Source organism: Rhinoderma darwinii, unplaced genomic scaffold, assembly GCF_050947455.1.
Source record: "Rhinoderma darwinii isolate aRhiDar2 unplaced genomic scaffold, aRhiDar2.hap1 Scaffold_847, whole genome shotgun sequence".
Taxonomy (NCBI): domain Eukaryota; kingdom Metazoa; phylum Chordata; class Amphibia; order Anura; family Rhinodermatidae; genus Rhinoderma; species Rhinoderma darwinii.
This window is the reverse complement of record NW_027464416.1, coordinates 4,344-70,376: the sequence shown is the minus strand read 5'-3', so window position 1 is coordinate 70,376 and position 66,033 is coordinate 4,344. Positions and strand designations below refer to the sequence as shown.

General features: G+C 49.7%; 3 non-coding genes and 3 pseudogenes across 3 annotated transcripts; all 6 read right to left on the bottom strand.

Annotated features, from left to right (window-relative positions):
* Positions 1 to 23,462: 23,462 nt before the first annotated feature.
* LOC142731631 (U2 spliceosomal RNA) lies at positions 23,463 to 23,641 on the bottom strand (annotated as a pseudogene).
* Positions 23,642 to 30,797: 7,156 nt separating this feature from the next.
* On the bottom strand, positions 30,798 to 30,985 carry LOC142731629 (U2 spliceosomal RNA). The gene has a single exon (XR_012879059.1). It is a non-coding gene; the product is annotated as a U2 spliceosomal RNA (small nuclear RNA).
* Positions 30,986 to 43,053: 12,068 nt separating this feature from the next.
* On the bottom strand, positions 43,054 to 43,123 carry LOC142731628 (U2 spliceosomal RNA; annotated as a pseudogene).
* A 1,276-nt stretch (positions 43,124 to 44,399) lies between these two features.
* On the bottom strand, positions 44,400 to 44,602 carry LOC142731630 (U2 spliceosomal RNA; annotated as a pseudogene).
* A 6,177-nt stretch (positions 44,603 to 50,779) lies between these two features.
* Positions 50,780 to 50,974, bottom strand: LOC142731633 (U2 spliceosomal RNA). Its single transcript, XR_012879060.1, has one exon. It is a non-coding gene; the product is annotated as a U2 spliceosomal RNA (small nuclear RNA).
* Positions 50,975 to 57,596: 6,622 nt separating this feature from the next.
* Positions 57,597 to 57,784, bottom strand: LOC142731627 (U2 spliceosomal RNA). The gene has a single exon (XR_012879058.1). It is a non-coding gene; the product is annotated as a U2 spliceosomal RNA (small nuclear RNA).
* Between the last annotated feature and the right edge of the window lie 8,249 nt (positions 57,785 to 66,033).

Genomic DNA, 66,033 nt, shown 5'->3' with positions numbered 1-66,033 from the left:
GAGTATCAGTCCTCTTCCTCATCGACGTCCGGGCTGTCCCAGGTGGAATAGTCTCTGAGCAGGCTGTGGATCAGCCTGCGGCAGTCCTGGACGGACACACTCTCTCTCCGCAAAATCAGACGATTCCTGGCGAACCATATAGCGTCCTTAAAACAGTTCATAAGGCGCCAGGCTTCCTGGATTGCTCCATCCGTGGTATTCCCAGGAAATAGTCCATAAAGTACCGAGCGGTACGACAGTCTGTTCCTGGGAACTGAGTCCTTGAGTTCGTGTTCCAAGGCTTTCAACAGACCCTGTGCAAAGGGGCACTGCCAGAAAATGTGCAAAGATGTTTCCTCCGTGAAGGGGCACCTGGGGCAGTACCGGGTCTTGCACAGGTTGCGGGCATGCATGAATGACCTAAGAGGCAGTCCTCCCTGGATGGCCATCCATGAAATGTCCTTGTGCCCGTTGGTCAACCTGCCAGATGACACGTTAGTCCAAACAGTCTCCAACGTGTCGGCATGAAGCCCTGGAACAAACTCCAGTGGGTCCTTTGCTCTGATGTGCTTGTGGATCGTCTTAGGTTTCCACAAGTCGGGCTTAAGACCCTCCAGTTGATGCTCCCTCACAAACCGGACGACATCTCCGTAGAACCAGGGAGCGTGCCAGTTGTAAGGGAAGGAGCTGTCCCACTTATCCCAGCCAAAACCTCGCCAGAGGGGAAGGAGGAAGTAGCGGGACATGGCCTTGCCCGCAGAGCCGTTTGCTGTCCTCAGAGTCCTACGAACACAGTCACATACAAAAGCGATCCGCAGCAGAGTGGGAATGTCGGGTATACCCTTCCCACCTTTGCGGGGCTCCTTGTACATAACAGTCCGCTTTACTCTGTCCATTTTCGAGCCCCAGATGAAGCGAAACACAGTCCTGGTAATGGCCCTCGAGACCGTTGCAAGAGGGGGCCATGCCTGTGCAGTGTATTGTAGCACAGGCAAGACTTCGTTACGCAGGACCATTGCTTTGCCCTCAATAGTGAGTTGTCTGAGGCTCCACAGTCCGATCCTTTGGTTGACTTTGGCCAAGCGTTCTTCCCACGACTTTAGGGCTGCACCTTCCTTACCGAACCAGACTCCCAGAATTTTGATGAAGTCCGGCTTGATAGTAAACGGGAAGGAGGCAGGAGAAGGCAGGTACCACTTTCCGAAGAGCATGGCTTCCGACTTCCCGCAGTTGACTTTTGCCCCTGAAGCGCGTCCGAACTCCTCACAGGTCTGGACGAGTGCAGTCACCGAACTCTGGTCGGCGCAGAAGACGGTCACGTCGTCCATGTACAGCGAGCATTTGACCTCGAAGTGTCCTGGACCTGGTGCGGTGATCCCTCTGATCTCTCCATTCTGCCGGATAGCCTCTGCGAAGAGCTCTATAACACAAACAAAAAGGAGAGGTGAAAGAGGACAGCCTTGTCTAACCCCCGACGATACAGGAAAGGGGTCAGTCTTCCAGCCGTTCACCAGCACCGAGCTGTAAATGTCGCAATACATCAGGTTAACATACAAACAGAACAACCTGCCAAGCCGCAGCCTACGCAGAGCCTTACCCATGAATTCGTGAGAGACCCGGTCAAAAGCCTTCTCCTGATCCAGACTGACCAGGGCCGCGTGTGTACGGCGGCTTTGCATGTAATGCACCGTGTCCCTCACCAGGGCAAGACTGTCGGCCACCCTACGGCCAGGAATGCCGCAGGTTTGGTCCGATCCGATGATCTGTCCGATGACAACCTTCAGTCTGTTGGTCAATACTTTGGCGAGGATCTTGTAGTCCACGTTCAGGAGAGAGATGGGACGCCAGTTTTTCAGGTCACATCTCTCCCCCTTCCGCTTATACAAGATCGTGATCATGCCTTCTCTCAAGGACGGTGGCATTCTACCCTCCACCACCATCTCCTCATAGAGCTCCAGCAGGTCCGGACAGATCAAGTCCCCCAGCGCTACATAGAGCTCTGCTGGGAGACCATCACTGCCCGGGGTCCTGCCGGGTCTGAAGGATTTAGCGGCAGAGAGCAGTTCCTCCACCGTCAGGGGTACGTCCATAGCCTCCGTACCTGCAGGATCAAGATGATTAGTGATACCTGACAGGAATTTATCGGCGGCTTCGGGGTCAGTGGTTTTCCGGGAGTAGAGGCTTCGGTAGTAGTCTGTGACGACTCCCATCACCTCCTTCTTCCCAGAATGCATGTTTCCGGTCTCATCTCGGAGTTCCTTCAGGGGCGTGTGGCCGGCATGGAGTTTCCTGAAAAAGAACGAGTTACATTTCTCACCCTTCTCCAGGTTCTCCACCTTGGAACGAAAGACAATTCGCTTGGATTCCTCCTCAAAGTGCCTTTTCAGGCCCTTTTTGGCTTCCTCCAGCTCCTTCCTGACGTCCCAGCCGCATTGAAGGAGGTCTTGCAGGGATCGCAGCTGACGCTGCATCTCTCTGAAGTCTCTCTTCCTCTCACACGCCTGTTGACGACTTTTTGCCTGAAAGAAACAACGAAATTCAACTTTAACATATTCCCACCAGTCACAGGTTTTGTCAAAGAAAACTTTATCATTCCTCCAAACAATATAGGCGTCTCTAAGTTCCGCCAGTACCTCTTCTCTTTCCAGCAGGGCACAATTCAGCTTCCAGGAGCCAGGGCCGGGAGGAAAACCGTGGCCGATGGCACCCTGGAAGAGAATGGCCCTGTGGTCAGAGAAGAAGCAGGGGACCATGGAGTGCCCATGCTGCTTGACTGCCCGGGAGGTGAACACAAAGTCAATCCGAGAACGAAGTGAGCCATCGGGTCGGCTCCATGAATAGTTCACAGAGCCGATCCCCATGGAGCCCACAACGTCCTGCAAGGATGCTTCGGTTACCATCTCGATAAGCAGTTTGGAACTGACATCCAGCTTGATTGAAGTGCCGGAACTTCGTCCATCCTCTTCGATGGGGCAGTTGAAGTCCCCGGCCATCACCACTGCCCTAGTGGTGGCGAGCTGGGTCCGCAGGGTCTGGAATAGTTCCAGGCGCTCAGCCTTCATAGGGGGAGCGTACACGTTGATGAGCCTAATCGGCTCTCCCGCCCAGGAACCGTCTACGACCAACAAGCGGCCGCAGACGAGCTCCTGGACAGAGTCAACAGTAAATACGCTTCCCCTAATCAGGATGGCAACCCCTGCAGACTTACAGTCGCCCCCACCAGACCAGTAGGACGGGCCATGGGTCCACTGCCTGGCCAGATGATGGTATGACCTGGAAGAGGGGAGAGTACATTCCTGCAGCATAAATACATCACTCGACTGCTTGGAAAGAAAAGTTAGCACCATCTGACATCTAGTCCTATCTCTAACACTCCTCACATTGAGGCTAAAGATGTTAAGTTTAGCAGCCATGGGGGAGAATAAAGAAGGTTAGTGCAAACGATACACCTTAGTTACCAGTCCGGTCGGGCGGATCCTCCTCTCTGGAGCCTGGCGGGTCCGGAAGATCCAGCAGGCCCTCTGACAAAAATTGTTCCAGGATTGTAGCCACCTGGATGTCTGTTGTGAAGTCGATGACCTCAGGTTCAGACACGAGTTCCTCCACCATCTGCTCCATTTCCTCCTGCTGCGCAAGGGAATCTTCGCAGATTTCCACGACTTGTCTCTTTGAGGACTCAGCAGCTGGGCTGTCCCTCACCTTTCTCTTCCTCTGGATGGCACCTGAGGAGACAAGAGGGGGAAAATCCTCCAGGGAGAGGACTCCAGCAGCTGGAGGGGAAGATGTTAGTGCTGCTGGAGCTGGGGAGAAGGGAGGCTGGGTTGGGAGAGGTGCAGGTGACAGGACCACTGAGATGGGTGGGTAGGAGAAGGTGAGAGCCTCAGTGGGGGTGACAGGGGTTGGGGACGGGGGGGTGGGGAGGGCCGGGCGAGGGAGGGTGGGAAGGGTAGGGCGAGGGAGGGCCGGGAGAGGGGGGGGAGGGACTGTCGTCTTCTTACCATCCTTCTTTTTCCCGGTCTTCTGTGCCGCTGGAGCTCTGGCTGGGGCGGGGTTCCCTCTGGCTGGAGCTTTCGCTGCTACAGTTGCCCAGGATCGATCCCTCTTCGGGCAGTCCTTGTAAGAGTGGGCTGCTTGTCCGCAGAGGTTGCACATTGTCCGTTTCGGGCAGTCTTTGGTCTCGTGTCCTGTTACCCGGCAGTTCTTGCAGGCGTCCTCCTTGCAGTCCTTCACCGAATGACCCTTCTTGCTGCATCTCCTGCAGATCTGCGGCATGTCCGGGTAGTAGATGAGGCCGTAGGAGTTGCCCAGCGAGAATGACTGGGGCAGGTGCTGGAGGCCGTCTTCCGCGCTCGAATCCTTGTTCAGTCGGACGATTACCGACCACTTGCCAGTCCAGAAGCCGAGTCCGTTCAGGATGTGGGTGGGTTCCCTCACCACTGTGCAGAACCGCTTCAGGAGCGTGGTGATGTCTTTGCCGGGGGTGTGTGGGTTCCGCATTGAGACCGTCACCCGCCTTTCCTCTCTTTGGACAGGGCAGTTGCCCACAAAGCGAGAGAAAGGGGATTCAGGCCTCGCCGCTTTCACCATCTCCCAGTACCTTCTGCAGATGTTGATCGAAGCGAAGGTCACGAAGAACATCCCGGTCATGAAGGCCTGGATACTGATGGTCTCCGGCTTAGCGAAGCCCTGATCCAGGAGCATCTTCTGGCAGAACACTTCTTCCGTCATGTCCGGCACTCTCCCGTCCACCTCCTTGAGCTTCAGGGCCACCGTCTGCTTCATCCAGGGCTCCAGGGTTGGAGCAGCCTGGTTCGGCTTCCTGGTGGCCTGTTCGCTTGAGGAGGCTTCAGGAGGAGATGTCCTGGCCTGGGCCGGCTCACCTGGTCCATCAGCCTTCTTCTTCTGGGTGGCAGGGTTGCTGGTTGAGGCCATGGCTTCTTCCAGCTGTTCCTGTCGCTTGGGGAGGATCTTCGATAGCTCTTTCCCGAAGGGGGCGGAGCTATGCAAATCTTCTCCTTGCTGGCCGAGGTTCTTCCACGAAATTTCTTCCGCAGCGGTTCCTCGTCGAGCTTCTTCTTCTGCGGCCGAGCTTCTTCGAAGATCCCCTTCAGCAGCGGCTCTTCTCCGAAGTTCTCCTTCTTCTTCCCGGCAGCGATCTCCCGGAGCTTCTTCCTCGATGGCGGCTTCTCCCTTCTGGATCGTCGTCTTCGCTGGTTCTTCTCCGCAGTTCGTCGCCGGCTTCGTCTGGAACGCTCTTGGATCGCTAAGCTAGTGTTTATAGCCCCCAGTGGTTCTCCGAGCTATCTATCCTTACAAGGACTGATAAGAACAGATTTTTTGATTGAAAAATGCTTTATTGACAATCAATCGTCATCATACAAACATTACTGCGACGCAGCGCGAGCCATGAAGCAGCAAATAATAAATAATAACAGTCGTCAAACATAACATGACAGTATAATACACAGTACAGGCTAGCCTATGCTATACATTACACCACATGCTACACTAACATTCTTGCATTCACTAAAGCCAAACAACAAAGCATTACAGACAAGTGATGGGATAGGGGAGTGGGTAGGAGGGGATAGGGAAGCGGGAAATCACAGGCCCGAAGCTTTATTGAAAGACAACACACAAGAAGGGAGAGTGGGGGGAAGGGGAGTATCAGTCCTCTTCCTCATCGACGTCCGGGCTGTCCCAGGTGGAATAGTCTCTGAGCAGGCTGTGGATCAGCCTGCGGCAGTCCTGGACGGACACACTCTCTCTCCGCAAAATCAGACGATTCCTGGCGAACCATATAGCGTCCTTAAAACAGTTCATAAGGCGCCAGGCTTCCTGGATTGCTCCATCCGTGGTATTCCCAGGAAATAGTCCATAAAGTACCGAGCGGTACGACAGTCTGTTCCTGGGAACTGAGTCCTTGAGTTCGTGTTCCAAGGCTTTCAACAGACCCTGTGCAAAGGGGCACTGCCAGAAAATGTGCAAAGATGTTTCCTCCGTGAAGGGGCACCTGGGGCAGTACCGGGTCTTGCACAGGTTGCGGGCATGCATGAATGACCTAAGAGGCAGTCCTCCCTGGATGGCCATCCATGAAATGTCCTTGTGCCCGTTGGTCAACCTGCCAGATGACACGTTAGTCCAAACAGTCTCCAACGTGTCGGCATGAAGCCCTGGAACAAACTCCAGTGGGTCCTTTGCTCTGATGTGCTTGTGGATCGTCTTAGGTTTCCACAAGTCGGGCTTAAGACCCTCCAGTTGATGCTCCCTCACAAACCGGACGACATCTCCGTAGAACCAGGGAGCGTGCCAGTTGTAAGGGAAGGAGCTGTCCCACTTATCCCAGCCAAAACCTCGCCAGAGGGGAAGGAGGAAGTAGCGGGACATGGCCTTGCCCGCAGAGCCGTTTGCTGTCCTCAGAGTCCTACGAACACAGTCACATACAAAAGCGATCCGCAGCAGAGTGGGAATGTCGGGTATACCCTTCCCACCTTTGCGGGGCTCCTTGTACATAACAGTCCGCTTTACTCTGTCCATTTTCGAGCCCCAGATGAAGCGAAACACAGTCCTGGTAATGGCCCTCGAGACCGTTGCAAGAGGGGGCCATGCCTGTGCAGTGTATTGTAGCACAGGCAAGACTTCGTTACGCAGGACCATTGCTTTGCCCTCAATAGTGAGTTGTCTGAGGCTCCACAGTCCGATCCTTTGGTTGACTTTGGCCAAGCGTTCTTCCCACGACTTTAGGGCTGCACCTTCCTTACCGAACCAGACTCCCAGAATTTTGATGAAGTCCGGCTTGATAGTAAACGGGAAGGAGGCAGGAGAAGGCAGGTACCACTTTCCGAAGAGCATGGCTTCCGACTTCCCGCAGTTGACTTTTGCCCCTGAAGCGCGTCCGAACTCCTCACAGGTCTGGACGAGTGCAGTCACCGAACTCTGGTCGGCGCAGAAGACGGTCACGTCGTCCATGTACAGCGAGCATTTGACCTCGAAGTGTCCTGGACCTGGTGCGGTGATCCCTCTGATCTCTCCATTCTGCCGGATAGCCTCTGCGAAGAGCTCTATAACACAAACAAAAAGGAGAGGTGAAAGAGGACAGCCTTGTCTAACCCCCGACGATACAGGAAAGGGGTCAGTCTTCCAGCCGTTCACCAGCACCGAGCTGTAAATGTCGCAATACATCAGGTTAACATACAAACAGAACAACCTGCCAAGCCGCAGCCTACGCAGAGCCTTACCCATGAATTCGTGAGAGACCCGGTCAAAAGCCTTCTCCTGATCCAGACTGACCAGGGCCGCGTGTGTACGGCGGCTTTGCATGTAATGCACCGTGTCCCTCACCAGGGCAAGACTGTCGGCCACCCTACGGCCAGGAATGCCGCAGGTTTGGTCCGATCCGATGATCTGTCCGATGACAACCTTCAGTCTGTTGGTCAATACTTTGGCGAGGATCTTGTAGTCCACGTTCAGGAGAGAGATGGGACGCCAGTTTTTCAGGTCACATCTCTCCCCCTTCCGCTTATACAAGATCGTGATCATGCCTTCTCTCAAGGACGGTGGCATTCTACCCTCCACCACCATCTCCTCATAGAGCTCCAGCAGGTCCGGACAGATCAAGTCCCCCAGCGCTACATAGAGCTCTGCTGGGAGACCATCACTGCCCGGGGTCCTGCCGGGTCTGAAGGATTTAGCGGCAGAGAGCAGTTCCTCCACCGTCAGGGGTACGTCCATAGCCTCCGTACCTGCAGGATCAAGATGATTAGTGATACCTGACAGGAATTTATCGGCGGCTTCGGGGTCAGTGGTTTTCCGGGAGTAGAGGCTTCGGTAGTAGTCTGTGACGACTCCCATCACCTCCTTCTTCCCAGAATGCATGTTTCCGGTCTCATCTCGGAGTTCCTTCAGGGGCGTGTGGCCGGCATGGAGTTTCCTGAAAAAGAACGAGTTACATTTCTCACCCTTCTCCAGGTTCTCCACCTTGGAACGAAAGACAATTCGCTTGGATTCCTCCTCAAAGTGCCTTTTCAGGCCCTTTTTGGCTTCCTCCAGCTCCTTCCTGACGTCCCAGCCGCATTGAAGGAGGTCTTGCAGGGATCGCAGCTGACGCTGCATCTCTCTGAAGTCTCTCTTCCTCTCACACGCCTGTTGACGACTTTTTGCCTGAAAGAAACAACGAAATTCAACTTTAACATATTCCCACCAGTCACAGGTTTTGTCAAAGAAAACTTTATCATTCCTCCAAACAATATAGGCGTCTCTAAGTTCCGCCAGTACCTCTTCTCTTTCCAGCAGGGCACAATTCAGCTTCCAGGAGCCAGGGCCGGGAGGAAAACCGTGGCCGATGGCACCCTGGAAGAGAATGGCCCTGTGGTCAGAGAAGAAGCAGGGGACCATGGAGTGCCCATGCTGCTTGACTGCCCGGGAGGTGAACACAAAGTCAATCCGAGAACGAAGTGAGCCATCGGGTCGGCTCCATGAATAGTTCACAGAGCCGATCCCCATGGAGCCCACAACGTCCTGCAAGGATGCTTCGGTTACCATCTCGATAAGCAGTTTGGAACTGACATCCAGCTTGATTGAAGTGCCGGAACTTCGTCCATCCTCTTCGATGGGGCAGTTGAAGTCCCCGGCCATCACCACTGCCCTAGTGGTGGCGAGCTGGGTCCGCAGGGTCTGGAATAGTTCCAGGCGCTCAGCCTTCATAGGGGGAGCGTACACGTTGATGAGCCTAATCGGCTCTCCCGCCCAGGAACCGTCTACGACCAACAAGCGGCCGCAGACGAGCTCCTGGACAGAGTCAACAGTAAATACGCTTCCCCTAATCAGGATGGCAACCCCTGCAGACTTACAGTCGCCCCCACCAGACCAGTAGGACGGGCCATGGGTCCACTGCCTGGCCAGATGATGGTATGACCTGGAAGAGGGGAGAGTACATTCCTGCAGCATAAATACATCACTCGACTGCTTGGAAAGAAAAGTTAGCACCATCTGACATCTAGTCCTATCTCTAACACTCCTCACATTGAGGCTAAAGATGTTAAGTTTAGCAGCCATGGGGGAGAATAAAGAAGGTTAGTGCAAACGATACACCTTAGTTACCAGTCCGGTCGGGCGGATCCTCCTCTCTGGAGCCTGGCGGGTCCGGAAGATCCAGCAGGCCCTCTGACAAAAATTGTTCCAGGATTGTAGCCACCTGGATGTCTGTTGTGAAGTCGATGACCTCAGGTTCAGACACGAGTTCCTCCACCATCTGCTCCATTTCCTCCTGCTGCGCAAGGGAATCTTCGCAGATTTCCACGACTTGTCTCTTTGAGGACTCAGCAGCTGGGCTGTCCCTCACCTTTCTCTTCCTCTGGATGGCACCTGAGGAGACAAGAGGGGGAAAATCCTCCAGGGAGAGGACTCCAGCAGCTGGAGGGGAAGATGTTAGTGCTGCTGGAGCTGGGGAGAAGGGAGGCTGGGTTGGGAGAGGTGCAGGTGACAGGACCACTGAGATGGGTGGGTAGGAGAAGGTGAGAGCCTCAGTGGGGGTGACAGGGGTTGGGGACGGGGGGGTGGGGAGGGCCGGGCGAGGGAGGGTGGGAAGGGTAGGGCGAGGGAGGGCCGGGAGAGGGGGGGGAGGGACTGTCGTCTTCTTACCATCCTTCTTTTTCCCGGTCTTCTGTGCCGCTGGAGCTCTGGCTGGGGCGGGGTTCCCTCTGGCTGGAGCTTTCGCTGCTACAGTTGCCCAGGATCGATCCCTCTTCGGGCAGTCCTTGTAAGAGTGGGCTGCTTGTCCGCAGAGGTTGCACATTGTCCGTTTCGGGCAGTCTTTGGTCTCGTGTCCTGTTACCCGGCAGTTCTTGCAGGCGTCCTCCTTGCAGTCCTTCACCGAATGACCCTTCTTGCTGCATCTCCTGCAGATCTGCGGCATGTCCGGGTAGTAGATGAGGCCGTAGGAGTTGCCCAGCGAGAATGACTGGGGCAGGTGCTGGAGGCCGTCTTCCGCGCTCGAATCCTTGTTCAGTCGGACGATTACCGACCACTTGCCAGTCCAGAAGCCGAGTCCGTTCAGGATGTGGGTGGGTTCCCTCACCACTGTGCAGAACCGCTTCAGGAGCGTGGTGATGTCTTTGCCGGGGGTGTGTGGGTTCCGCATTGAGACCGTCACCCGCCTTTCCTCTCTTTGGACAGGGCAGTTGCCCACAAAGCGAGAGAAAGGGGATTCAGGCCTCGCCGCTTTCACCATCTCCCAGTACCTTCTGCAGATGTTGATCGAAGCGAAGGTCACGAAGAACATCCCGGTCATGAAGGCCTGGATACTGATGGTCTCCGGCTTAGCGAAGCCCTGATCCAGGAGCATCTTCTGGCAGAACACTTCTTCCGTCATGTCCGGCACTCTCCCGTCCACCTCCTTGAGCTTCAGGGCCACCGTCTGCTTCATCCAGGGCTCCAGGGTTGGAGCAGCCTGGTTCGGCTTCCTGGTGGCCTGTTCGCTTGAGGAGGCTTCAGGAGGAGATGTCCTGGCCTGGGCCGGCTCACCTGGTCCATCAGCCTTCTTCTTCTGGGTGGCAGGGTTGCTGGTTGAGGCCATGGCTTCTTCCAGCTGTTCCTGTCGCTTGGGGAGGATCTTCGATAGCTCTTTCCCGAAGGGGGCGGAGCTATGCAAATCTTCTCCTTGCTGGCCGAGGTTCTTCCACGAAATTTCTTCCGCAGCGGTTCCTCGTCGAGCTTCTTCTTCTGCGGCCGAGCTTCTTCGAAGATCCCCTTCAGCAGCGGCTCTTCTCCGAAGTTCTCCTTCTTCTTCCCGGCAGCGATCTCCCGGAGCTTCTTCCTCGATGGCGGCTTCTCCCTTCTGGATCGTCGTCTTCGCTGGTTCTTCTCCGCAGTTCGTCGCCGGCTTCGTCTGGAACGCTCTTGGATCGCTAAGCTAGTGTTTATAGCCCCCAGTGGTTCTCCGAGCTATCTATCCTTACAAGGACTGATAAGAACAGATTTTTTTGATTGAAAAATGCTTTATTGACAATCAATCGTCATCATACAAACATTACTGCGACGCAGCGCAAGCCATGAAGCAGCAAATAATAAATAATAACAGTCGTCAAACATAACATGACAGTATAATACACAGTACAGGCTAGCCTATGCTATACATTACACCACATGCTACACTAACATTCTTGCATTCACTAAAGCCAAACAACAAAGCATTACAGACAAGTGATGGGATAGGGGAGTGGGTAGGAGGGGATAGGGAAGGGGGAAATCACAGGCCCGAAGCTTTATTGAAAGACAACACACAAGAAGGGAGAGTGGGGGGAAGGGGAGTATCAGTCCTCTTCCTCATCGACGTCCGGGCTGTCCCAGGTGGAATAGTCTCTGAGCAGGCTGTGGATCAGCCTGCGGCAGTCCTGGACGGACACACTCTCTCTCCGCAAAATCAGACGGTTCCTGGCAAACCATATAGCGTCCTTAAAGCAGTTCATAAGGCGCCAGGCTTCCTGGATTGCTCCATCCGTGGTATTCCCAGGAAATAGTCCATAAAGTACCGAGCGGTACGACAGTCTGTTCCTGGGTACTGAGTCCTTGAGTTCATGTTCCAAGGCTTTCAACAGACCCTGTGCAAAGGGGCACTGCCAGAAAATGTGCAAAGATGTTTCCTCCGTGAAGGGGCACCTGGGGCAGTACCGGGTCTTGCACAGGTTGCGGGCATGCATGAATGACCTAAGAGGCAGTCCTCCCTGGATGGCCATCCATGAAATGTCCTTGTGCCCGTTGGTCAACCTGCCAGATGACACGTTAGTCCAAACAGTCTCCAACGTGTCGGCATGAAGCCCTGGAACAGACTCCAGTGAGTCCTTTGCTCTGATGTGCTTGTGGATCGTCTTAGGTTTCCACAAGTCGGGCTTAAGACCCTCCAGTTGATGCTCCCTCACGAACCGGACGACATCTCCGTAGAACCAGGGAGCGTGCCAGTTGTAAGGGAAGGAGCTGTCCCACTTGTCCCAGCCAAAACCTCGCCAGAGGGGAAGGAGGAAGTAGCGGGACATGGCCCTGCCCGCAGAGCCGTTTGCTGTCCTCAGAGTCCTACGAACACAGTCACATACAAAAGCGATCCGCAGCAGAGTGGGAATGTCGGGTATACCCTTCCCACCTTTGCGGGGCTCCTTGTACATAACAGTCCGCTTTACTCTGTCCATTTTCGAGCCCCAGATGAAGCGAAACACAGTCCTGGTAATGGCCCTCGAGACGGTGGCAAGAGGGGGCCATGCCTGTGCAGTGTATTGTAGCACAGGCAAGACTTCGTTACGCAGGACCATTGCTTTGCCCTCAATAGTGAGTTGTCTGAGGCTCCACAGTCCGATCCTTTGGTTGACTTTGGCCAAGCGTTCTTCCCACGACTTTAGGGCTGCACCTTCCTTACCGAACCAGACTCCCAGAATTTTGATGAAGTCCGGCTTGATAGTAAACGGGAAGGAGGCAGGAGAAGGCAGGTACCACTTTCCGAAGAGCATGGCTTCCGACTTCCCGCAGTTGACTTTTGCCCCTGAAGCGCGTCCGAACTCCTCACAGGTCTGGACGAGTGCAGTCACCGAACTCTGGTCAGCGCAGAAGACGGTCACGTCGTCCATGTACAGCGAGCATTTGACCTCGAAGTGTCCTGGACCTGGTGCGGTGATCCCTCTGATCTCTCCATTCTGCCGGATAGCCTCTGCGAAGAGCTCTATAACACAAACAAAAAGGAGAGGTGAAAGAGGACAGCCTTGTCTAACCCCCGACGATACAGGAAAGGGGTCAGTCTTCCAGCCGTTCACCAGCACCGAGCTGTAAATGTCGCAATACATCAGGTTAACATACAAACAGAACAACCTGCCAAGCCGCAGCCTACGCAGAGCCTTACCCATGAATTCGTGAGAGACCCGGTCAAAAGCCTTCTCCTGATCCAGACTGACCAGGGCCGCGTGTGTACGGCGGCTTTGCATGTAATGCACCGTGTCCCTCACCAGGGCAAGACTGTCGGCCACCCTACGGCCAGGAATGCCGCAGGTTTGGTCCGATCCGATGATCTGTCCGATGACAACCTTCAGTCTGTTGGCCAATACTTTGGCGAGGATCTTGTAGTCCACGTTCAGGAGAGAGATGGGACGCCAGTTTTTCAGGTCACATCTCTCCCCCTTCCGCTTATACAAGATCGTGATCATGCCTTCTCTCAAGGACGGTGGCATTCTACCCTCCACCACCATCTCCTCATAGAGCTCCAGCAGGTCCGGACTGATCAAGTCCCCCAGCGCTACATAGAGCTCTGCTGGGAGACCATCACTGCCCGGGGTCCTGCCGGGTCTGAAGGATTTAGCAGCAGAGAGCAGTTCCTCCACCGTCAGGGGTACATCCATAGCCTCCGTACCTGCAGGATCAAGATGATTAGTGATACCTGACAGGAATTTATCGGCGGCTTCGGGGTCAGTGGTTTTCCGGGAGTAGAGGCTTCGGTAGTAGTCTGTGACGACTCCCATCACCTCCTTCTTCCCAGAATGCATGTTTCCGGTCTCATCTCGAAGTTCCTTCAGGGGCGTGTGGCCGGCATGGAGTTTCCTGAAAAAGAACGAGTTACATTTCTCACCCTTCTCCAGGTTCTCCACCTTGGAACGAAAGACAATTCGCTTGGATTCCTCCTCAAAGTGCCTTTTCAGGCCCTTTTTGGCTTCCTCCAGCTCCTTCCTGACGTCCCAGCCGCATTGAAGGAGGTCTTGCAGGGATCGCAGCTGACGCTGCATCTCTCTGAAGTCTCTCTTCCTCTCACACGCCTGTTGACGACTTTTTGCCTGAAAGAAACAACGAAATTCAACTTTAACATATTCCCACCAGTCACAGGTTTTGTCAAAGAAAACTTTATCATTCCTCCAAACAATATAGGCGTCTCTAAGTTCCGCCAGTACCTCCTCTCTTTCCAGCAGGGCACAATTCAGCTTCCAGGAGCCAGGGCCGGGAGGAAAACCGTGGCCGATGGCACCCTGGAAGAGAATGGCCCTGTGGTCAGAGAAGAAGCAGGGGACCATGGAGTGCCCATGCTGCTTGACTGCCCGGGAGGTGAACACAAAGTCAATCCGAGAACGAAGTGAGCCATCGGGTCGGCTCCATGAATAGTTCACAGAGCCAATCCCCATGGAGCCCACAACGTCCTGCAAGGATGCTTCGGTTACCATCTCGATAAGCAGTTTGGAACTGACATCCAGTTTGATTGAAGTGCCGGAACTTCGTCCATCCTCTTCGATGGGGCAGTTGAAGTCCCCGGCCATCACCACTGCCCTAGTGGTGGCGAGCTGGGTCCGCAGGGTCTGGAATAGTTCCAGGCGCTCAGCCTTCATAGGGGGAGCGTACACGTTGATGAGCCTAATCGGCTCTCCTGCCCAGGAACCGTCTACGACCAACAAGCGGCCGCAGGCGAGCTCCTGGACAGAGTCAACAGTAAATACGCTTCCCCTAATCAGGATGGCAACCCCTGCAGACTTACAGTCGCCCCCACCAGACCAGTAGGACGGGCCATGGGTCCACTGCCTGGCCAGATGATGGTATGACCTGGAAGAGGGGAGAGTACATTCCTGCAGCATAAATACATCACTCGACTGCTTGGAAAGAAAAGTTAGCACCATCTGACATCTAGTCCTATCTCTAACACTCCTCACATTGAGGCTAAAGATGTTAAGTTTAGCAGCCATGGGGGAGAATAAAGAAGGTTAGTGCAAACGATACACCTTAGTTACCAGTCCGGTCGGGCGGATCCTCCTCTCCTGGCGGGTCCGAAAGATCCAGCAGGCCCTCTGACAAAAATTGTTCCAGGATTGTAGCCACCTGGATGTCTGTTGTGAAGTCGATGACCTCAGGTTCAGACACGAGTTCCTCCACCATCTGCTCCATTTCCTCCTGCTGCGCAAGGGAATCTTCGCAGATTTCCACGACTTGTCGCTTTGAGGACTCAGCAGCTGGGCTGTCCCTCACCTTTCTCTTCCTCTGGATGGCACCTGAGGAGACAAGAGGGGGAAAATCCTCCAGGGAGAGGACTCCAGCAGCTGGAGGGGAAGATGTTAGTGCTGCTGGAGCTGGGGAGAAGGGAGGCTGGGTTGGGAGAGGTGCAGGTGACAGGACCACTGAGATGGGTGGGTAGGAGAAGGTGAGAGCCTCAGTGGGGGTGACAGGGGTTGGGGACGGGGGGGTGGGGAGGGCCGGGCGAGGGAGGGTGGGAAGGGTAGGGCGAGGGAGGGCCGGGAGACGGGGGGGAGGGACTGTCGTCTTCTTACCATCCTTCTTATTCCCGGTCTTCTGCGCCGCTGGAGCTCTGGCTGGGGCGGGGTTCCCTCTGGCCGGAGCTTTCGCCGCTACAGTTGCCCAGGATCGATCCCTCTTCGGGCAGTCCTTGTAGGAGTGGGCTGCTTGTCCGCAGAGGTTGCACATTGTCCGTTTCGGGCAGTCTTTGGTCTCGTGTCCTGTTACCCGGCAGTTCTTGCAGGCGTCCTCCTTGCAGTCCTTCACCGAATGACCCTTCTTGCTGCATCTCCTGCAGATCTGCGGCATGTCCGGGTAGTAGATGAGGCCGTAGGAGTTGCCCAGCGAGAATGACTGGGGCAGGTGTTGGAGGCCGTCTTCCGCGCTGGAATCCTTGTTCAGTCGGACGATTACCGACCACTTGCCAGTCCAGAAGCCGAGTCCGTTCAGGATGTGGGTGGGTTCCCTCACCACTGTGCAGAACCGCCTCAGGAGCGTGGTGATGTCTTTGCCGGGGGTGTGTGGGTTCCGCATTGAGACCGTCACCCGCCTTTCCTCTCTTTGGACAGGGCAGTTGCCCACAAAGCGAGAGAAAGGGGATTCAGGCCTCGCCGCTTTCACCATCTCCCAGTACCTTCTGCAGATGTTGATCGAAGCGAAGGTCACGAAGAACATCCCGGTCATGAAGGCCTGGATGCTGATGGTCTCCGGCTTAGCGAAGCCCTGGTCCAGGAGCATCTTCTGGCAGAACACTTCTTCCGTCATGTCCGGCACTCTCCCGTCCACCTCCTTCAGTTTCAGGGCCACCGTCTGCTTCATCCAGGGCTCCAGGGTTGGAGCAGCCTGGTTCGGCTTCCTGGTGGCCTGTTGGCTTGAGGAGGCTTCAGGAGGAGATGTCCTGGCCTGGGCCGGCTCACCTGGTCCATCAGCCTTCTTCTTCTGGGTGGCAGGGTTGCTGGTTGAGGCCATGGCTTCTTCCAGCTGTTCCTGTCGCTTGGGGAGGATCTTCGATAGCTCTTTCCCGAAGGGGGCGGAGCTATGCAAATCTTCTCCTTGCTGGCCGAGGTTCTTCCACGAAATTTCTTCCGCAGCGGTTCCTCGTCGAGCTTCTTCTGCGGCCGAGCTTCTTCAAAGATCCCCTTCAGCAGCGGCTCTTCTCCGAAGGTCTCTGTCGCAGTTCTCCTTCTTCTTCCCGGCAGCGATCTCCCGGAGCTTCTTCCCCGATGGCGGCTTCTCCCTTCTGGATCGTCGTCTTCGCTGGTTCTTCTCCGCAGTTCGTCGCCGGCTTCGTCTGGAACGCTCTTGGATCGCTAAGCTAGTGTTTATAGCCCCCAGTGGTTCTCCGAGCTATCTATCCTTACAAGGACTGATAAGAACAGATAAGGTTTCAACAAAATTTTATTGACACATATATATATACAGAGAATACATTTTCATAAAATAAAATTCAGTAATAAAATGCTTGTTGTACATTTCAAAAAATAATTTTTGTGTAATTCAATTCTGTAATAAATTATATGTTTGTACATTTTTCTTTAATAAAATTCAGTAACAAAATGTTTTTTAATTCATTTCATTAAAACCTTTTTGTAAAATAACTTCAGTAATAAAATGTTTATTTTTAATACATTTCATTAAAATGATAAAAGCAATAAATTTTTAACGAGAAGAAGGTTTCTTTAAAAATCTGACAATGGCAGGATAAAACAAGCAGTAAAATCACAATTACAAATACATAAATTATTTACATGGTAATCGTGTTCCACAGAGACAGACACCACATGGATGCCGCTTCTTTTGCTCCTAGATTTTTTTTGTCTCTGAGGTAGTATACATACAGCTCACTTAACGCAATCTTGACACAGTCTGTAATGTCAATAAAATCACGTTTAAAAAGAAGAATGTTCCTAACCTTCCAGATGGCATTTTTAAAACAATTAATAATCATCCAGCAGATCATCTGCTGTCTGAATGATGGGCAGGTAAAAAGGCCATAAAAAACGTATTCGTACTTAAAATCTTTAAGACCACAGATCCATTTTAGTAAAAGGCCGGCTTTCCTCCATACCTCCTGTGCATAGTGGCAGTTCCAGAACAAGTGCATTACTGTTTCATCATTTCCGCACCTATCTCGTGGGCACTTGGCTCTCGCCACCAGTCCTCGCCTATGTTGGAATGCACGTGTAGGGAGGCACTGGTGGACGATTGCCCAGGCAAGGTCCTTATGCACATTTGCAAGATATTTCCCGTACACATTTCGCCACACTTACTTGGACCTTGCCTGCGAGAAATTGGACACTGCCACTGTCTCTTCTCCGTGTCTGCACGCCATCGACACCTTTCTCTGGTCCCCCAATATGTCAGGCTCCAATTCTTGGAGGCTCAGGAGCCTAACAGTCTTTTCTAGCACCACATAGTGTTTTGGGGGACACAGAAGCACAGGAGAATTTAGGGAGATACGAGCCCAACGTTTAAAAACCATGCCCGCTGCGTATTTTAAAAAGCAGCTAAAAATGCGATCGGATTTAAACATTTTAAAACAGAAGCAGAAATATTTGATATAAAAAAATGTAAAAAGGTTAGGAACATCTCTCCCGCCATTGTCTTTACCTTTATACATAAAATCACGCTTTAATTTTTCCATCTTGGAGCCCCACAGAAACATAAAACAAATGCGTGTTAGCTTTTTAATATATAAAATGGATGGAGGGAAAACCATGGCCACATAGAGCATTATTGGGATTAAAACCATTTTTATGATTAAAATTTTCCCCTCCATCGTGAGGCTCCTAAGATTCCACATTAAAACCTTCTTCTCTATTTTTGCTATCACTGAGTCCCAGTTAGAGGTCCCATTGTTCGCCTGATTAAAAACAATCCCTAAAATTTTAATCTGGTCCTTCTGCATTCTGACTCCTGGGGTCAGGGAGGAATCCCAGCCTCCTATATTAAAACACTCACATTTATCAATATTAAGTTTAAAACCAGAAGCTTCGCAGAAAAAGGTGGTGTTCCTCAGCGCCCTCCTCATGGATGATGAATCGGGGCACAGAATTGTCACATCATCCATGTAGCTTAATACCTTTACTTGGTTGCCCCTCCCACCAGGTATTGGGGCGCCTCTAATAACTTTATCGTTCCTGAGCATGGCTAAAAGGGGCTCCATTGCGCAAATAAATAGTAGGGGAGACAATGGGCACCCTTGCTTGACTCCAGATAAAAGAGGAACACCACTAGTTAAAAATCCATTTATAGAAATCTCACTAAAACAGGACCGATATAAAAGCATAACACGACTTATAATAAAATCAGGCACCGCCATTTTTTTAAGCACCATAAAAAGGAACTCATGGGACACTCTATCAAAGGCCTTTTCAAAATCAAGGGATAAAATAGCAAGGTTTTGGCCTCGATCTTTAAAATACCAAATAACATCTCTTAAAATATTAAGGGACTCAGTGATAGATCTACCAGGTACCCCACAGACCTGATTTGGGTGGATTAATTTACTGATAAAAGGTTTAAAACGGACCGCTATCAGTTTGGCTAAAATTTTATAATCTACATTTAAAAGCGTAATCGGGCGCCAATTTTTGAGCTGGTCCTTTCCACCCTTATTTTTAAAAATTAGGGACACAATCCCCCTTCTCCAAGAAGGGGGCAGCTCTTCTACAATAAAAGCCTCTTTATATAATAAAATCATATCCTCTTTTAAAACATCCCAAAAAGTTAGATAAAATTCAATAGGCAACCCATCCTCCCCAGGGGCCTTTCCCGCTGAAAAACTTTTAAAAACAAATAAAAGTTCCTCCAAATTAAGATCCCGGGATAAAACCTCCTGGTCCAAAGTATCTAACTTAAAATCAAGGGAGTTAAGAGCATGATTTAAAAAGGATTCATCAATGGCTTTTTTACTAAAAAGGAGTTGGTAAAAATTAAAAGCTGCCTTTAACATTCCTCCCACGGAAGTCTCCCCTTCTAGGTTTAAAATAGCGTCTCTTTTGTCGTTTACCTTTTTAAAAAAGAATCGGGAGCACTTCTCGTCTTCTTCTAGATGCTTCACGTGGGAGTTAAAAATTATTTGTTTACCTTTATCATCAAGACATTTTTTTATTTCAGCTTTTAAGTTTAAAATATCAGAATCCACATCAAACCCAACATCCTTCAATTTAAAAAGCACATGTAGACGCTTATTAAGAACATAAAACCACTGTTTCTTTTCTCTGGCTTTCTTCCTACCTGCTCGGATAAAAAATAATTTAATTTTTGGTTTAATGCCCTCCCACCAGTGCAGCATGGTCCCGTGGGGTTTTCTCTGTAATTGCCAGCACTGGTAGGTCCGCACAAACTCATTTTTAATTTCAGGGTCCTCCAGGAGCGTGGCGTTCAACCTCCAGAGGCCCTTACTTACTTTTTGCTCTCCCTCCAGCTCCAGAGACACATTTAGGAGTTTATGATCTGAAAAGATGTTATTTAAAAGCATGCATTTTTGAGGGGTAAAATCATGGGAGGCAAAAATAAAATCGATTCTGGAGCTCACTCTTCCATTAGACCATGTGGCGCCTGCGTCTCCTGGCAAGAGATCCTTCCAGCAATCGCGTAATTTAAAATCATCAATAAAATTTTTGAGCAGGTAGGTAGTGTGGTCTTTCCTATTTGCATCACCCCCCTGCCGGCACTCTCCTTCTCTTATGCAGTTAAAATCACCCCCTACCAGCAGGGGGGCAGACCCAACACAAAACAGTGGTAAAATATTAAAAAGTTCTGCCCGCTCCTGTTTGTCAGGAGGGGCATACACATTTAAAATACGAATTAAAAGTCCATTAATGTGCAGGTGGGTTAAAACAGCTCTGCCGGGCATAATCTCAATCACATTTTGTATAGAAATAAAATGGCCACGGCAGAGTAATCCCACACCTGTAGAACGACAGTCATTGGCTCCAGACCACACCGAAGGGCCCAGCTTCCAATCTTGTTTTAGATCCATATAGTCCATGCTGTTAGGGATTCCACACTCCTGCAGTAGGCAAAAATCAAAGTCCATAGTCTCAAGGTAAGAAAACAAAGCAGCCCTGCGAACAGGGCTCTTTAGGGACCTCACATTCAGTGAGGAGAATTTTAGGGTACTACAAGGCATAGTTTATGGAGAGTCAGTGTCCACTTCTGAGGAGCCCGACTCCGATATACTCTGGGAGTCAGGCTGCCCCGCATCCGGGGACGCGAACTCCACGATGTTCACAGGGTCAGAGCCGGACAGATGTTTCGACCCGACCCTTCCCCTGAATTCGCTTTCGTCCGAACTGCGGCATAACGTTTTCCTCTTTATTGTAGACACCTCCTCCTCTCTTGACCTCTTCCCCGTACTGGATAAATCCATCGTCGTCTCGTCCTCGTCCTCCTCACTCGACGTCACCTCGGTCTCCTGGCTGATGTCATCTCCGTCACGATCTCCGGCCACTGCTACCTCAGGTGCGGCTACAGGTTCCTCCGGATCGCTGGTCGTCTTGGGTTGCTCAGGAGCCTGTGAGGTCCCTTCCTTCTTCCTTATCATTCCGCCTACTGCATCTAAAGCCGTCAGCATCCGACCCTCTATTGGCGTGACAAGAGGGACCGACTCTAGCTGCCCGGCCGATCGGCGGCGGCTGGTGCTTGGGGTATCCCGCAAGGAGCCCCTACGTCTGGACTCCTTATTTGGCTCTTCACCAGCCGCCGTCTCTGCCCAGTCCCCTTTTGTGGGTATCGAGGACCGGCGAGACTTTTTGCCGACCGGCTCCGGGTTGGAGCTTGGGGCCTTCATTACAGAGCTAGAACAGCCCTGCTCGGCCCCCTTGGAATCCCTAGGACCACCCTCCACACGTGGCCCGGAGGGTATTGGCCCTGACCCTTCGGTGGGTCCCGGGGCATTACCAGCAGTGCCCGCACCTGTTGCAGGCTGCTGCCCTGGCCCCGGTCGGGGTGGCCCAGGTTTGGGTTCACCCCTCAATGACTGCGTTCTCTTTGGACATTCTTTGTACATGTGTCCTGTCTCCCCGCACAGGTTACACATGGTGCTGGAACTGCATTTGGAGGCCACGTGCCCAAGGCCTCCACATTTATTACAGCGTATGACATGACCCTCACTGCATGCGTCTTTCGTATGTCCATACGACTGGCAGTTCCAGCAGAACCGAGGCATCTGGGGGTAAAAGAGATATCCCCGGTTCCTCCCAATGGCAAAGTTGGCTGGCGGATGTATAAAGCCTCGTATGCCATTTGGGTCTTGGAAGAATTTCACAAAATACTTCCGCTTTCCATTCCAGAAGCCTTCCGCATTTTTAACTTCATGGCTGAAGTGGATTTCTCGACAGTATCGCCCAAGAAAGATCTCAATGTCCCTGGCAGGGACAAACGGGCTGTGCATCACCACGACAAGTGGAATAGATTCCTCCCCGTAGAGGAATGCGAAATAGAGCCCGTCCAGGCGCTCTTCTGTCTGGTCCGCACCAGACAGGGCTGCACAGATGGTGTCGCAGCAGGCCGCGGTACAAAAGGAGATGGTATATCGTCCGCGGCCTTCCTGGTCATTAAGACACAGGATGTTCTCCCGTCTGAGGCCGAAGAAGCCAAGCAGGATTTCCCCTACTATGAACTTCAGGTTCTTCCGCTGGCGATGTTTCTCCTCGACCTCAATCCGGATAGATTGTCGCAACTGGGTTTCCCCAGTCACGAATCCGTACGCAAACGGCATTTTCAGCTTGTCCCAACAAGGATTCGCCCTTCTAGGCCGTCCGGCGCAAGCCGTCCGCCTAGTGATCCCTTCTCGTTGCCTGAGGACTAGTCCGACTACCCAATAGCTGCAGGGGGGTGAAGTCAAGGCGATAAACCTGTGACGATCCCCCCAGGCCAAGTAGCCGGGTACCCCAGGCACCTTCTGACAAAACCTCCTGTATAAATACACTTGATCTTAGCCAAAAGGCCGAGAAGCGATAACCCGAGCGGCCCTTGCCTTGCCCGAGCCTGTCCCATACTGCTGTTCACCCCTTGCAGCGATTGATTCAGCCTACTCCTAGGCAATTCCATGGGGCCCTGCAGGCTCACACACATTTACAGCTACTAAGCGGGAGGGAGGTGAATAAAGGCCGGAGAGGAAGCCAGACAGGATTTGCTTCTTTTGCTTGCACCACAATGCAGTGCTGAAAGAGGAGGAATCTACATAAAAACGCCTTCCTGGCAACGCCCAAATGCCCTCCTGCCATGCAGATAAACACTGGCAGCGGCAGCAAGTGCATGCCCACAGCCACCCCTTGTTCCTTCACACCTTGTATCAGCTTTAATCCAGTCCTGTGCTGCCTGCTGAGCAGCACTGAACAACACTGCCTGGGCCCAGGCTTTTATCTCTGAGGCAGGCCCCATTATGATGTCAGAAAGCTGGCTCTGGAATCCTGAGGGCTCCACTATGACACGTGCAAAGTTCCGTCTGAACTTTATATAAGACGGTGAGGCTCAGTCAGTCACTCAGTGTTGCCTGAGAGGGCAACACTGCAACAGCCGGCCGCCAGGCTGTCTTTTTTTTGCACATTTATTTGCCTCCAGGAGGCCACAAGAGGGAGACAAGGGACTGCAAAATGGAAAATAGGCATCCACCAACTTTACAGACAACTTCTCTTTGCTCCTACAACCTCCATCCTTGCACAGTTTGTTATTCTTCCAGGTAACATAGTAACAAATCCAAATTGCTGCTCTCTTTGTAGGCAAGCAAGGGTTTGTTGCAACTGCAATTCTTACTTCTTCTTGAAATGTAGGGACGACAGTACATTCCATCACATCCATCTAGTGTACACAGGTAGGTCCATTGTGGCGGGTAGGCGGCTGGCTGCTTTAATGGCTGTTTGCTGTTCCCCTACTCCACTCCACTCCACTATTTGACTGTGGTGCTGCATCAATCAGTGGCTGGCTCAGGTGCAGCTCTTTAACTTACCTAGGAGGGAGGGCGGAGAGAAGACAAGGAAGGTGAATGAGCTGTTCCAATGTGAAATGCCGGAAACACAGAAACACAGAAGACACACACACACACAACAAGAGGTGGCAATGTATTCATTAATTGCATTTAATAAATGAGCTCATTATCACACATGACTGTACAAATGCATTGTCCAACAGGTGTTGAAATAATGGGATTAAAAGGGGAGATCCCTTCAGAAAGACAGAAACAATGGCAAAGAGAAAAAACACTTTTGGAATCTGCTTTTAGTCAACACATAAGGAAAGGGTGCACCGGTCCTGGAAATACTGCAATACCAGGTCAATGCGTGGAGTGGACAGAGCAAGCTCTATTTCCATCTCCCTGTTCTAAAAATCCATTTAATATATGGTCCCCAGATAGGGGACGTATCAGATATTAAACTGATAAGAACAGATTTTTTTTTTTTTATTTAAAAGCCCGAGTCGTGCTTTCTATCACCCAAGTGCATAAAAAGTGCAGAGGTGCCACACAAAAAGTGCACAAGGATGCGGTCTATCGCAGCCCTTCTCTTAAAAGAGAGAGGCCCCGCATAACCATTCCCTGACCCTCCAAACCATAGGCCTAGAGGATCAAGGATCGATGGTCCCCCCTCGCCGAAGCTTAGGGAGACCCAAACACACTCCTAGGCTTCTACCTGGGCTGCCACCCCAGTGTCCACCTAGGAGCCTGCATCCTAGTTGCACCTCCCCTCCGAAGAAGGGAGGCCGGGTTGCAGGGGAAAAAGGAACCAGAAGGCCACACATTTTCCCCCTAGACCTCAGGAGGGTCCCAAAAGGGCACCGCATCCCAAAATCCTTGTGACAAACGTGACAAACACACAGTGAAAAACAAAATTAAATAAGTGGATGTGCGCTGTGATACAGCCTGGACATCCGCCAGGTATAAAAAAATTCCTCATCTCCCAGCCAGAAGAATAAAGGTGTGTGCTCATATAGCGTGAAAGAGAGTGCGTGCAAGTGTGCCTTCACTCAGTGGGATCCCACCCCCAGTGAGTTAGGGCACCCCAGGGTCACCAGCCCTGGGGCACATAGCAACTCGGGCTTCCAAACTACCCGGCCTAATGACCTCGATCCGGCGGTCGCCTGGTCACCTACAAATGGTACCTTTAAACCAAATGCGTACACCAGAGCGATGACCGTTGTGGTTCCCTGCCCTCACCTCGGCGTTCTGTCATCCCCCTACGATGGCCCACGTACCACCGGCAGGGATGATTACTAACCTCAGCTTGAGCAGGTTTTTTTTTTTTTTTTTTTTTTTTTTTTTTTTTTTTTACTCAGATCACAAGTCTCAAAACTTAAAATCACCATCTTTTTCTCTTCACAGATCTCAAGACTCACATCATCATCGTAAAAGGTAAGTATATTTATACATTATTTCCCCCTAAATATCTATTCTACACTCCCATTACAGAATTCCATTTCTTTTGCTTCCATTTTTCTTCTGCTTTCTCTATTCCTAGTTCTTTCTTTTCTTTCCAAAAATAGATAAATAAATAATTTAGGCTTAGACGTATGCAATCATCAACAGTTAAAGCATCCCTTTTAAATAGTAAAATATTCCTGGACCTCCATAGCGCCATTTTAACTGATGCTAAGATCAGCCAAACTATTTGAAACTCATTTTCCCCGATTCCAATTCCATAAAATATCAAGTTAAAATTAAAATAGTTAACTTTACTCACCATGCTCACCAACTTACTTATCTTTTTCCACACTTTTTGTGCAAAATCACAATTCCAGAAAACATGCATTGTGGTTTCATCATCAATACAACCACTTCTAGGACATTGGCTATTCCGATTCAGTCGTCTTTTATATTGGAAATCCTTTGTTGGTAAACAATCCTTTATCATACACCATAATAGATCTTTGTGATCATTAGACAAACAAAGATGGTTAACACATTTCCAAATGTTTTTAACTACCTGGGGAGTAAACCGTTCAATCGGGCTGCAAATGGTTCTACCCTCTAAGACTTTTAATATTTTTTTATGATTAATAAGAACCTCTTTTCCTTCTTCTGCCAGATTGAACTCTCTTATAATTTTCTCTAAGATTAAATAGTACTCTGGAGGCAACCACCTATATGGTCTCTTTAGATCTATATTGATCCATTTATACTTCCTTATGAAAAAACCAAAATTATATATTACAAAGGCTCTCAACTTTGATTCAGGTCCACATAGGATACTAATACACTGTGATAAATACTTACAAAATAAAAACTGTCTAAGATCAGGGAAACCCTTACCACCATTTCCTTTCGATTTATATAACTCTACTCTCCTTACTCTCTCCATTTTTGAACCCCAAAAGAAATTAAAACATACCTTAATAATTCTTTTCATCATAATGTTTGAGGGCATAAAAACAGCAGATACATATAAAATCAGAGGCAATAGAACTTGTTTAATCACTAAGATTTTCCCTTCCATTGATAGGCACCTTAGTTTCCAAAAATCCACCTTCTTTTTAACCCTTTCCAAGAGAGATTCCCAATTTTTTATACTTCCACAGTTTTGTGAGAAATGAATACCTAGAATTTTCATATCTACTACACTTAATAATTTACATTCCCTTTCCAACTTAAGATTCCCTATCAATAAAACCCCTGATTTTTCCCAGTTTATTTTAAAACCAGATGCACCATTAAACCATTCAACTACTCGTAATACCCTATTAAACCCTCTCAAACTTCTAACTAAAACCGTAATGTCATCCATATATGCCACAATTTTAACTCGCTCATTTTTATTCCCTGGTATAAAAACACCATCAATAACTTTATCCCTTCTTATTGCACATAAAAGTGGTTCCACGGCACAAATAAAGAGTATTGGCGACAAAGGACACCCTTGCTTCACTCCACAATTCATTTTAACCTTTTCCGATAAAAAGCCATTCACTGAAATTTTACTGAAACAACTAGAATATAAACTCTTAATACACTTAATAAACATATCAGGACAACCAAGCTTTTTTAAAACCTGAAATAAAAACAAATGGGAAATTCTATCATATGCTTTTTCGAAATCTAATGAGATCAATGCCAAATCCTGATCACGATCTTTAAAATCCCATAATACATCTCTAATCAAGAGTAATGAATCTGTAATTTTTCTCCCTGGCACAGCACATGTCTGATCCTCCTCAATTACCGATGAAATTACTTTTTTCAAACGATTAGCAAATAATTTTGCATAAATTTTATAATCCATGTTTAGTAACGTTATAGGCCTCCAATTCTTTATCATTTCTTTATCCCCTTTCTTAAAAAGTAAAACAATTAACCCTTCAGACCATGATATTGGCATTTTAAAAGAGGATAGCACCCTAAAAATGATATCACAAAAATCCACACCCACCAACTTCCAAAAGACCCTATAGAACTCTATCGGTAAACCATCCAAACCAGGTGTTTTCCCATTTGAAAAGCTATTAACAGTATTATAAATTTCATTTTCAGTAAAATCTTCAGATAAAAGACCTATTTCTTCTTTATTAAAATTTTTATCTAGTTGATTGATAAAGTGGTCCCTTAAAGAACCATCACTCTTTTTTTCAGAAAATAAGTTATCATAAAACTCATGTGCCTTTTTCAATTTACCTTCCAAAACCACCTCTCCCTCCAACTTGTCAATATAATCTCTCTTATTGATGATTTTTTTAAAGAAGAACTTTGAGCATTTTTCATCACATTCCAAAATTTTTACTCTCGAATTAAATATGATTTCCCTTCCTTTTTCATACAAACTTCTATTAATTTGGCTTTTAATGCCTTCAATCTCATCATCCATCATTACACCACTCTTTTTCAAGACATAAAAACACTGGAGTTTCGTATTTAGAGATTCATATAATTCCACTCTCTCTCTCGCCTTTCTTTTACTAATACGAATGAAAAATGTTTTGATCTGAGATTTTGCGAACTCCCACCATTCAAAAACATCCTTAAAACTGCTTTTCCTACACTGCAACTTTTTATAGAATGAACCAAATTCCGATTTTACGTTCTCATCTTCTAATAGTTTTGTATTCAATTTCCAATGTGAAGATTTTTTGCTTTCCATTCTCTCACATTCTAACGTACATTTGATCAATCTATGATCGGAAAAACAGTTAAAATCAGTTTTAAAAGATAACCCTTTAAAATGCTCTGATACAAAAAAATAGTCTATTCTAGACCTAGAGTTTTTCCTACTCCATGTAAATTCATCTTCTTTCTTTTTGCCACATATTTCCCACATATCTTTTAAATTACTTGATGAGAGAATTCCTTTTAGGCATGATACTGAACCATCTTTCTTATTTTCCAGATGGCAGTTAAAGTCTCCTCCAATTATAATAGGGTCCGAACCTGTAAGGAACAACTGCAGAATTTCAAAGAGCTGGATTCTCTTACTCTTCTCTGTGTATCCATACACACAGAAACATTTGATTTTTTTATTAGTCTTCTTCACTTCTATCATCATTATCCTCCCCGGATAAATCTCTTGAATTTTCTCCACTTTCCACTCCTTACTACATAAAAAACCTACTCCATCGCTCTTTTGCTCATTACCTCCTGAAAAAAAGGCTTTTCCTTTCCAATATTTTTTATAGAACTCATAACACATACTTTTCTCTATATTACATTCTTGTAAAAAAATGAAATCATAAGCTTCATTATTAAAAAAGTCATATAAAGCAACTCTCTTTTTTGAATTTTTTAACCCCTGAACATTCAGGGAAGCTATACTGATCATCTTTTAATGACAATTCCAGGGCTATCTCCCCCGCCCTCATCAGTGGTAGAAGGATACTCGTTTATCCTCAAAGCCTCCGAACTAACAGAGCTTAAGGGTGACACGACTTCCAAAATTTCTATCACTCTTCTTTTTTCACCACTAATATTTCCACGTTTCGCCTCTGCTTCATCATCTAAACATCTTTTCAAATTACCTAATGTCGTTTCCATTACCTCTTCAGTAAGGCCCTCCTCTTCCACAGGACTATCTGAAGGGGTTTCCCTCACTACAGTGATACCTTCTGTTTGTCCAGATCCCCCAGCTTCAGATCCCTGGGTTACCACTACTTCAGGTATTTTTTCCACTTTTTCTTTTACTTTTTTCTTTTCCTCTTTTTCCTTCCTAATTTCTTTTTTCTCTTGCCTCTTTTCTTTTCCCTCTCGTCTCTTCTCCTTTCTCTCCTTCTCCTTCCTCTCTTTCTCCGTAGACTCTCTTTCCTCCTCCTGAACCTCCTCCTGAACCTCCTCCTGAACCTCCTCCATTACCTCTTCAACTTGCTGTGGTTCAGGTATTTCTTCCATACGTTTTGGACAATCTGCCTCTTGATGAATACTCATCGGGCAGTCCATACAGCGTTTACAGTTATCATCACTGTGGCCGTATTTCTTGCAACTTCTGCAATAGGGAGGCATCCCTGAAAAAAATAAATATCCTCTACTACGATTTATAAACACCACAGGCGGGGGCCTACAGACTCCTCCTTCTTCCTGTGGATCTTTTTTAAACGTAGCATAATATACTCGCTTTCCATTCCACACTCCGAAATCCGTCATCCCATGTTGCTTTAGGGAGAGTTTTTCACAAAAATTCCAGAGGTATGATTCCACCTCTTGGTCCGTTATAAATGGACTATACATTTGTATGGTTAACAATTTTGCCTGAAATTGAAACAATGGGGCAATTTTTATCCCCTTAAAAACATCTCGCCCCTTATTAGCTTCATAAAGGGTGTATGCCTTTTCGCATAATGCATTTGTTTCCAAAGTCACATCATAAATTCCCCTAGAGAAGAAGGTTTGTATACAAAAGAAGTTCTTCTTCTCCAATTCCATAACCGGTATTAGTATTTTGTCATAAAGGTACCTTAGATTTTTTTCTTGTCGGACTTCTGGGGACACGAAGAACCGAATAGTATCCTTTAAGCCATACTTATCATCAAAGAAGTCAGGCCGATTATCCTGAAATCCTCGCCATTCTCCTGGTGTTCTCCTTCCATAAGCCATATTCCAACGAATTTCTTCTTCCTCCACAGCACGAAAAAAAGCCCTTGAAAAGAGCTCGATCGCCTCCTGATTCCAATGGAAAACACGAAATCCACACGTCCAGCGAAAGAATCCCTCCACGAATAGGTTCCAGATCCTCCAAAGAAAAAGGCACACCAGCTTTCAGCCACCCCTCAATAGCAGCAGTTCGGTCCGAAAACCGAAAAGGCCGAGCAGGTAGGTTTCCACCAGTGCACCTTGCCCTCTGACTTCAACCCACTACAGATCGAAGCCAAAAGGCCGAGAAGCGATAACCCGAGCGGCCCTTGCCTTGCCCGAGCCTGTCCCATACTGCTGTTCACCCCTTGCAGCGATTGATTCAGCCTACTCCTAGGCAATTCCATGGGGCCCTGCAGGCTCACACACATTTACAGCTACTAAGCGGGAGGGAGGTGAATAAAGGCCGGAGAGGAAGCCAGACAGGATTTGCTTCTTTTGCTTGCACCACAATGCAGTGCTGAAAGAGGAGGAATCTACATAAAAACGCCTTCCTGGCAACGCCCAAATGCCCTCCTGCCATGCAGATAAACACTGGCAGCGGCAGCAAGTGCATGCCCACAGCCACCCCTTGTTCCTTCACACCTTGTATCAGCTTTAATCCAGTCCTGTGCTGCCTGCTGAGCAGCACTGAACAACACTGCCTGGGCCCAGGCTTTTATCTCTGAGGCAGGCCCCATTATGATGTCAGAAAGCTGGCTCTGGAATCCTGAGGGCTCCACTATGACACGTGCAAAGTTCCGTCTGAACTTTATATAAGACGGTGAGGCTCAGTCAGTCACTCAGTGTTGCCTGAGAGGGCAACACTGCAACAGCCGGCCGCCAGGCTGTCTTTTTTTTGCACATTTATTTGCCTCCAGGAGGCCACAAGAGGGAGACAAGGGACTGCAAAATGGAAAATAGGCATCCACCAACTTTACAGACAACTTCTCTTTGCTCCTACAACCTCCATCCTTGCACAGTTTGTTATTCTTCCAGGTAACATAGTAACAAATCCAAATTGCTGCTCTCTTTGTAGGCAAGCAAGGGTTTGTTGCAACTGCAATTCTTACTTCTTCTTGAAATGTAGGGACGACAGTACATTCCATCACATCCATCTAGTGTACACAGGTAGGTCCATTGTGGCGGGTAGGCGGCTGGCTGCTTTAATGGCTGTTTGCTGTTCCCCTACTCCACTCCACTCCACTATTTGACTGTGGTGCTGCATCAATCAGTGGCTGGCTCAGGTGCAGCTCTTTAACTTACCTAGGAGGGAGGGCGGAGAGAAGACAAGGAAGGTGAATGAGCTGTTCCAATGTGAAATGCCGGAAACACAGAAACACAGAAGACACACACACACACAACAAGAGGTGGCAATGTATTCATTAATTGCATTTAATAAATGAGCTCATTATCACACATGACTGTACAAATGCATTGTCCAACAGGTGTTGAAATAATGGGATTAAAAGGGGAGATCCCTTCAGAAAGACAGAAACAATGGCAAAGAGAAAAAACACTTTTGGAATCTGCTTTTAGTCAACACATAAGGAAAGGGTGCACCGGTCCTGGAAATACTGCAATACCAGGTCAATGCGTGGAGTGGACAGAGCAAGCTCTATTTCCATCTCCCTGTTCTAAAAATCCATTTAATATATGGTCCCCAGATAGGGGACGTATCAGATATTAAACTGATAAGAACAGATTTTTTGATTGAAAATTGCTTTATTGACAATCAATCGTCATCATACAAACATTACTGCGACGCAGCGCAAGCCATGAAGCAGCAAATAATAAATAATAACAGTCGTCAAACATAACATGACAGTATAATACACAGTACAGGCTAGCCTATGCTATACATTACACCACATGCTACACTAACATTCTTGCATTCACTAACGCCAAACAACAAAGCATTACAGACAAGTGATGGGATAGGGGAGTGGGTAGGAGGGGATAGGGAAGGGGGAAATCACAGGCCCGAAGCTTTATTGAAAGACAACACACAAGAAGGGAGAGTGGGGGGAAGGGGAGTATCAGTCCTCTTCCTCATCGACGTCCGGGCTGTCCCAGGTGGAATAGTCTCTGAGCAGGCTGTGGATCAGCCTGCGGCAGTCCTGGACGGACACACTCTCTCTCCGCAAAATCAGACGATTCCTGGCGAACCATATAGCGTCCTTAAAACAGTTCATAAGGCGCCAGGCTTCCTGGATTGCTCCATCCGTGGTATTCCCAGGAAATAGTCCATAAAGTACCGAGCGGTACGACAGTCTGTTCCTGGGAACTGAGTCCTTGAGTTCGTGTTCCAAGGCTTTCAACAGACCCTGTGCAAAGGGGCACTGCCAGAAAATGTGCAAAGATGTTTCCTCCGTGAAGGGGCACCTGGGGCAGTACCGGGTCTTGCACAGGTTGCGGGCATGCATGAATGACCTAAGAGGCAGTCCTCCCTGGATGGCCATCCATGAAATGTCCTTGTGCCCGTTGGTCAACCTGCCAGATGACACGTTAGTCCAAACAGTCTCCAACGTGTCGGCATGAAGCCCTGGAACAAACTCCAGTGAGTCCTTTGCTCTGATGTGCTTGTGGATCGTCTTAGGTTTCCACAAGTCGGGCTTAAGACCCTCCAGTTGATGCTCCCTCACAAACCGGACGACATCTCCGTAGAACCAGGGAGCGTGCCAGTTGTAAGGGAAGGAGCTGTCCCACTTGTCCCAGCCAAAACCTCGCCAGAGGGGAAGGAGGAAGTAGCGGGACATGGCCTTGCCCGCAGAGCCGTTTGCTGTCCTCAGAGTCCTACGAACACAGTCACATACAAAAGCGATCCGCAGCAGAGTGGGAATGTCGGGTATACCCTTCCCACCTTTGCGGGGCTCCTTGTACATAACAGTCCGCTTTACTCTGTCCATTTTCGAGCCCCAGATGAAGCGAAACACAGTCCTGGTAATGGCCCTCGAGACGGTGGCAAGAGGGGGCCATGCCTGTGCAGTGTATTGTAGCACAGGCAAGACTTCGTTACGCAGGACCATTGCTTTGCCCTCAATAGTGAGTTGTCTGAGGCTCCACAGTCCGATCCTTTGGTTGACTTTGGCCAAGCGTTCTTCCCACGACTTTAGGGCTGCACCTTCCTTACCGAACCAGACTCCCAGAATTTTGATGAAGTCCGGCTTGATAGTAAACGGGAAGGAGGCAGGAGAAGGCAGGTACCACTTTCCGAAGAGCATGGCTTCCGACTTCCCGCAGTTGACTTTTGCCCCTGAAGCGCGTCCGAACTCCTCACAGGTCTGGACGAGTGCAGTCACCGAACTCTGGTCAGCGCAGAAGACGGTCACGTCGTCCATGTACAGCGAGCATTTGACCTCGAAGTGTCCTGGACCTGGTGCGGTGATCCCTCTGATCTCTCCATTCTGCCGGATAGCCTCTGCGAAGAGCTCTATAACACAAACAAAAAGGAGAGGTGAAAGAGGACAGCCTTGTCTAACCCCCGACGATACAGGAAAGGGGTCAGTCTTCCAGCCGTTCACCAGCACCGAGCTGTAAATGTCGCAATACATCAGGTTAACATACAAACAGAACAACCTGCCAAGCCGCAGCCTACGCAGAGCCTTACCCATGAATTCGTGAGAGACCCGGTCAAAAGCCTTCTCCTGATCCAGACTGACCAGGGCCGCGTGTGTACGGCGGCTTTGCATGTAATGCACCGTGTCCCTCACCAGGGCAAGACTGTCGGCCACCCTACGGCCAGGAATGCCGCAGGTTTGGTCCGATCCGATGATCTGTCCGATGACAACCTTCAGTCTGTTGGCCAATACTTTGGCGAGGATCTTGTAGTCCACGTTCAGGAGAGAGATGGGACGCCAGTTTTTCAGGTCACATCTCTCCCCCTTCCGCTTATACAAGATCGTGATCATGCCTTCTCTCAAGGACGGTGGCATTCTACCCTCCACCACCATCTCCTCATAGAGCTCCAGCAGGTCCGGACTGATCAAGTCCCCCAGCGCTACATAGAGCTCTGCTGGGAGACCATCACTGCCCGGGGTCCTGCCGGGTCTGAAGGATTTAGCGGCAGAGAGCAGTTCCTCCACCGTCAGGGGTACATCCATAGCCTCCGTACCTGCAGGATCAAGATGATTAGTGATACCTGACAGGAATTTATCGGCGGCTTCGGGGTCAGTGGTTTTCCGGGAGTAGAGGCTTCGGTAGTAGTCTGTGACGACTCCCATCACCTCCTTCTTCCCAGAATGCATGTTTCCGGTCTCATCTCGAAGTTCCTTCAGGGGCGTGTGGCCGGCATGGAGTTTCCTGAAAAAGAACGAGTTACATTTCTCACCCTTCTCCAGGTTCTCCACCTTGGAACGAAAGACAATTCGCTTGGATTCCTCCTCAAAGTGCCTTTTCAGGCCCTTTTTGGCTTCCTCCAGCTCCTTCCTGACGTCCCAGCCGCATTGAAGGAGGTCTTGCAGGGATCGCAGCTGACGCTGCATCTCTCTGAAGTCTCTCTTCCTCTCACACGCCTGTTGACGACTTTTTGCCTGAAAGAAACAACGAAATTCAACTTTAACATATTCCCACCAGTCACAGGTTTTGTCAAAGAAAACTTTATCATTCCTCCAAACAATATAGGCGTCTCTAAGTTCCGCCAGTACCTCCTCTCTTTCCAGCAGGGCACAATTCAGCTTCCAGGAGCCAGGGCCGGGAGGAAAACCGTGGCCGATGGCACCCTGGAAGAGAATGGCCCTGTGGTCAGAGAAGAAGCAGGGGACCATGGAGTGCCCATGCTGCTTGACTGCCCGGGAGGTGAACACAAAGTCAATCCGAGAACGAAGTGAGCCATCGGGTCGGCTCCATGAATAGTTCACAGAGCCGATCCCCATGGAGCCCACAACGTCCTGCAAGGATGCTTCGGTTACCATCTCGATAAGCAGTTTGGAACTGACATCCAGTTTGATTGAAGTGCCGGAACTTCGTCCATCCTCTTCGATGGGGCAGTTGAAGTCCCCGGCCATCACCACTGCCCTAGTGGTGGCGAGCTGGGTCCGCAGGGTCTGGAATAGTTCCAGGCGCTCAGCCTTCATAGGGGGAGCGTACACGTTGATGAGCCTAATCGGCTCTCCTGCCCAGGAACCGTCTACGACCAACAAGCGGCCGCAGGCGAGCTCCTGGACAGAGTCAACAGTAAATACGCTTCCCCTAATCAGGATGGCAACCCCTGCAGACTTACAGTCGCCCCCACCAGACCAGTAGGACGGGCCATGGGTCCACTGCCTGGCCAGATGATGGTATGACCTGGAAGAGGGGAGAGTACATTCCTGCAGCATAAATACATCACTCGACTGCTTGGAAAGAAAAGTTAGCACCATCTGACATCTAGTCCTATCTCTAACACTCCTCACATTGAGGCTAAAGATGTTAAGTTTAGCAGCCATGGGGGAGAATAAAGAAGGTTAGTGCAAACGATACACCTTAGTTACCAGTCCGGTCGGGCGGATCCTCCTCTCTGGAGCCTGGCGGGTCCGAAAGATCCAGCAGGCCCTCTGACAAAAATTGTTCCAGGATTGTAGCCACCTGGATGTCTGTTGTGAAGTCGATGACCTCAGGTTCAGACACGAGTTCCTCCACCATCTGCTCCATTTCCTCCTGCTGCGCAAGGGAATCTTCGCAGATTTCCACGACTTGTCGCTTTGAGGACTCAGCAGCTGGGCTGTCCCTCACCTTTCTCTTCCTCTGGATGGCACCTGAGGAGACAAGAGGGGGAAAATCCTCCAGGGAGAGGACTCCAGCAGCTGGAGGGGAAGATGTTAGTGCTGCTGGAGCTGGGGAGAAGGGAGGCTGGGTTGGGAGAGGTGCAGGTGACAGGACCACTGAGATGGGTGGGTAGGAGAAGGTGAGAGCCTCAGTGGGGGTGACAGGGGTTGGGGACGGGGGGGTGGGGAGGGCCGGGCGAGGGAGGGTGGGAAGGGTAGGGCGAGGGAGGGCCGGGAGACGGGGGGGAGGGACTGTCGTCTTCTTACCATCCTTCTTATTCCCGGTCTTCTGCGCCGCTGGAGCTCTGGCTGGGGCGGGGTTCCCTCTGGCCGGAGCTTTCGCCGCTACAGTTGCCCAGGATCGATCCCTCTTCGGGCAGTCCTTGTAGGAGTGGGCTGCTTGTCCGCAGAGGTTGCACATTGTCCGTTTCGGGCAGTCTTTGGTCTCGTGTCCTGTTACCCGGCAGTTCTTGCAGGCGTCCTCCTTGCAGTCCTTCACCGAATGACCCTTCTTGCTGCATCTCCTGCAGATCTGCGGCATGTCCGGGTAGTAGATGAGGCCGTAGGAGTTGCCCAGCGAGAATGACTGGGGCAGGTGTTGGAGGCCGTCTTCCGCGCTGGAATCCTTGTTCAGTCGGACGATTACCGACCACTTGCCAGTCCAGAAGCCGAGTCCGTTCAGGATGTGGGTGGGTTCCCTCACCACTGTGCAGAACCGCTTCAGGAGCGTGGTGATGTCTTTGCCGGGGGTGTGTGGGTTCCGCATTGAGACCGTCACCCGCCTTTCCTCTCTTTGGACAGGGCAGTTGCCCACAAAGCGAGAGAAAGGGGATTCAGGCCTCGCCGCTTTCACCATCTCCCAGTACCTTCTGCAGATGTTGATCGAAGCGAAGGTCACGAAGAACATCCCGGTCATGAAGGCCTGGATGCTGATGGTCTCCGGCTTAGCGAAGCCCTGGTCCAGGAGCATCTTCTGGCAGAACACTTCTTCCGTCATGTCCGGCACTCTCCCGTCCACCTCCTTCAGCTTCAGGGCCACCGTCTGCTTCATCCAGGGCTCCAGGGTTGGAGCAGCCTGGTTCGGCTTCCTGGTGGCCTGTCCGCTTGAGGAGGCTTCAGGAGGAGATGTCCTGGCCTGGGCCGGCTCACCTGGTCCATCAGCCTTCTCCTTCTGGGTGGCAGGGTTGCTGGTTGAGGCCATGGCTTCTTCCAGCTGTTCCTGTCGCTTGGGGAGGATCTTCGATAGCTCTTTCCCGAAGGGGGCGGAGCTATGCAAATCTTCTCCTTGCTGGCCGAGGTTCTTCCACGAAATTTCTTCCGCAGCGGTTCCTCGTCGAGCTTCTTCTTCTGCGGCCGAGCTTCTTCGAAGATCCCCTTCAGCAGCGGCTCTTCTCCGAAGGTCTCTGTCGCAGTTCTCCTTCTTCTTCCCGGCAGCGATCTCCCGGAGCTTCTTCCTCGATGGCGGCTTCTCCCTTCTGGATCGTCGTCTTCGCTGGTTCTTCTCCGCAGTTCGTCGCCGGCTTCGTCTGGAACGCTCTTGGATCGCTAAGCTAGTGTTTATAGCCCCCAGTGGTTCTCCGAGCTATCTATCCTTACAAGGACTGATAAGAACAGATTTTTTGATTGAAAATTGCTTTATTGACAATCAATCGTCATCATACAAACATTACTGCGACGCAGCGCAAGCCATGAAGCAGCAAATAATAAATAATAACAGTCGTCAAACATAACATGACAGTATAATACACAGTACAGGCTAGCCTATGCTATACATTACACCACATGCTACACTAACATTCTTGCATTCACTAAAGCCAAACAACAAAGCATTACAGACAAGTGATGGGATAGGGGAGTGGGTAGGAGGGGATAGGGAAGGGGGAAATCACAGGCCCGAAGCTTTATTGAAAGACAACACACAAGAAGGGAGAGTGGGGGGAAGGGGAGTATCAGTCCTCTTCCTCATCGACGTCCGGGCTGTCCCAGGTGGAATAGTCTCTGAGCAGGCTGTGGATCAGCCTGCGGCAGTCCTGGACGGACACACTCTCTCTCCGCAAAATCAGACGGTTCCTGGCAAACCATATAGCGTCCTTAAAGCAGTTCATAAGGCGCCAGGCTTCCTGGATTGCTCCATCCGTGGTATTCCCAGGAAATAGTCCATAAAGTACCGAGCGGTACGACAGTCTGTTCCTGGGTACTGAGTCCTTGAGTTCATGTTCCAAGGCTTTCAACAGACCCTGTGCAAAGGGGCACTGCCAGAAAATGTGCAAAGATGTTTCCTCCGTGAAAGGGCACCTGGGGCAGTACCGGGTCTTGCACAGGTTGCGGGCATGCATGAATGACCTAAGAGGCAGTCCTCCCTGGATGGCCATCCATGAAATGTCCTTGTGCCCGTTGGTCAACCTGCCAGATGACACGTTAGTCCAAACAGTCTCCAACGTGTCGGCATGAAGCCCTGGAACAAACTCCAGTGAGTCCTTTGCTCTGATGTGCTTGTGGATCGTCTTAGGTTTCCACAAGTCGGGCTTAAGACCCTCCAGTTGATGCTCCCTCACAAACCGGACAACATCTCCGTAGAACCAGGGAGCGTGCCAGTTGTAAGGGAAGGAGCTGTCCCACTTGTCCCAGCCAAAACCTCGCCAGAGGGGAAGGAGGAAGTAGCGGGACATGGCCTTGCCCGCAGAGCCGTTTGCTGTCCTCAGAGTCCTACGAACACAGTCACATACAAAAGCGATCCGCAGCAGAGTGGGAATGTCGGGTATACCCTTCCCACCTTTGCGGGGCTCCTTGTACATAACAGTCCGCTTTACTCTGTCCATTTTCGAGCCCCAGATGAAGCGAAACACAGTCCTGGTAATGGCCCTCGAGACGGTGGCAAGAGGGGGCCATGCCTGTGCAGTGTATTGTAGCACAGGCAAGACTTCGTTACGCAGGACCATTGCTTTGCCCTCAATAGTGAGTTGTCTGAGGCTCCACAGTCCGATCCTTTGGTTGACTTTGGCCATGCGTTCTTCCCACGACTTTAGGGCTGCACCTTCCTTACCGAACCAGACTCCCAGAATTTTGATGAAGTCCGGCTTGATAGTAAACGGGAAGGAGGCAGGAGAAGGCAGGTACCACTTTCCGAAGAGCATGGCTTCCGACTTCCCGCAGTTGACTTTTGCCCCTGAAGCGCGTCCGAACTCCTCACAGGTCTGGACGAGTGCAGTCACCGAACTCTGGTCAGCGCAGAAGACGGTCACGTCGTCCATGTACAGCGAGCATTTGACCTCGAAGTGTCCTGGACCTGGTGCGGTGATCCCTCTGATCTCTCCATTCTGCCGGATAGCCTCTGCGAAGAGCTCTATAACACAAACAAAAAGGAGAGGTGAAAGAGGACAGCCTTGTCTAACCCCCGACGATACAGGAAAGGGGTCAGTCTTCCAGCCGTTCACCAGCACCGAGCTGTAAATGTCGCAATACATCAGGTTAACATACAAACAGAACAACCTGCCAAGCCGCAGCCTACGCAGAGCCTTACCCATGAATTCGTGAGAGACCCGGTCAAAAGCCTTCTCCTGATCCAGACTGACCAGGGCCGCGTGTGTACGGCGGCTTTGCATGTAATGCACCGTGTCCCTCACCAGGGCAAGACTGTCGGCCACCCTACGGCCAGGAATGCCGCAGGTTTGGTCCGATCCGATGATCTGTCCGATGACAACCTTCAGTCTGTTGGTCAATACTTTGGCGAGGATCTTGTAGTCCACGTTCAGGAGAGAGATGGGACGCCAGTTTTTCAGGTCACATCTCTCCCCCTTCCGCTTATACAAGATCGTGATCATGCCTTCTCTCAAGGACGGTGGCATTCTACCCTCCACCACCATCTCCTCATAGAGCTCCAGCAGGTCCGGACAGATCAAGTCCCCCAGCGCTACATAGAGCTCTGCTGGGAGACCATCACTGCCCGGGGTCCTACCGGGTCTGAAGGATTTAGCGGCAGAGAGCAGTTCCTCCACCGTCAGGGGTACATCCATAGCCTCCGTACCTGCAGGATCAAGATGATTAGTGATACCTGACAGGAATTTATCGGCGGCTTCGGGGTCAGTGGTTTTCCGGGAGTAGAGGCTTCGGTAGTAGTCTGTGACGACTCCCATCACCTCCTTCTTCCCAGAATGCATGTTTCCGGTCTCATCTCGGAGTTCCTTCAGGGGCGTGTGGCCGGCATGGAGTTTCCTGAAAAAGAACGAGTTACATTTCTCACCCTTCTCCAGGTTCTCCACCTTGGAACGAAAGACAATTCGCTTGGATTCCTCCTCAAAGTGCCTTTTCAGGCCCTTTTTGGCTTCCTCCAGCTCCTTCCTGACGTCCCAGCCGCATTGAAGGAGGTCTTGCAGGGATCGCAGCTGACGCTGCATCTCTCTGAAGTCTCTCTTCCTCTCACACGCCTGTTGACGACTTTTTGCCTGAAAGAAACAACGAAATTCAACTTTAACATATTCCCACCAGTCACAGGTTTTGTCAAAGAAAACTTTATCATTCCTCCAAACAATATAGGCGTCTCTAAGCTCCGCCAGTACCTCCTCTCTTTCCAGCAGGGCACAATTCAGCTTCCAGGAGCCAGGGCCGGGAGGAAAACCGTGGCCGATGGCACCCTGGAAGAGAATGGCCCTGTGGTCAGAGAAGAAGCAGGGGATCATGGAGTGCCCATGCTGCTTGACTGCCCGGGAGGTGAACACAAAGTCAATCCGAGAACGAAGTGAGCCATCGGGTCGGCTCCATGAATAGTTCACAGAGCCGATCCCCATGGAGCCCACCACGTCCTGCAAGGATGCTTCGGTCACCATCTCGATAAGCAGTTTGGAACTGACATCCAGCTTGATTGAAGTGCCGGAACTTCGTCCATCCTCTTCGATGGGGCAGTTGAAGTCCCCGGCCATCACCACTGCCCTAGTGGTGGCGAGCTGGGTCCGCAGGGTCTGGAATAGTTCCAGGCGCTCAGCCTTCATAGGGGGGGGCGTACACGTTGATGAGCCTAATCGGCTCTCCCGCCCAGGAACCGTCTACGACCAACAAGCGGCCGCAGACGAGCTCCTGGACAGAGTCAACAGTAAATACGCTTCCCCTAATCAGGATGGCAACCCCTGCAGACTTACAGTCGCCCCCACCAGACCAGTAGGACGGGCCATGGGTCCACTGCCTGGCCAGATGATGGTATGACCTGGAAGAGGGGAGAGTACATTCCTGCAGCATAAATACATCACTCGACTGCTTGGAAAGAAAAGTTAGCACCATCTGACATCTAGTCCTATCTCTAACACTCCTCACATTGAGGCTAAAGATGTTAAGTTTAGCAGCCATGGGGGAGAATAAAGAAGGTTAGTGCAAACGATACACCTTAGTTACCAGTCCGGTCGGGCGGATCCTCCTCTCCTGGCGGGTCCGAAAGATCCAGCAGGCCCTCTGACAAAAACTGTTCCAGGATTGTAGCCACCTGGATGTCTGTTGTGAAGTCGATGACCTCAGGTTCAGACACGAGTTCCTCCACCATCTGCTCCATTTCCTCCTGCTGCGCAAGGGAATCTTCGCAGATTTCCACGACTTGTCGCTTTGAGGACTCAGCAGCTGGGCTGTCCCTCACCTTTCTCTTCCTCTGGATGGCACCTGAGGAGACAAGAGGGGGAAAATCCTCCAGGGAGAGGACTCCAGCAGCTGGAGGGGAAGATGTTAGTGCTGCTGGAGCTGGGGAGAAGGGAGGCTGGGTTGGGAGAGGTGCAGGTGACAGGACCACTGAGATGGGTGGGTAGGAGAAGGTGAGAGCCTCAGTGGGGGTGACAGGGGTTGGGGACGGGGGGGTGGGGAGGGCCGGGCGAGGGAGGGTGGGAAGGGTAGGGCGAGGGGGGGCCGGGAGACGGGGGGGAGGGACTGTCGTCTTCTTACCATCCTTCTTATTCCCGGTCTTCTGCGCCGCTGGAGCTCTGGCTGGGGCGGGGTTCCCTCTGGCCGGAGCTTTCGCCGCTACAGTTGCCCAGGATCGATCCCTCTTCGGGCAGTCCTTGTAGGAGTGGGCTGCTTGTCCGCAGAGGTTGCACATTGTCCGTTTCGGGCAGTCTTTGGTCTCGTGTCCTGTTACCCGGCAGTTCTTGCAGGCGTCCTCCTTGCAGTCCTTCACCGAATGACCCTTCTTGCTGCATCTCCTGCAGATCTGCGGCATGTCCGGGTAATAGATGAGGCCGTAGGAGTTGCCCAGCGAGAATGACTGGGGCAGGTGCTGGAGGCCGTCTTCCGCGCTCGAATCCTTGTTCAGTCGGACGATTACCGACCACTTGCCAGTCCAGAAGCCGAGTCCGTTCAGGATGTGGGTGGGTTCCCTCACCACTGTGCAGAACCGCTTCAGGAGCGTGGTGATGTCTTTGCCGGGGGTGTGTGGGTTCCGCATTGAGACCGTCACCCGCCTTTCCTCTCTTTGGACAGGGCAGTTGCCCACAAAGCGAGAGAAAGGGGATTCAGGCCTCGCCGCTTTCACCATCTCCCAGTACCTTCTGCAGATGTTGATCGAAGCGAAGGTCACGAAGAACATCCCGGTCATGAAGGCCTGGATGCTGATGGTCTCCGGCTTAGCGAAGCCCTGATCCAGGAGCATCTTCTGGCAGAACACTTCTTCCGTCATGTCCGGCACTCTCCCGTCCACCTCCTTGAGCTTCAGGGCCACCGTCTGCTTCATCCAGGGCTCCAGGGTTGGAGCAGCCTGGTTCGGCTTCCTGGTGGCCTGTTGGCCTGAGGAGGCTTCAGGAGGAGATGTCCTGGCCTGGGCCGGCTCACCTGGTCCATCAGCCTTCTCCTTCTGGGTGGCAGGGTTGCTGGTTGAGGCCATGGCTTCTTCCAGCTGTTCCTGTCGCTTGGGGAGGATCTTCGATAGCTCTTTCCCGAAGGGGGCGGAGCTATGCAAATCTTCTCCTTGCTGGCCGAGGTTCTTCCACGAAATTTCTTCCGCAGCGGTTCCTCGTCGAGCTTCTTCTTCTGCGGCCGAGCTTCTTCGAAGATCCCCTTCAGCAGCGGCTCTTCTCCGAAGTTCTCCTTCTTCTTCCCGGCAGCGATCTCCCGGAGCTTCTTCCTCGATGGCGGCTTCTCCCTTCTGGATCGTCGTCTTCGCTGGTTCTTCTCCGCAGTTCGTCGCCGGCTTCGTCTGGAACGCTCTTGGATCGCTAAGCTAGTGTTTATAGCCCCCAGTGGTTCTCCGAGCTATCTATCCTTACAAGGACTGATAAGAACAGATTTTTTTTTTTATTGAAAGCCCGAGTCGTGCTTTCTATCACCCAAGTGCATAAAAAGTGCAGAGGTGCCACACAAAAAGTGCACAAGGATGCGGTCTATCGCAGCCCTTCTCTTAAAAGAGAGAGGCCCCGCATAACCATTCCCTGACCCTCCAAACCATAGGCCTAGAGGATCAAGGATCGATGGTCCCCCCTCGCCGGAGCTTAGGGAGACCCAAACACACTCCTAGGCTTCTACCTGGGCTGCCACCCCAGTGTCCACCTAGGAGCCTGCATCCTAGTTGCACCTCCCCTCCGAAGAAGGGAGGCCAGGTTGCAGGGGAAAAAGGAACCAGAAGGCCACACATTTTCCCCCTAGACCTCAGGAGGGTCCCAAAAGGGCACCGCATCCCAAAATCCTTGTGACAAACGTGACAAACACACAGTGAAAAACAAAATTAAATAAGTGGATGTGCGCTGTGATACAGCCTGGACATCCGCCAGGTATAAAAAAATTCCTCATCTCCCAGCCAGAAGGCCGGGAGAATAAAGGTGTGTGCTCATATAGCGTGAAAGAGAGTGCGTGCAAGTGTGCCTTCACTCAGTGGGATCCCACCCCCAGTGAGTTAGGGCACCCCAGGGTCACCAGCCCTGGGGCACATAGCAACTCGGGCTTCCAAACTACCCGGCCTAATGACCTCGATCCGGCGGTCGCCTGGTCACCTACAAATGGTACCTTTAAACCAAATGCGTACACCAGAGCGATGACCGTTGTGGTTCCCTGCCCTCACCTCGGCGTTCTGTCATCCCCCTACGATGGCCCACGTACCATCGGCAGGGATGATTACTAACCTCAGCTTGAGCAGGTACTACACTTGATCTTAGCCAAAAGGCCGAGAAGCGATAACCCGAGCGGCCCTTGCCTTGCCCGAGCCTGTCCCATACTGCTGTTCACCCCTTGCAGCGATTGATTCAGCCTACTCCTAGGCAATTCCATGGGGCCCTGCAGGCTCACACACATTTACAGCTACTAAGCGGGAGGGAGGTGAATAAAGGCCGGAGAGGAAGCCAGACAGGATTTGCTTCTTTTGCTTGCACCACAATGCAGTGCTGAAAGAGGAGGAATCTACATAAAAACGCCTTCCTGGCAACGCCCAAATGCCCTCCTGCCATGCAGATAAACACTGGCAGCGGCAGCAAGTGCATGCCCACAGCCACCCCTTGTTCCTTCACACCTTGTATCAGCTTTAATCCAGTCCTGTGCTGCCTGCTGAGCAGCACTGAACAACACTGCCTGGGCCCAGGCTTTTATCTCTGAGGCAGGCCCCATTATGATGTCAGAAAGCTGGCTCTGGAATCCTGAGGGCTCCACTATGACACGTGCAAAGTTCCGTCTGAACTTTATATAAGACGGTGAGGCTCAGTCAGTCACTCAGTGTTGCCTGAGAGGGCAACACTGCAACAGCCGGCCGCCAGGCTGTCTTTTTTTTGCACATTTATTTGCCTCCAGGAGGCCACAAGAGGGAGACAAGGGACTGCAAAATGGAAAATAGGCATCCACCAACTTTACAGACAACTTCTCTTTGCTCCTACAACCTCCATCCTTGCACAGTTTGTTATTCTTCCAGGTAACATAGTAACAAATCCAAATTGCTGCTCTCTTTGTAGGCAAGCAAGGGTTTGTTGCAACTGCAATTCTTACTTCTTCTTGAAATGTAGGGACGACAGTACATTCCATCACATCCATCTAGTGTACACAGGTAGGTCCATTGTGGCGGGTAGGCGGCTGGCTGCTTTAATGGCTGTTTGCTGTTCCCCTACTCCACTCCACTCCACTATTTGACTGTGGTGCTGCATCAATCAGTGGCTGGCTCAGGTGCAGCTCTTTAACTTACCTAGGAGGGAGGGCGGAGAGAAGACAAGGAAGGTGAATGAGCTGTTCCAATGTGAAATGCCGGAAACACAGAAACACAGAAGACACACACACACACAACAAGAGGTGGCAATGTATTCATTAATTGCATTTAATAAATGAGCTCATTATCACACATGACTGTACAAATGCATTGTCCAACAGGTGTTGAAATAATGGGATTAAAAGGGGAGATCCCTTCAGAAAGACAGAAACAATGGCAAAGAGAAAAAACACTTTTGGAATCTGCTTTTAGTCAACACATAAGGAAAGGGTGCACCGGTCCTGGAAATACTGCAATACCAGGTCAATGCGTGGAGTGGACAGAGCAAGCTCTATTTCCATCTCCCTGTTCTAAAAATCCATTTAATATATGGTCCCCAGATAGGGGACGTATCAGATATTAAACTGATAAGAACAGATTTTTTTTTTTTTTTTTTTTTTTTTTTTTAACCCTCAGAGGTAAAAATATAAATTCATTATATTTTTTGCACCTCAAACACTTTCACCAAACGTACACTCTGTATTTAGTGCGTTTCTTTAAGCTCATCATCGGGTCAATTATTTTCCTTTTTTAAACATATTTATTTACATTTACAATTAAACAAAAAGGCATACAATCCCATCACCTTAGTCTAAACCCTTCACTCCACCCACCATTTATACTTTAACTACATACCTCCACTTCAAAAATTTCCAAATACCCTCTGCATCTGCTTCCCCAAACCTTTTCTTGTCCGACAAATATACCACATACATTCTATCCAAAATCATCCTCAAACACCCTTCTACCGTCACTTCCTTTCTTCTAAAGACATACAAATTCCTTACATCCCACAAAACTTCTTTAATGATTGCTAACATAATACACCACACCCTCTGTTTTTTCCTATCTAACATTCCCAACCCAAACATTATTACCTCAAACGACAGTTTTTTAACCCCAACCACCTCTTTACACAAAGGACTCACACCCTTCCACACTTCCTGAGCCACATCACAATTCCAGAATAAATGTAAAATATTTTCACACCCTCCACACCCCACTCTAGGACATGCTTCGCTCCTCCCAATCCCACGATTTCTTTGAAACTCTCTCACAGGCAACGCTCCATGCATACTTTGCCATACAATCTCTTTCTGTCTATTTGTTATCCCATCCGTTTCCAAACTCTTCCATACTCTCCCTACATTCGCCCTTCTCACCATATTTATAGGACACTGCACTTCTTTTCCTTCAATACATCTCAACATCTCTTTTTTATTTCTCAACACATCACCCTTCCCCAACAACTCATAGCTTTTCAAAAACTTTTCCACATACAGATACCACTTTGGACATATAAGTGCATACGGCACTCTTAAATCTCTCCCTATCCATCCTAATCTGCATAACACACTCCCACTCAGATATCTTACCATACATGCAAATTTCCAATCACCTCCCATCATCCTTCTTACTGCAAACACACTATTCACTCCCAAATATACCTCAATATTAGGAAACCCCATTCCCCCATTCTTTACACTTTTCCTCACAGTCTCTCTCTTCACTCTCTCCATCTTAGAACCCCAAAAAAATACCATCAGCACTCTATTCAATCTTCTCAGCATCATATACCCTGGCGGAAAGACAAAAGCAACATACAACAAAATTGGTAAAATCACACTTTTAATCACAAGAATCTTCCCAGCAAAAGACAATTCTCTCAAACGCCAGAAATTCATTTTCTTAATAATCTTTTTACCAACATCCTCCCAACTTTCATTCCCATCCAATTTTTCATCAAATTTCACCCCCAAAATCTGAATCGCTCCTTCCACACATTTTACACCTAAATCTTCTCTCCTCCCAATGTTCCCAAACCTCTTACATTCACTCTTATCCCAATTTACTCTAAATGCAGATGCCCCACAGAACAAAGCAACTAACAATTTTGCACGCCTTACCGCAGCATCGGATTCACAAATCACACACACATCATCCATGTATGCTAATACTTTTACTTCTTTCCCACCACAACCAGGAATCTTCACACCTCTCATACATTTATCCTTCCGAAACATCTGTAATAAAGGCTCAATCGCACAAATAAAGGCAATCGGAGACAGGGGACACCCCTGCCTCACACCGGAACCCACACTTATCTCACCACCAACCCATCCATTAATGAGAATCTTACTATACACATTCTTATACAACACTCTTACAACATTCACAAAGTCACTAGGAAAACCCATTCTTACCAAAACTCTAAATAAAAAATCATGCGCCAAACGATCAAAAGCCTTTTCAAAATCAATTGACAGAACATTCAATACTTGTTTCCTCTCCATGCTATCCCATATCACATCTCTCAGCAAACACAAATTCTCACTAATCCTCCTCCCCGGCACTCCACACACTTGCTCCTCCCCAACCACCTGACCAATCACATCTCTCATCCTATTTGCAATCAGCTTAGCAAACACCTTATAGTCCACATTCAACAAAGTAATCGGCCTCCAATTTTTAACATCATTCACATCCCCTTTCTTATAAATCAAAACCACCACCCCACTTTTCATACTTTCAACCATCCTACCATTCTCCCACATAAATTTATAAACTTGCACCACATCATCCTTAATCACGTCCCACATTTTTATGTAAAATTCCATCGGTAACCCATCATCCCCTGGAGTCTTATTCACAGCCATACTATCCAACACTCTCTTTACTTCATCCTCCTCAATGTTTCTCATCAAATTTGCATATTCAATTACTTCCACCCTATTTTCAATCATACTCACCACTTCAGCCTCCAAGTCCCTATCAATCTCTTTCACTGCATACAATTCTTTATAAAAACTTTCAACCACAGGAAACACTGCTTTTCCTTTCACCACCCTTCCATTTTTATCATACACTCTCACCAAATCCTCCTTTTTCCCCACTACTTTTTTGAAAAAATACCTAGAACATTTTTCCCCCTTTTCCAATTTATCTAATTTTGACTGATACATAATCTTTCTACCTTTTTCTAACAACCATTCCCTCATCTCATTTTTCACACAATCAATCTCCTCATCCACACTCCAACCTCTCTTTTTAACCTTCTGGAGAAAATTCAACCTTATATTATAACATTCATACCTCTTCCTTCTCTCCACAGCTTTCCTATAACCAACCTTTCTAAAAAACACACGTGTTCTTTCTTTAACCCAATCCCACCATGTTATTATATCCACAAAATCACCTTTTTTCTCACACCAAAACCTATATGTATCCACATATTTTCCACAAACACTCTCATCATCCAACAAACTCACATTCAATTTCCATAAACCCCTCCCACTCCCACAATCCTCATCCCAGACCAACTCACACTTAATGCACTCGTGATCAGAATATCCTACCTTCATTTGCATATATCCCTTACCCATCACCCCCTTAGAAACAAAAATCATATCAATTCTACTACTGTGTCTCCCACTATCCGCATAATAAGTATCTACTATAGGGTTAACACCACACAGGTGCACTACATCCCTCAATCCAAAATCAGTGAGTACAGACTTTAGCACATTCCCAGACACATCCAAATCCCCTCTAGTATCACAGTTAAAATCCCCCACCCACACAATATGTTCCCTACCTGGCAAAAACAGTTTAATTCTCTCAAACAACTCCACTCTCTCTTCCTTTTTTGCAGACGCATACACATTAATTACACGCACATTCACACCACATACTTTTATAACCACTAACAGGCACCGCCCCTCCTCAATCACTGTGTAGCTACAAACCTCCACCCTGCTACTCCTAACCAAAACCCCCACACCATCATTTCTATTGTGACTAGAACATGACCATATTGCTGCACCAAAACCCCACTCCTCCTGCTTAACTATATACTCTATCCCACATTCCTGCACACAAATTAAATCTGCTCCACTGAAAGACAATTCCTCCAAAATGGCTGCTCTCCTGGCCCGGTTTTTAAACACCCGGACATTGGAAGACAAAATTTTAAACAACATTTTATAACTGCCCTAGGCAGAAAAAGGTGAAAAAACACAAAGCAGAACCCTCAAACTTTCCGGGTTAAAGGCCCGGGAGAGTTTTCTTCACTAGTCTCATACTCCATGTTCGGCTCAAACAATGCCTGAAAGGCGTTCGCCGTCTCCACACTTTGCGTCTCCACCACTTCAATTCTCTGTTTTTTTGGAAAGTTCCCCACTCTCTGTGGGCGAAAAGACATCTCCACTTCTCTCACTGGACTCAACACTCCAGAGGAAGACCATTCTGATATCCTCTGAGATTCTTCTACCACAGGGCTTGGCATGTCCTCAATGAAAGTTTCCTCAATTGCCTGCACCTGCGTGCTATCTCGCTCAGCCTCAGCCAATATTGCATCAAGGATTTCTTTCTGCCTTTGCTCCTCCACCTCCCTTTCTATCCTTAACCTCTCATTGGCTTCCTCTTGCTTCTGGATATTCTTCTGTCTCTGTGCCTCTCTTTCCTTTTCCTCTTTCTCCTTTCTCTTCTTGCCCACTGGGCAATCTCTATACAGGTGCCCCACTTCACCACACAAATCACACGATCGGGGTTCCGTACATGCACCTGCCTCATGTCCAGCCATCTTACAATTCCTGCACACCTTCACCCCAGGGCAGCACTCCTTAGTGTGACCAAACTGGTGACAGAACCGGCAAAATTTTGGCATATTTTGATAATACAAATATCCTCTATAGCCAGCAATGGAAAAGGACAATGGAGGGCTCTTAACTCCACCAATACAATCCGGGTCCAGCTTAAACTGGACGAAAAATTTATAAGTTCCATTGAACACTTTCAATGAGCTGGTCATTTTGGTTCCCCCTTTCACACTGGTGCAATATAAACTCAAAAAGTTCTTGATTAAGTCCAGCTGGGTAAATGGGTTGAAGACATGTACAAATAGTACCCTCTCTCCCATAGCAAATAGAGGCACAAAAGAGACATTTTTCAAAACCTCACAGTTAGCATTCACTTTTAAGGCTTCATAGAAATTTAAACAGTCATTTTCTTCTTGAAAGGACACATCATACAATCCTTGCTTTCTGTTTTCTTGCACACAGAATAATTTATAAAGAGGGATACCTGCCATGTCGACCACCAGCTTCCTTCCAACAAATTCAATGGTGTTCTTACCAGAATCACTTGGGTCTACCTTAATTCGAATGGTTCTCTCCACTGGTGTTGTCCTTGCTGCATCCATGCTGACTATACCTGCCGATCCACAATCACAGAACGATCACCACTCTGGTTCCTCCCAAGGGAAAACCCGCACCCCCTGACCAAGACCAGAGCAATAAACTCTGATCTTAGCCAAAAGGCCGAGAAGCGATAACCCGAGCGGCCCTTGCCTTGCCCGAGCCTGTCCCATACTGCTGTTCACCCCTTGCAGCGATTGATTCAGCCTACTCCTAGGCAATTCCATGGGGCCCTGCAGGCTCACACACATTTACAGCTACTAAGCGGGAGGGAGGTGAATAAAGGCCGGAGAGGAAGCCAGACAGGATTTGCTTCTTTTGCTTGCACCACAATGCAGTGCTGAAAGAGGAGGAATCTACATAAAAACGCCTTCCTGGCAACGCCCAAATGCCCTCCTGCCATGCAGATAAACACTGGCAGCGGCAGCAAGTGCATGCCCACAGCCACCCCTTGTTCCTTCACACCTTGTATCAGCTTTAATCCAGTCCTGTGCTGCCTGCTGAGCAGCACTGAACAACACTGCCTGGGCCCAGGCTTTTATCTCTGAGGCAGGCCCCATTATGATGTCAGAAAGCTGGCTCTGGAATCCTGAGGGCTCCACTATGACACGTGCAAAGTTCCGTCTGAACTTTATATAAGACGGTGAGGCTCAGTCAGTCACTCAGTGTTGCCTGAGAGGGCAACACTGCAACAGCCGGCCGCCAGGCTGTCTTTTTTTTGCACATTTATTTGCCTCCAGGAGGCCACAAGAGGGAGACAAGGGACTGCAAAATGGAAAATAGGCATCCACCAACTTTACAGACAACTTCTCTTTGCTCCTACAACCTCCATCCTTGCACAGTTTGTTATTCTTCCAGGTAACATAGTAACAAATCCAAATTGCTGCTCTCTTTGTAGGCAAGCAAGGGTTTGTTGCAACTGCAATTCTTACTTCTTCTTGAAATGTAGGGACGACAGTACATTCCATCACATCCATCTAGTGTACACAGGTAGGTCCATTGTGGCGGGTAGGCGGCTGGCTGCTTTAATGGCTGTTTGCTGTTCCCCTACTCCACTCCACTCCACTATTTGACTGTGGTGCTGCATCAATCAGTGGCTGGCTCAGGTGCAGCTCTTTAACTTACCTAGGAGGGAGGGCGGAGAGAAGACAAGGAAGGTGAATGAGCTGTTCCAATGTGAAATGCCGGAAACACAGAAACACAGAAGACACACACACACACAACAAGAGGTGGCAATGTATTCATTAATTGCATTTAATAAATGAGCTCATTATCACACATGACTGTACAAATGCATTGTCCAACAGGTGTTGAAATAATGGGATTAAAAGGGGAGATCCCTTCAGAAAGACAGAAACAATGGCAAAGAGAAAAAACACTTTTGGAATCTGCTTTTAGTCAACACATAAGGAAAGGGTGCACCGGTCCTGGAAATACTGCAATACCAGGTCAATGCGTGGAGTGGACAGAGCAAGCTCTATTTCCATCTCCCTGTTCTAAAAATCCATTTAATATATGGTCCCCAGATAGGGGACGTATCAGATATTAAACTGATAAGAACAGATTTTTTTTCAGTTGGCTACCCCCTCGCGGGGGTGTCAATGATTTATTTATAAAAATTTCAATTTTACAATAAAACACATTTTAGTTACATAAATAAATACAAAGAATTTTTACATTGTAACAATAGTAAAATCAAATTTTCATAAAATTTATGTAGAGGGACATGGGGCAAATCTTTATTTATTTGGAGTTCCAGTCAGTCACAAACCATTTATTTAGAAGGGTGGCATTCCTTTTTTTGTCTAGTAAAAAATAAATATACATCTCACTAAAACAAAGACCTAAAACATCATCAACTGATAAAACGTCGTGCTTAAAAAGGAGGATGTTCCTGGCCTTCCATAGAGCTTCTTTGGCGCAATTCATCGTCTTCCATGCAATTATCTTCTGACTCGCGGTTGGGCATCCAAAAAGTCCATATAAAATATCTTCATAGTTTAAGTCCTTTAGGTCTGCCATCTTCACCAAAAGAGGGAATATTTTTTCCAAAATTGTTTTGCAAAGTCACATGTCCAAAAAATATGTCTTATAGTTTCCTCGGCCTGGCAGCCTTCCCTCGGGCAGACGGCAGACCTCGCGAATCCTCTTCTGTACTGGAATGCCCGGCATGGAAGACATTGATGAACGCAGCTCCAGGCCAGGTCCATCTGTGCATTAAAAAGATAAAACACATTAATCATTTTGAAAATAAAAGCACATCGTTGCGTATTAAAATTCTCTACATTGCTGACCGTCTCGCTCTCTCTCAGGTCTTTAATTATTTTTTTGCTGTTTTTAAGTTCGTTCACGGTCTTCCCTTTTAAATTGAAGAGAGACACTATTTTTTCTAAAATTACGTAATTCGCTGGTAATTTAAAAGCGTATGGTGAGGATAAAATTATGTTGAACCAACCAAACCTCCGCATAAAAAACCCAGTATTAAAACGTAAAAAGTAAGACCAATAGTGCTCTTTAAAAAGGGAATTAAAACAGAAACTAAAGAACTTAATTAAAAGAAACCTATTAAAATCAGGAAAATCTTTGCCACCCTTTGGTTTGGACTTTATTACCGTTTCTCGTTTCAATTTCTCCATCCTGGAACTCCAAAAGAAGGTAAAACATGCTTTTGTTATTTTTCGTAATAAAACTGTTGGGGGAGGGAACACCATGCTTGTGTATAAAAGAAGGGGTAAAATGACCATTTTTATGATTAAAATTTTTCCCTCCATAGTGAGTTTCCTCATATTCCACATACAAATTTTATTGTTTACCTTCTGCGCCACCATGTCCCAACTTATAAAACCATTGTCGTGCTCACTGAAGGAGATACCTAAAACTTTAATAGTATCTGACACAGGAACGGGTACGTCTCTAAAAACCATGCTTCCTATGCTTAAAATATTACTTTTGCTGAAGTTTATTCTAAAACCGGAAGCACAGCAATAAAACTCAATTTGTTTTAGGGCTTTCTGAAGCGAGAGGGTGTCCCTACAAAGTATCGCCACATCATCCATGTACCCCACTGCTTTAGCCTCTATGCCGCCACCCCCCGGCAGGGGGACTCCACGTATCTGTTTGTCCCGGCGTATTGCGCATAGCAGAGGCTCTAGTGCACATATGAAAAGCAGTGGGGACAAGGGACACCCCTGCTTCACCCCAGAGTTTAAAAGAACGTCCTGTGTCTTAAAACCATTTACTAAAATTTTGCTTGTGCAATCTTTATAAAAGGCTTTAATAGATAGTAAAAAACCTTCAGGTATACCCATCCGCTCTAAAACCTTAAAAAGATAAAAGTGCGATACTCGGTCGAAAGCTTTTTGAAAATCTATGGATAAAATGGCTAATTTTCCGTTTCTAGATTTTGTGTCTTCAATCGCATCTTTTATTAAATTAATATTATCCCAGATGCTGCGGCCTGGCACCCCACACACCTGGTTAGAGTGTATGATGTGGGGTACTATGGCTTTTAAACGGTTTGCACATAGTTTTGCCATTATTTTGTAGTCACTATTCAGAAGGGTTATTGGTCTCCAATTCTCTAAAACTGCGATGTCACCTTTCTTGTATAGCAAGGAGACCTCACCCTTCCGCCAGGACTTAGGCAGCATCTTGGAATGAAAGACTTCGGTAAAAAGGTTTAAGAGATCATCTTTTAAAATATCATAAAATTTGACATAAAACTCGCTGGGTATACCGTCCGGGCCAGGAACTTTACCTGCTTTAAAACTCTTCACTGTCTCTAAGATCTCCTGCTCCGACAGTTCCTGCAATAAAAAATTCTGGGAGACAGGGTCTAAAACAGTGGTAATCTCCTTCAGCGAGTCACGCATAAAATCACGATCCACAGTTTTCACATTAAAAAGGTCAGTATAAAACTCATGAACTTTACTTAAAAGACCCTGTACATCCGACACCCCATCAATATTTTTAAGAATAGCTTTTTTATTGTTCATTTTCTTAAAAAAGTACCTGGAGCAGGTCTCGTTCTCTTCCACGTGCTGTACTTTAGAACGAAATATAATTTCTTTACCTTTCTGCTCCAGGCACTGAGCTATCTCTTTTTTTAAGTTGGCGATGTCGTCTTGTACCTCTATCTCGTGTTCTCTCATCTTGTACAGGGTCTGTAGGCGGGTGTTGAGAATTTTAAAAAAAACTTGCTTCTCTCTGGCTTTCGCCACGCTTTTTTTAATAAAAAATTCTTTTATTTTCCTTTTCATTTTCTCCCACCATGCGGTGATGGGAGCCCGTGTGTCTCTCACCCGCCTACTCTCTTTGTAAAATTCAATAAAATCTGTAAAAACCTGTGGATCATCTAAAAGGGAAACATTTAACTTCCAGGACTTTTTACTAATAATGTTATTAAAATCACGCTTTACATAAAATGATAAAAGCTTGTGATCGGAAAAAACATTGGTTAAAACTTCACATTTAAAAGGCAGTAGATTCTCATTACAAAATATAAAATCTATCCTGGAGCTACAGGTGGCGTTGCTCCAGGTAACGCCGGCTTCCTCTGGACTGCTCCTGTTACACTCTTTATAAACGTCTTTTAATTTAAAATCACCCACCATATCTTTGAGCAGTCCAGAGGTCTTGTCATAGTTTCTGCTTGTAGCGCTGGTAAGCCGGCGTTCCCCCCTCAGGATACAATTAAAATCACCTGCGAGGATAAAAGGCTCAGTCGTGTTAATAAAAAGAGGTAAAATCGCTAACATTTCTGCTCTTTCATTTTTATCTGGTGAGCCGTAAAAATTTAAAAACTGCCATTTCACACCGTCAATAAAAGCCTTAACCAATAAAATACGTCCTGGAAGAATCTCTTGGATAAAATCGATTAAAACGTTTCCCTTAAAAAGAATGGCGACCCCTGCTGATCTGGACTCGTTAGATCCAGACCAGACTGATGGACCATACTTCCAATCCTCTTGGTATTTATGGTACTTCATCATATGGGGAATGCCGCACTCCTGCAGGAAAAAAACAGAGGCTGCCAGGCCAGCTAAAAAGCTGAAGAGAGCAACCCTTCTAACTTTGGACTTGGCGCCCCTCACGTTGAGGGAGATTCCCTTTACTTCTGACATTGTGGAGATTAAAATAGCGTCTTGATTTTAAAATAATAAATATTCGTGGAACTTAAAATCAGACATTTCCTCCACCAGCATTACCAGAACTCTCGTTTGCGCTCATATCCCCACCCTCGTCCGAATCGCCTGCAAAGAGGGACGAAAAGGGAGAGGAACTACCTTCACTGAGAGCCGTGCCAGCAACTCTTATCTCGTACAAGGGGAGCCCACTCTCGCTTAGCGTCACCTGGGTCTCAACTGGGTGACCACGTAGGTCCATTTCGGGTGGGTCCCCCAAGGGCCCCGCCTCTCCCCCCAGGCTCTGTTGACGCCGTCTTAGAGGGGGAGGTTGCGCACATGGCGGGGTGTCCGGTATCTGGGAGGGAACAGTGCCCACCCTCCTCACCAGGTCAGGCGAGGAGGTGGTCCTAGGAGGAGCCTCACTTTTCTTTACGGATGTGTCCATCTGCTCCTCCCCTGATTCCCTCCTACCAGCACGCTCCTGTTTTCCCTTTTTCCGGGGACCCACCGCTACCCAGTTCTCCTGCTCGGAGTCAGACTCCTGAGACCCAGGTACAGGAGCAGGCCCGGCACCCACTGGACAACCAGCCCTCTGGGATGCCACAGTATCATTGGTGGCCTGCTCCTTTTCCGCCTTCCGCTTTGCTTGCCTTTTGTCATTGGCGCTGGGCTCCTTCCTTTCCTCAGAGGTTGCTGGCTGCGAGGCACCTGCTTTGGCTCCATTACTCCGCACCACTGAAGCCCAGGTGCCTCGCTGCTCCTTCGCGGCCCCGGCATGCTCCTCTCCCCGGGGGTGGGACTGGTCTGCTGGTGGAGCACGTGGGGGCGCCTCGGGTTGCTCATTTTCTTCGCCTCGGTACCTATGGGGACAAGAATAGTACAAATGACCAGTTTTTTGGCAAAAATTACATTTTTTCTCTTGTGAGCATTCTCTCATATTGTGCTCTTTGCTTCCACAGTTTCTACAGGTGACATCGCAGTTAAAACTGGTATGTCCATAAGTACCGCAGGCCCTGCAGAAGTTTGGCATCCCTGAAAAATAGAGGTCGCCATTCACATTTCCAATTTTAAAACGAGCCGGTGGTAATCTCGTTTCCTGGGTGGAGGGGTCCTTTATCAATGTTACTAAAAACTTCCACTTGACGGTCCACACTCCACACTCGTTCATAACTCTCCCCAACAGTTTGACATTCTTGAAGTAGGCAGCTAAGAATGCTGCCACTTCCATATCCTTCACATATGGGGAGTACATTTTAATCACCACGAGTTTCGTAATTTCGAAGGCATGTTCTACTACCTGGACTCCCGCTACCACGAGTTCACCTTTTCTCCTCTCAGCTCGGTCCATGGCATCACGGAGGATTCCTTCTCCCATAAAGGTGACGTCGAAAATTCCTCGTTTCGGGTAGTCCTGGATAGCCAAAATCTCATTCTTGTGGACCGCCAGTAGTTCTTCCAAGATCTTGTGGACCAAGAACTTTACGCCACGTGGACCGCCTCCACCCTCTGCCACGATAAATCGGGCAGAGTTCCTTAGCCGGGCATACACCGGCACCGCATCTGGTTCGCCCGCCATCGCCTAGCCGGGTCGAACCGCGCAGCTTGCGCTGCTCCCTATGGGGTCCGGAGACACACCAAAGGGCTGGGGGGGGGATCGCAACTCGTTGCTCAGGACTAAGCCTCTCTCCCAAATAGCAGCACGGGGGTGAAGTCCAGGCGAACCTGGACGATCCCCCGAGGCCGAGAGAGAGGGTACCTGAGCACCTTCTGACTAAAAACCTCCTGTATAAATACACTTGATCTTAGCCAAAAGGCCGAGAAGCGATAACCCGAGCGGCCCTTGCCTTGCCCGAGCCTGTCCCATACTGCTGTTCACCCCTTGCAGCGATTGATTCAGCCTACTCCTAGGCAATTCCATGGGGCCCTGCAGGCTCACACACATTTACAGCTACTAAGCGGGAGGGAGGTGAATAAAGGCCGGAGAGGAAGCCAGACAGGATTTGCTTCTTTTGCTTGCACCACAATGCAGTGCTGAAAGAGGAGGAATCTACATAAAAACGCCTTCCTGGCAACGCCCAAATGCCCTCCTGCCATGCAGATAAACACTGGCAGCGGCAGCAAGTGCATGCCCACAGCCACCCCTTGTTCCTTCACACCTTGTATCAGCTTTAATCCAGTCCTGTGCTGCCTGCTGAGCAGCACTGAACAACACTGCCTGGGCCCAGGCTTTTATCTCTGAGGCAGGCCCCATTATGATGTCAGAAAGCTGGCTCTGGAATCCTGAGGGCTCCACTATGACACGTGCAAAGTTCCGTCTGAACTTTATATAAGACGGTGAGGCTCAGTCAGTCACTCAGTGTTGCCTGAGAGGGCAACACTGCAACAGCCGGCCGCCAGGCTGTCTTTTTTTTGCACATTTATTTGCCTCCAGGAGGCCACAAGAGGGAGACAAGGGACTGCAAAATGGAAAATAGGCATCCACCAACTTTACAGACAACTTCTCTTTGCTCCTACAACCTCCATCCTTGCACAGTTTGTTATTCTTCCAGGTAACATAGTAACAAATCCAAATTGCTGCTCTCTTTGTAGGCAAGCAAGGGTTTGTTGCAACTGCAATTCTTACTTCTTCTTGAAATGTAGGGACGACAGTACATTCCATCACATCCATCTAGTGTACACAGGTAGGTCCATTGTGGCGGGTAGGCGGCTGGCTGCTTTAATGGCTGTTTGCTGTTCCCCTACTCCACTCCACTCCACTATTTGACTGTGGTGCTGCATCAATCAGTGGCTGGCTCAGGTGCAGCTCTTTAACTTACCTAGGAGGGAGGGCGGAGAGAAGACAAGGAAGGTGAATGAGCTGTTCCAATGTGAAATGCCGGAAACACAGAAACACAGAAGACACACACACACACAACAAGAGGTGGCAATGTATTCATTAATTGCATTTAATAAATGAGCTCATTATCACACATGACTGTACAAATGCATTGTCCAACAGGTGTTGAAATAATGGGATTAAAAGGGGAGATCCCTTCAGAAAGACAGAAACAATGGCAAAGAGAAAAAACACTTTTGGAATCTGCTTTTAGTCAACACATAAGGAAAGGGTGCACCGGTCCTGGAAATACTGCAATACCAGGTCAATGCGTGGAGTGGACAGAGCAAGCTCTATTTCCATCTCCCTGTTCTAAAAATCCATTTAATATATGGTCCCCAGATAGGGGACGTATCAGATATTAAACTGATAAGAACAGATTTTTTGATTGAAAATTGCTTTATTGACAATCAATCGTCATCATACAAACATTACTGCGACGCAGCGCAAGCCATGAAGCAGCAAATAATAAATAATAACAGTCGTCAAACATAACATGACAGTATAATACACAGTACAGGCTAGCCTATGCTATACATTACACCACATGCTACACTAACATTCTTGCATTCACTAAAGCCAAACAACAAAGCATTACAGACAAGTGATGGGATAGGGGAGTGGGTAGGAGGGGATAGGGAAGGGGGAAATCACAGGCCCGAAGCTTTATTGAAAGACAACACACAAGAAGGGAGAGTGGGGGGAAGGGGAGTATCAGTCCTCTTCCTCATCGACGTCCGGGCTGTCCCAGGTGGAATAGTCTCTGAGCAGGCTGTGGATCAGCCTGCGGCAGTCCTGGACGGACACACTCTCTCTCCGCAAAATCAGACGGTTCCTGGCAAACCATATAGCGTCCTTAAAGCAGTTCATAAGGCGCCAGGCTTCCTGGATTGCTCCATCCGTGGTATTCCCAGGAAATAGTCCATAAAGTACCGAGCGGTACGACAGTCTGTTCCTGGGTACTGAGTCCTTGAGTTCATGTTCCAAGGCTTTCAACAGACCCTGTGCAAAGGGGCACTGCCAGAAAATGTGCAAAGATGTTTCCTCCGTGAAGGGGCACCTGGGGCAGTACCGGGTCTTGCACAGGTTGCGGGCATGCATGAATGACCTAAGAGGCAGTCCTCCCTGGATGGCCATCCATGAAATGTCCTTGTGCCCGTTGGTCAACCTGCCAGATGACACGTTAGTCCAAACAGTCTCCAACGTGTCGGCATGAAGCCCTGGAACAGACTCCAGTGAGTCCTTTGCTCTGATGTGCTTGTGGATCGTCTTAGGTTTCCACAAGTCGGGCTTAAGACCCTCCAGTTGATGCTCCCTCACAAACCGGACGACATCTCCGTAGAACCAGGGAGCGTGCCAGTTGTAAGGGAAGGAGCTGTCCCACTTGTCCCAGCCAAAACCTCGCCAGAGGGGAAGGAGGAAGTAGCGGGACATGGCCTTGCCCGCAGAGCCGTTTGCTGTCCTCAGAGTCCTACGAACACAGTCACATGCAAAAGCGATCCGCAGCAGAGTGGGAATGTCGGGTATACCCTTCCCACCTTTGCGGGGCTCCTTGTACATAACAGTCCGCTTTACTCTGTCCATTTTCGAGCCCCAGATGAAGCGAAACACAGTCCTGGTAATGGCCCTCGAGACGGTGGCAAGAGGGGGCCATGCCTGTGCAGTGTATTGTAGCACAGGCAAGACTTCGTTACGCAGGACCATTGCTTTGCCCTCGATAGTGAGTTGTCTGAGGCTCCACAGTCCGATCCTTTGGTTGACTTTGGCCAAGCGTTCTTCCCACGACTTTAGGGCTGCACCTTCCTTTCCGAACCAGACTCCCAGAATTTTGATGAAGTCCGGCTTGATAGTAAACGGGAAGGAGGCAGGAGAAGGCAGGTACCACTTTCCGAAGAGCATGGCTTCCGACTTCCCGCAGTTGACTTTTGCCCCTGAAGCGCGTCCGAACTCCTCACAGGTCTGGACGAGTGCAGTCACCGAACTCTGGTCAGCGCAGAAGACGGTCACGTCGTCCATGTACAGCGAGCATTTGACCTCGAAGTGTCCTGGACCTGGTGCGGTGATCCCTCTGATCTCTCCATTCTGCCGGATAGCCTCTGCGAAGAGCTCTATAACACAAACAAAAAGGAGAGGTGAAAGAGGACAGCCTTGTCTAACCCCCGACGATACAGGAAAGGGGTCAGTCTTCCAGCCGTTCACCAGCACCGAGCTGTAAATGTCACAATACATCAGGTTAACATACAAACAGAACAACCTGCCAAGCCGCAGCCTACGCAGAGCCTTACCCATGAATTCGTGAGAGACCCGGTCAAAAGCCTTCTCCTGATCCAGACTGACCAGGGCCGCGTGTGTACGGCGGCTTTGCATGTAATGCACCGTGTCCCTCACCAGGGCAAGACTGTCGGCCACCCTACGGCCAGGAATGCCGCAGGTTTGGTCCGATCCGATGATCTGTCCGATGACAACCTTCAGTCTGTTGGCCAATACTTTGGCGAGGATCTTGTAGTCCACGTTCAGGAGAGAGATGGGACGCCAGTTTTTCAGGTCACATCTCTCCCCCTTCCGCTTATACAAGATCGTGATCATGCCTTCTCTCAAGGACGGTGGCATTCTACCCTCCACCACCATCTCCTCATAGAGCTCCAGCAGGTCCGGACAGATCAAGTCCCCCAGCGCTACATAGAGCTCTGCTGGGAGACCATCACTGCCCGGGGTCCTGCCGGGTCTGAAGGATTTAGCGGCAGAGAGCAGTTCCTCCACCGTCAGGGGTACATCCATAGCCTCCGTACCTGCAGGATCAAGATGATTAGTGATACCTGACAGGAATTTATCGGCGGCTTCGGGGTCAGTGGTTTTCCGGGAGTAGAGGCTTCGGTAGTAGTCTGTGACGACTCCCATCACCTCCTTCTTCCCAGAATGCATGTTTCCGGTCTCATCTCGGAGTTCCTTCAGGGGCGTGTGGCCGGCATGGAGTTTCCTGAAAAAGAACGAGTTACATTTCTCACCCTTCTCCAGGTTCTCCACCTTGGAACGAAAGACAATTCGCTTGGATTCCTCCTCAAAGTGCCTTTTCAGGCCCTTTTTGGCTTCCTCCAGCTCCTTCCTGACGTCCCAGCCGCATTGAAGGAGGTCTTGCAGGGATCGCAGCTGACGCTGCATCTCTCTGAAGTCTCTCTTCCTCTCACACGCCTGTTGGCGACTTTTTGCCTGAAAGAAACAACGAAATTCAACTTTAACATATTCCCACCAGTCACAGGTTTTGTCAAAGAAAACTTTATCATTCCTCCAAACAATATAGGCGTCTCTAAGTTCCGCCAGTACCTCCTCTCTTTCCAGCAGGGCACAATTCAGCTTCCAGGAGCCAGGGCCGGGAGGAAAACCGTGGCCGATGGCACCCTGGAAGAGAATGGCCCTGTGGTCAGAGAAGAAGCAGGGGACCATGGAGTGCCCATGCTGCTTGACTGCCCGGGAGGTGAACGCAAAGTCAATCCGAGAACGAAGTGAGCCATCGGGTCGGCTCCATGAATAGTTCACAGAGCCGATCCCCATGGAGCCCACAACGTCCTGCAAGGATGCTTCGGTTACCATCTCGATAAGCAGTTTGGAACTGACATCCAGCTTGATTGAAGTGCCGGAACTTCGTCCATCCTCTTCGATGGGGCAGTTGAAGTCCCCGGCCATCACCACTGCCCTAGTGGTGGCGAGCTGGGTCCGCAGGGTCTGGAATAGTTCCAGGCGCTCAGCCTTCATAGGGGGGGCGTACACGTTGATGAGCCTAATCGGCTCTCCTGCCCAGGAACCGTCTACGACCAACAAGCGGCCGCAGACGAGCTCCTGGACAGAGTCAACAGTAAATACGCCTCCCCTAATCAGGATGGCAACCCCCGCAGACTTACAGTCGCCCCCACCAGACCAGTAGGACGGGCCATGGGTCCACTGCCTGGCCAGGTGATGATATGACCTGGAAGAGGGGAGAGTACATTCCTGCAGCATAAATATATCACTCGACTGCTTGGAAAGAAAAGTTAGCACCATCTGACATCTAGTCCTATCTCTAACACTCCTCACATTGAGGCTAAAGATGTTAAGTTCAGCAGCCATGGGGGAGAATAAAGAAGGTTAGTGCAAACGATACACCTTAGTTACCAGTCCGGTCGGGCGGGTCCTCCTCGCCTGGCGGGTCCGAAAGATCCAGCAGGCCCTCTGACAAAAATTGTTCCAGGATTGTAGCCACCTGGATGTCTGTTGTGAAGTCGATGACCTCAGGTTCAGACACGAGTTCCTCCACCATCTGCTCCATTTCCTCCTGCTGCGCAAGGGAATCTTCGCAGATTTCCACGACTTGTCGCTTTGAGGACTCAGCAGCTGGGCTGTCCCTCACCTTTCTCTTCCTCTGGATGGCACCTGAGGAGACAAGAGGGGGAAAATCCTCCAGGGAGAGGACTCCAGCAGCTGGAGGGGAAGATGTTAGTGCTGCTGGAGCTGGGGAGAAGGGAGGCTGGGTTGGGAGAGGTGCAGGTGACAGGACCACTGAGATGGGTGGGTAGGAGAAGGTGAGAGCCTCAGTGGGGGTGACAGGGGTTGGGGACGGGGGGGTGGGGAGGGCCGGGCGAGGGAGGGTGGGAAGGGTAGGGCGAGGGAGGGCCGGGAGAGGGGGGGGAGGGACTGTCGTCTTCTTACCATCCTTCTTTTTCCCGGTCTTCTGTGCCGCTGGAGCTCTGGCTGGGGCGGGGTTCCCTCTGGCTGGAGCTTTTGCTGCTACAGTTGCCCAGGATCGATCCCTCTTCGGGCAGTCCTTGTAAGAGTGGGCTGCTTGTCCGCAGAGGTTGCACATTGTCCGTTTCGGGCAGTCTTTGGTCTCGTGTCCTGTTACCCGGCAGTTCTTGCAGGCGTCCTCCTTGCAGTCCTTCACCGAATGACCCTTCTTGCTGCATCTCCTGCAGATCTGCGGCATGTCCGGGTAATAGATGAGGCCGTAGGAGTTGCCCAGCGAGAATGACTGGGGCAGGTGCTGGAGGCCGTCTTCCGCGCTCGAATCCTTGTTCAGTCGGACGATTACCGACCACTTGCCAGTCCAGAAGCCGAGTCCGTTCAGGATGTGGGTGGGTTCCCTCACCACTGTGCAGAACCGCTTCAGGAGCGTGGTGATGTCTTTGCCGGGGGTGTGTGGGTTCCGCATTGAGACCGTCACCCGCCTTTCCTCTCTTTGGACAGGGCAGTTGCCCACAAAGCGAGAGAAAGGGGATTCAGGCCTCGCCGCTTTCACCATCTCCCAGTACCTTCTGCAGATGTTGATCGAAGCGAAGGTCACGAAGAACATCCCGGTCATGAAGGCCTGGATGCTGATGGTCTCCGGCTTAGCGAAGCCCTGGTCCAGGAGCATCTTCTGGCAGAACACTTCTTCCGTCATGTCCGGCACTCTCCCGTCCACCTCCTTCAGCTTCAGGGCCACCGTCTGCTTCATCCAGGGCTCCAGGGTTGGAGCAGCCTGGTTCGGCTTCCTGGTGGCCTGTTCGCCTGAGGAGGCTTCAGGAGGAGATGTCCTGGCCTGGGCCGGCTCACCTGGTCCATCAGCCTTCTTCTTCTGGGTGGCAGGGTTGCTGGTTGAGGCCATGGCTTCTTCCAGCTGTTCCTGTCGCTTGGGGAGGATCTTCGATAGCTCTTTCCCGAAGGGGGCGGAGCTATGCAAATCTTCTCCTTGCTGGCCGAGGTTCTTCCACGAAATTTCTTCCGCAGCGGTTCCTCGTCGAGCTTCTTCTTCTGCGGCCGAGCTTCTTCGAAGATCCCCTTCAGCAGCGGCTCTTCTCCGAAGTTCTCCTTCTTCTTCCCGGCAGCGATCTCCCGGAGCTTCTTCCCCGATGGCGGCTTCTCCCTTCTGGATCGTCGTCTTCGCTGGTTCTTCTCCGCAGTTCGTCGCCGGCTTCGTCTGGAACGCTCTTGGATCGCTAAGCTAGTGTTTATAGCCCCCAGTGGTTCTCCGAGCTATCTATCCTTACAAGGACTGATAAGAACAGATTTTTGATTGAAAATTGCTTTATTGACAATCAATCGTCATCATACAAACATTACTGCGACGCAGCGCAAGCCATGAAGCAGCAAATAATAAATAATAACAGTCGTCAAACATAACATGACAGTATAATACACAGTACAGGCTAGCCTATGCTATACATTACACCACATGCTACACTAACATTCTTGCATTCACTAACGCCAAACAACAAAGCATTACAGACAAGTGATGGGATAGGGGAGTGGGTAGGAGGGGATAGGGAAGGGGGAAATCACAGGCCCGAAGCTTTATTGAAAGACAACACACAAGAAGGGAGAGTGGGGGGAAGGGGAGTATCAGTCCTCTTCCTCATCGACGTCCGGGCTGTCCCAGGTGGAATAGTCTCTGAGCAGGCTGTGGATCAGCCTGCGGCAGTCCTGGACGGACACACTCTCTCTCCGCAAAATCAGACGGTTCCTGGCAAACCATATAGCGTCCTTAAAGCAGTTCATAAGGCGCCAGGCTTCCTGGATTGCTCCATCCGTGGTATTCCCAGGAAATAGTCCATAAAGTACCGAGCGGTACGACAGTCTGTTCCTGGGTACTGAGTCCTTGAGTTCATGTTCCAAGGCTTTCAACAGACCCTGTGCAAAGGGGCACTGCCAGAAAATGTGCAAAGATGTTTCCTCCGTGAAGGGGCACCTGGGGCAGTACCGGGTCTTGCACAGGTTGCGGGCATGCATGAATGACCTAAGAGGCAGTCCTCCCTGGATGGCCATCCATGAAATGTCCTTGTGCCCGTTGGTCAACCTGCCAGATGACACGTTAGTCCAAACAGTCTCCAACGTGTCGGCATGAAGCCCTGGAACAGACTCCAGTGAGTCCTTTGCTCTGATGTGCTTGTGGATCGTCTTAGGTTTCCACAAGTCGGGCTTAAGACCCTCCAGTTGATGCTCCCTCACGAACCGGACGACATCTCCGTAGAACCAGGGAGCGTGCCAGTTGTAAGGGAAGGAGCTGTCCCACTTGTCCCAGCCAAAACCTCGCCAGAGGGGAAGGAGGAAGTAGCGGGACATGGCCTTGCCCGCAGAGCCGTTTGCTGTCCTCAGAGTCCTACGAACACAGTCACATACAAAAGCGATCCGCAGCAGAGTGGGAATGTCGGGTATACCCTTCCCACCTTTGCGGGGCTCCTTGTACATAACAGTCCGCTTTACTCTGTCCATTTTCGAGCCCCAGATGAAGCGAAACACAGTCCTGGTAATGGCCCTCGAGACGGTGGCAAGAGGGGGCCATGCCTGTGCAGTGTATTGTAGCACAGGCAAGACTTCGTTACGCAGGACCATTGCTTTGCCCTCAATAGTGAGTTGTCTGAGGCTCCACAGTCCGATCCTTTGGTTGACTTTGGCCAAGCGTTCTTCCCACGACTTTAGGGCTGCACCTTCCTTACCGAACCAGACTCCCAGAATTTTGATGAAGTCCGGCTTGATAGTAAACGGGAAGGAGGCAGGAGAAGGCAGGTACCACTTTCCGAAGAGCATGGCTTCCGACTTCCCGCAGTTGACTTTTGCCCCTGAAGCGCGTCCGAACTCCTCACAGGTCTGGACGAGTGCAGTCACCGAACTCTGGTCAGCGCAGAAGACGGTCACGTCGTCCATGTACAGCGAGCATTTGACCTCGAAGTGTCCTGGACCTGGTGCGGTGATCCCTCTGATCTCTCCATTCTGCCGGATAGCCTCTGCGAAGAGCTCTATAACACAAACAAAAAGGAGAGGTGAAAGAGGACAGCCTTGTCTAACCCCCGACGATACAGGAAAGGGGTCAGTCTTCCAGCCGTTCACCAGCACCGAGCTGTAAATGTCGCAATACATCAGGTTAACATACAAACAGAACAACCTGCCAAGCCGCAGCCTACGCAGAGCCTTACCCATGAATTCGTGAGAGACCCGGTCAAAAGCCTTCTCCTGATCCAGACTGACCAGGGCCGCGTGTGTACGGCGGCTTTGCATGTAATGCACCGTGTCCCTCACCAGGGCAAGACTGTCGGCCACCCTACGGCCAGGAATGCCGCAGGTTTGGTCCGATCCGATGATCTGTCCGATGACAACCTTCAGTCTGTTGGCCAATACTTTGGCGAGGATCTTGTAGTCCACGTTCAGGAGAGAGATGGGACGCCAGTTTTTCAGGTCACATCTCTCCCCCTTCCGCTTATACAAGATCGTGATCATGCCTTCTCTCAAGGACGGTGGCATTCTACCCTCCACCACCATCTCCTCATAGAGCTCCAGCAGGTCCGGACTGATCAAGTCCCCCAGCGCTACATAGAGCTCTGCTGGGAGACCATCACTGCCCGGGGTCCTGCCGGGTCTGAAGGATTTAGCGGCAGAGAGCAGTTCCTCCACCGTCAGGGGTACATCCATAGCCTCCGTACCTGCAGGATCAAGATGATTAGTGATACCTGACAGGAATTTATCGGCGGCTTCGGGGTCAGTGGTTTTCCGGGAGTAGAGGCTTCGGTAGTAGTCTGTGACGACTCCCATCACCTCCTTCTTCCCAGAATGCATGTTTCCGGTCTCATCTCGAAGTTCCTTCAGGGGCGTGTGGCCGGCATGGAGTTTCCTGAAAAAGAACGAGTTACATTTCTCACCCTTCTCCAGGTTCTCCACCTTGGA